The sequence below is a fragment of the Epinephelus fuscoguttatus genome, linkage group LG9 (assembly GCF_011397635.1).
Source record: "Epinephelus fuscoguttatus linkage group LG9, E.fuscoguttatus.final_Chr_v1".
Lineage (NCBI taxonomy): Eukaryota > Metazoa > Chordata > Actinopteri > Perciformes > Serranidae > Epinephelus > Epinephelus fuscoguttatus.
In genome coordinates this window covers 37,669,305-37,741,393 of record NC_064760.1, presented here as the reverse complement: position 1 = coordinate 37,741,393, position 72,089 = coordinate 37,669,305, and the positions used below count along the sequence as shown (strand labels likewise).

The 72,089-nt window shown below is 40.0% G+C and overlaps 2 protein-coding genes across 5 annotated transcripts in view; one reads left to right on the top strand and one right to left on the bottom strand.

The window, feature by feature from the left end:
* Positions 1-25,112: 25,112 nt before the first annotated feature.
* hdac3 (histone deacetylase 3) lies at positions 25,113-37,076 on the top strand. The gene is made up of 15 exons (XM_049585837.1): positions 25,113-25,291; positions 26,079-26,161; positions 26,337-26,479; positions 27,712-27,793; positions 28,532-28,588; positions 28,688-28,743; positions 28,825-28,958; positions 29,761-29,841; positions 30,322-30,395; positions 30,610-30,674; positions 30,987-31,076; positions 31,180-31,238; positions 33,358-33,437; positions 35,150-35,307; positions 35,446-37,076. The coding sequence occupies exons 1-15, from the start codon at positions 25,237-25,239 to the stop codon at positions 35,513-35,515; spliced, it is 1,287 nt and encodes a 428-aa protein (XP_049441794.1). The 5' UTR covers positions 25,113-25,236; the 3' UTR covers positions 35,516-37,076.
* Positions 37,077-46,525: 9,449 nt separating this feature from the next.
* Positions 46,526-72,089, bottom strand: part of myot (myotilin) — a 37,757-nt gene continuing 12,193 nt past the window's right edge. Inside the window, exons 2-19 of one of the 4 annotated variants that reach the window (XM_049585830.1) lie at positions 70,256-70,307; positions 69,763-69,967; positions 69,461-69,523; positions 69,135-69,276; positions 67,683-67,706; positions 66,557-66,676; positions 66,221-66,425; positions 59,877-60,096; positions 58,283-59,268; positions 56,976-57,126; positions 56,613-56,714; positions 55,807-55,844; positions 53,536-53,671; positions 53,128-53,335; positions 52,795-52,960; positions 51,486-51,619; positions 48,634-48,754; positions 46,526-48,049 (exon numbers count right to left, since the gene is read on the bottom strand). In XM_049585830.1, coding sequence (XP_049441787.1) covers positions 48,037-48,049; positions 48,634-48,754; positions 51,486-51,619; positions 52,795-52,960; positions 53,128-53,335; positions 53,536-53,671; positions 55,807-55,844; positions 56,613-56,714; positions 56,976-57,126; positions 58,283-59,268; positions 59,877-60,096; positions 66,221-66,425; positions 66,557-66,676; positions 67,683-67,706; positions 69,135-69,276; positions 69,461-69,523; positions 69,763-69,967; positions 70,256-70,263 — 3,042 coding nt within the window. In that variant the 5' untranslated portion in view covers positions 70,264-70,307 and the 3' untranslated portion in view covers positions 46,526-48,036. Of the gene's footprint in view, positions 48,755-51,485; positions 51,620-52,794; positions 52,961-53,127; positions 53,336-53,535; positions 53,672-55,806; positions 55,845-56,612; positions 56,715-56,975; positions 57,127-58,282; positions 59,269-59,876; positions 60,097-66,220; positions 66,426-66,556; positions 66,677-67,682; positions 67,707-69,134; positions 69,277-69,460; positions 69,524-69,762; positions 69,968-70,255; positions 70,308-72,089 lie in introns of all 4 variants that reach the window. The other 3 variants (XM_049585829.1, XM_049585831.1, XM_049585832.1) reach the window with 3 other exon arrangements.

Sequence of the window (72,089 nt, the reverse complement as noted above, 5' to 3'; positions counted from 1 at the left end):
CTAAGATTCACTGCAAAAGCTGCAACCTTATGATACCTTGTCTTTACAGTAAAGCTCCCACTGAGGATGTGTCAGTCGACAGATTACAGAGGGATATACGGCTGCGTGTTTGTGTTCTCATGGGTTTCCTCTTCTTTCTCTCATTATTTTATGGTACCTCTTATGTCCACTCTTTTCCTAGTAGGTTCAGCTGTGTTGATTTGTCAGCAGTGAGACAGAAGGACCTGAAGCACCTGTATGTCTATCAACTATTTCTCTGCAGCTCTTGTCACGCACTCTCTGTCTTCTCTCCTTCACAGAGCCAAGATTCCATCAACTGATGGACCATAAAACATTAATGCTCTCCGCTTGCACTGTGTTTCACTATTTTATGTTGCCACAAGCTCAAGTTTCTACTTTTTAAAGAAAACAAAACTAAATTTTGAATGATGACTATTAAAAAGTGTCATCATCTACAATGTCAAACATAAAATGCATCTTAATGTCAATGCACAGTCAGAAGAATGTGCGTGTGTGTGTGTGTGTGTGTGTGTGTGTCTCCTCCTTGCAGGTGAAACCCATTATAGAAGAATGGCCAAAATTTCATTTTTTACAATGCCCTCCTTCACCATGAGAGATCTCCAAAAGCCTCACAGTCTGATTTTATTTTCAGGGCCACAATTTGGTGCTAAAAAACCTGTTACTCAGTTGTAGAGTGACTTGAAAACATGCCCAGCCCTCTCTGGTTGAAAATTTGAAGTCTGTTGTCAGTGTAGTGCACCTGTAACCATGCTCAACAATGATGTCACGGTGTACTGACACTCCCTGGAGTATACTTTTCACATCAGAAATTAAACCACTGGAGATAACCAAGAATAAGATCATCAACTGGTATTAAATTGCTCAAAAGCTAAAAACAAATGGTATTGTTTTGATTTACCTTTAAAGAAAACATACTCTGAAGTTATGAAATGCACTTTCAAGATTCCAGTTTTAGAGCTGCAAAGCTGTTCTCTGGGTTTGGAGTTTGGGAAAAACAAATTATCCCAAGAGCATGGCGTAGGGCAGGGGGTGTCCTCATTCCTAAGGAGAAGGAGTCTGTGGACCTTAGCCAATTTCAGATGAGTTCTCTCTTGAATGTAGAGGGGAAGATTTTCTTTAGTGTAGTAGCGCAGAGATTAGCTAGCTACTTAGAAAGGAATAGCTTAATAGATACTATGGTGCAGAAGGCAGGAATACCAGGTTTTTCAGGGTGTTTAGAGCATACTAGCATGATCTGGCACCAGATTCAGGCAGTGAATATTAAGAATAGGGACCTGCATGTAATAATTTTAGATCTTGCAGATGCGTTTGGTTCAGTACCGCATAGCCTCATTTGGAGTGCGTTTGACTACTTCAGAGTGCCACAGGTAGTTGTTGACTTAGTGAAGCCATATTTTCAGGATATTAGGTTGTGTCTAAGTACAGCAGGTTTCACAACAGGTTGGCAGAAGCTAGAAATAGGCATCATGGCAGGGTGTACAATTTCTCCATTAGCATTTACTATGGCGATGGAAGTAATCATCAGGGCTTCTAAGTGGGTGGTAGGTGGGGAGAGACGGCAGAACGGGTTGCATCTTCCACCAGTTAGGGCTTACATGGATGACATGATGCTGGTGACCACAACAATGCCATGTACAAAGAGGCTACTAGAGAAGGTAGATAAGAACCTCAAGTGGGCCAGCATGAAGATCAAGCCTAGTAAGTCTAGAAGCATCTCGATATGTAGAGGGAAGTTAAGTGATAGGAAGTTTGTCACAGATGATGAGGAAATCCCAACAATTAGGGAAAAGTCAGTAAAGAGCTTAGGTAGATGATACAATGTAGAGTTGAATGATAAGGAACAGGTGGTGAAATTTAGAAAAGATGTGGCTGAAGGATTGGATAGGATAGCTAAATCAGAACTTCCAGGAAAGTTGAAGTTGTGGTGTTTACAATTTGGGCTATATCCTAGGTTAATGTGGCCATTGTCAATTTATGAAATTCCAATATCCGTAGTGGAGAGAATTGAAAGGTCGGTTAGCTCCTATATTAGGAAGTGTTTGGGGGCTCCTAGGTGCCTAAGTAGTGTTACATTGTATGGAAAAGGGATACTTCAGCTGCCAGTATCTAGTTTAACAGAGGAATTTAAATGTACCAAGGTCAGGACAGAGCTCTTGTTATCTGGGGCGTGGTAGTTAGGAGTGTGGTTCCAAATCCAACCAAGGGGAGGAAGTGGAACCCAAGATCGGCAGTTCAGGAGACAGAGGCAGTTCTTAGGCATGCAGAGATTGTAGGTAATGTTCAGTTTGGTCGGGGAGTCCTGGGGCTTGGCTCAGCCAAACTGGTATGGAGTAAAGCAGGTCTCAAAGATAAAAGAAAGCTGGTCGTGGAACAGATACGTAGACAGGAGGAGATATTAAGGGGTGCAAAGGTAGTGGCCCAGGCTAAACAGGGACAGTGGTTGAATTGGGAAAGTGTAGAGAAGAGTAAGCTTAGTTGGAGGGACCTGTGGAGTATGGAGGAGAATTGTATTAGATTCCTGGTAGGGGCTACATACGATGTGTTACCAACCCCCAGAACCTAAAACTGTGGGTAAATGGGGACCCATCATGCCCATTGTGTTCAGGTACTGCAACCTTAAGGCATATTTTGTCAGGCTGTAAAGTTAGCTTGTCACAAGGCCGATATACATGGCGACATAACCAGGGGTTGAAATGTTAAGCTGCAGGCATCGAAAGGAAACGAAGACAGGAGAATTCAGAAGGTGTTAAGGATAGGAGTTTAGCAATTCAGTTTGTCCGTGAGGGGGAGAAATACAGAAGGGATAAGTTAGTAAGGAGGCAAGGGTGTGGCCGCCTAGAAGGTGCTTGTGATTGGGAAATGCAAGTAGATTTAGGGGGAAAGCTTGTTCGCTAGTTTGTACCAAGCAGAGGCATGACATAGTGTTGTGGTCAGTGACTCAACGGTTAGTTTATTTCATTGAGCTGACAGTTCCTTGGGAAGACTCAGTGGAAGAAGCCTATGAAAGAAAAAAGCTTAGATATGCAGACTTAGGAGCAGAAGCTGAGCAGCAAGGATGGAAAACTAGGATTTGTCCAGTGGAAGTGGGGTGTAGGGGATTCATAGCAAGATCAGCTGTCTCGCTCCTGGGGGAACTCCGAGTGCGGGGACAGAGATTGAGGAAGACAGTGAAGGAAATGTCAGATGAAGCAGGTAGAGCAAGCCAGTGGATCTTGGTGAGAAGAAATAATGTCAGCTGGGGGCCAGCAGGGGGAACTACTAAGCAGAGTACATAACTCCTTGACATCAGGTGGAGAGATCCACTTCCTCTCAGGAGGAATCCAGGAAGGTTATTTAAGTGTGGGAGTGGCCTATTTGAATCCCTTTTGTTTGAGACCATGCTGCAAGGTGAGTGTGTTTCCTGATCCTGTGAGTTATCTATCTCCTATAACTTTAGCTTATATTGGAGTTATGCTATGTAGCATGTGAGATAGAGTATGGTGAATGTGCTAGGAAAGGTAGTATCAGCACTGCTTCTACCTGGAGCTCGCATGTATGGAGCCTGGGTTTGGTTGAAGGTGGCAGTGCTGTTTGGGTTGAGAAAGCCATGTGTAAGTAAGGTAAAGGAGGTTGTTTGGTTGGTGTGGGGAGCAGTGAGACCTGGCATTAGGGGAGTGTCTCTGGGGCGCCAGAGATCACTGTCTAGCCTCCTGGAGGTGTCGTGGGACCAACTAGACAAAACACTGGTGAAAGGAGGTTCCCACCCAATGACCCCAGAGACATGTTAGTTATCACTGCTCACTGGTCTGTATAATTAAGCCTTGCCATATTAGCTTATCATAGGGCTTAGGAGATTTTTCACTGAGTGCTGATCCTTTCTCTAGAGCACAAACTTCTTGTGTTATTTAAATTCTACCTTCACTGTGGTGGCAAAACTCCACTTAATCTGACAAAGAAATGTACTTTAAAAATTACTTAAAGCTGGGTTTGATGATCTCTAGATGACCACAGTTATATGCACACGCTTCATACTGTGACCCAGTGTTTCACACACATTCATTTACAGTGTTTAAACTTATTTCATTGTAAAGTTGGATGCAGAGCATTCACTCAGGTCCTCCTTGCTGTTTTGCTGACATTGACTTGTTTTATTTTGTTTATTGTCAGACTTTTTCTTTGTTTATCTGACCACAAATGAGATGAGAATTCGCTGGGAAGACAGCAGACAACAGCTCTGCAGATGAAGCTTTGGCTGGCAGCTTTCAGACTCTCATTTAGACTCTCTTCTTGTCTCTTCTCTTTTGGTTGCTTTGCAGTGTGGGCAGTTGTTGCCAATGTTGGAGTAGCAACCTTTTTTGCATCTTAAATTGTTGGCTGCTGCTTTATAATTGTCCATGTTTCTGGGTGGTTCTGGTAATCCTTGGTTTCTGGTTTTGGAATGATTTGACTGTCCACATATCCTGACCCCAGCAAGATGACTGTGTGGTTGCTCCTGTGAACACAGTGTCACTCGGCAGCTCCCTCTGAACAGCATATAGCAGGGATCCACAGCAGGAACAGGACAGCACCTCATGTTCCCACTGTCACACCAGTCCTTATTCACCATAAAGTTTCAGTGAATCAAACGATTTTACAGTTCCTGATATTGGAAGCTGATGTGGGACAGAGGTCATCCAGTTTATTTCTAACATCTGTACAATGGCTAGCAGGATGCTGTGCTGTTGCTCATTTCTCAGTGTTTACTGATGTTCATATATGAAAACCTCAACCAAAATAGCAGGAGCTAGCTAGGTTGAGGAGGAGGTCTCCAGGAGGAGAGTTTACACAATGGTGAATTGATTTCCTCATCCTGGTGAGTGACTCAAAGCCACGTGCCATCATCGTCCAAAGCTAACTACAAAAAGCACCACCAACGCTACCAAAATCAAATAAGAACATGAATTTAGTACAAATGTTGCTGAGCTGAGAGAAAGGCATCTGGAGACATCCACACCCACATAATTAAAAAGAGTGAAAGTCCATATAGGAGGCATGTTGGGGTGGTGGATGGGTCAGAAAAACACAGAACTTTGAGTTGACTTAAGGTAAATGGTCAACATTTTTCTTTTCCTAAACCTAACCTGTGTAACTCTACATTAAGTACATAACTTTACATTAAGTAAGTAACATGACAGCACCCAACCATGCTACTTTTCCTAAACAGAACCTATGGAACTTTACGTTAGGTCCTTAACTTTATGTTAAGGAGGTAACATTATGATACCATTCATGGGGCACAAAGTCATTAGATATCACAGGAACAGTTATATGTGCATTTTCATAAGATATCATGTGAACTGAACTGGATATGCTGAATTACACGAAAACTTTCACCTACTTATTAGAAAAGTACTAGAAGAGGAGCTATCGGCTGGTCACAATATTTGATGCTAATCTCAAGACCATGCCTTGATTGTCTTATAACCTCAAGGTATTAAATGTGTTGTTTAATTGCACTTATATTTACGTTATCATTGTTATTACACAACAAACTCAACTTGATTGCACTGTTGATGGTCCCAGAGAGTTTGAGTTTCCCTGGTAGCTTTAAAGGGAAATTTCGGTTTATTTCAACCCATCTCCTTTGTCCTAAATTTGTTTCAAGTGACTAGTGACATAAAAATAATAGTTAGCATGTTAGCTGTTAGCCTAGATACAGCTGTAGCGTCAGACCTGTTAAAACGTAAGTGAACGGGTATCCCTTCAAGTGCAAAGTTAGTCCACTGAACAAGCTTTTTTTCCACAAAGACCGCCTCATATTGTTAGGATAAATGTCAGAGAACATATAGAAAACGACATGTAAACGTGTTGTCTTACCTTAACGTTACCGGTGTGCTTCCATGTTTGTTTATCCCTCTAGCTCTGCTTTCCAAAGCGCAGCTGAAATATATCTTGCCAGCTCTAGATAAAGTCCAGCTGGATACTAACGTTACTCCAGATGGAGGTGTCTCATCCTCGGTCACATCCAGACCTTGAAAATAAAGCTGAAACCGGTCCCATTCCTTGCAACAGAGGCATTCCTCTTCTGTGGGCACTGGGGCACAGCATTCACAGGTACACCACCAATCTCCAGAGCTACACAGCCTTGCGGCAGCCATTCCTCCCCTCTCGTCCTCTAATATTACCTGTTGCGCCTCTCTCTCTCTCCTCCTCCTCCGTTCAGGCTACTGTCCGGTTCTGCCTTCCAGCTGTTGCTGCTTGTTCAGGCACGCTATGAGATCACTGCTTGTTCTCGCGATATTTGGCCGCGCTTTGGAAAGCAGAGCTACATTGTAAACAAACATGGCAGCACAGCGGTAAGGTCAGACAACACGTTTACATGTCGTTTTCTATATGTTCTCTGACATTTATTCTAACAATATGAGGCGGTCTTTGTGGAAAAAAAGCTTGTTTAGTGGACTAACTTTGCACTTGAAGGGATGCCCGTTCACTTACGTTTTAACAGGTCTGACGCTACGGCTGTATCTAGGCTAACGGCTAACATGCTAACTATTATTTCTATGTCACTAGTCACTTGAAACAAATTTGGGACGATAGGAGACAGGTTGAAATAAACCGAAATTTCCCTTTAACAGTTCATCTTGTCACAACATCACCTGTTGGGACACTGGGATTTCTGCATCTGTCCAATAATAGTTGAATGGCAAAATGCAATTGAAAGCTCTCAAAAAAGCTAGTAAGAGGAATATGAGTTAAGATTAAAGACTAATGCTGTTGTGTTGAAACAGCTCTGCTGAAGTGGCCTGCTTGGTCCTACGAAACTAATGTCATCATGCACTAAGATAACACTGAAACTGAAATACTGGTGCTGAGAGCACAAAAATGAAAACCAAGTCATGGCCAAACAAGTCCTTGAAAAGCCAATGGGGAATTACATGAGTCAGCTGTAAAATTAATCCACTAATGTGCCTAAAGACAACTTTATAATTTGATCACTCTCTGATCTTGTGAAGATTAAAACCTTTCAGATATTTGCCCACAAAATCCCATCGCAGGTTTGGGGAAAAGACAAAAAGAGTCTGATTAGCTAGTGATGACACAAAGCATTTAGCATTTTGTGTTGGATATTACACTACCCAACAGAGTTTACTGTATATCCACTGAGATCTCTTTGATCAATATCTGTTAGTTGGCATTTCTTCAGCATACCTGTTGCATCTTGTAAAGCCAGGTCTCATCTGAGGAGAGCTCATATGACGAGACAAACCACTTGTTTGAAAGCTGATCAAGTATCATTAAATGTGGGCATAATTATATCAGTTCACAAGCAATTAGATAAGACAGGATCTATCTTCTTTTTTTTTTCAAAAAATCTCCTGACAGCCAAGTTTCTTTAGATTTGTTAACACTTCCAAACAACTTTAAGCCCTGCCTGCTTCGACAGGTTTCTCTTTGGTTCATGAAGCTTGATGTTACTCATGCTCATGGTATTCCTTAAAGTATTAGCACTTTGTTTTGAATAGATTATCTCTAGTCAATTTAATTCCTCCCTAAAATCACATAAAAGCCTATTTAAGTGTCCACAGTCTACATTTTAAGGTGCACACTGCTGTTTCTAAGGTTGGGGGTCCAAACAACATTTCTTAAGACTGAAGTTCGGTTTTTGCTTTCTCCTCGACAGGGATTTGTCACTCCCCATTCTCAGCGAACTCAATGACTAAAGCTGACTCAAGTTTTTCTTTTATGCAAACAGGATAAATCTACAGCCTCAGGAGTCACAACATGCTTCTCTCTTTCAACCGCTCCTAAATTTTGCTGGATGAGACAGAGCACAGTTTTAATCTGAGGCAGTCTGTCAAATGTAATAGTTCTCCTTTGGTGCTACAGGCAACACAACAGACTATTTTTTTGTTTTGTTTTATGGTCCGAATATTAAAACATCATTCGGGTAGAGCAAGAGAAACATTTGCATATCTCAAGGGACAGAATGAAGACCATTAAACAGACAGACGGACTCTTGCAAATACTTTTAGAAACAATAAGAAAGACATGGAGATCATTATCGCAGATCTCATTTTGCAGAAACTGTGTGTAGTGTGGACAGTTTGTCAGAACTTCCAGCCAATCACCCCTCCATCAATCCACTTTATTAAAGAGCTCTAAATCACTTCTGTCTTGCTCTACATCGCAAACCAAGCCAGATGACTTCATACACAGCCACACGGCTGTAAAACACCCATCTGTAATGTGATGTTTTTTGGCACCCCTATACACATCTGTAATGTGATGTTTTTTTGGCGTTTGTTTGCATGGCAACTGTTGTCAAGATTTCACAGCTCATTTATCAATCATCAGTAAATACATGAATCTGTGTGTTGTACTGTTACAGTGTGATGTAGGGTTTTATTGCCTGTATCCACTTAGTGATTTATAACTGGGTTGGCTGGTAGGGTTCCTTATACTGGGTCAGCAGCTCATAATGTATAATGTTCACATTTTATTTCTGTTTTCGTTTCATTGTTGGTCTACATGTTGATCCAATTATAGGGTGGATTGCCATGACATTTAGTGCAGATTTTCATATTCTCTTCAGGATGAATTTTAAGAGCTGTGATCCCCTGATTTTCAACCAGCACCATCATCTGGTCAAAATTTTAATTGGCCTCATACTACGGTTACGACTAGATAACAAGAAGAGGAAGGAGAAAATGAAGATACACTTTATAAATCCCTGAGGGGAATTTTGTCATATTGCTGTTGTCATATACACACAAGCTCAAAATTTACACACATGCACAAACAAGACCTATACATGCATTAAACGGAGAGCTATCAGGGTGAGGGAGGTTGCCCAAGGACATGTGCCCCAAGCAGTTGGGGGTTTCTGTGTTTGCTCAAGGGCATCCCGGCAGTGCCCAAGAGGTGAACAGGCACCTCTCCAGCTACCAGTCTACTCTCCATACTTGGTCTTGACGGGGACTTGAACAGCTACTGCTGAGCTACTGCCACCTAGACCTGCAAAAACAATGACATTCTCATATGTACTTTGTGTTTAGTGCTGATTAGTAAATGTTACCATGCTTGCTTCATCTTTGCATTGATTAAAAACAGACACAAAATAATTCTGTTGACAAAGGACTTTTGTTAACCAGGAAAGAACTACGAGGCGCTTCATCTGCGGTATAGAAAATGTAACAAGACTGACACTACTTACTAACATATAGTGTGCCAACTCCAACAGGTGGCGTGTGAAAAATGATGTGCAGATGTACTAAGAGCAACAACAACATTCAAGGAGCTTATTGAGTCATGAGCGAGCACAAGCCTTAAAATAGGTTAGAGGTGCACAAGCTTTGCCAAAATAGAGCCAGGCTCAGCATTTTTTTTCAAACAACCGAAATACTGCTTTGCCTGTCCACTACAGCAGAGAGGTTAGGCCAGCTTAATTAAAAAAAACACTGAAACAGTCTGATATTTGCTCATTTACATCATGTCCACTTAAAAAGCGGTGTGGTTGTTTGTTCCCACCCAACGCAAAGCAAGCATTTCGACACAGAGACACAAGTAGGCGCGAATTTGTCACAAAATTTGAGCCATTTGCCTATTATGCAATTTTTTTGTGCAAGTTGAAAAATTTCAACTGGAGAAATTTGCATGGTGCTGTGCTGAGAAAGCCCATCAGCTGAGATTCTCCTAACGTTACAGAGAATCAGAAATGAAGGACAACCTTAGTGTTGCTGTCTGTGGGCACCTGGAGCCCTTCGACTCAACATCAGTACTGTACAGAGACAGAACAAAAAGGAGAGGAATGATCTGAGTAATAATTGAAGTTGGTCTTTTATTTAGGAAAGTGAAAAATGGAAGGACCAAGTTAGCCATTAGCTGCCTTACCCAGTTCGTTAGCACAACCATAAGCACAGGTGTTAACAGCAAATATTTGCCAGTTGCGAAATACTAAAAAAGAAACCAAAAACCCAGCCGTCGTTTTCTGTAAAACAACGCAAAACTGCTTCACTTTTAGGTGTGAACACAGCAGGGTATGGTCATTCAAGTGCAATGCAGGCAAGTGACCATCGCCTGCTGAGCTGATATTCATGGTGGATGTGGGCAGTGCCTGGTGTGACCCACAGAGAAAGTTAGCTTGCGAGCTAATGTTAGCTAGCTTGCTAAAAATCGTTACAAAATTTGTTGCTGTTGGTTCAAAGTTCCATTTACCTACTCATGCCCACAAAGTTTCATTGCAGTCCAATAGTTAAGATTTTGTCTGGACCACAGTGGTGGGTAGATACTGATATTCATCCATGGAATCACTTGATTAGTATTGCAAAAAGTCTTGATGGACTAAATATAAATTGAATTAATGTTGTTTTAGAGCAAATTAGCAATATTATAGATTACTACAGTATTTTAAGTGAAAGCCAACCTGTGTCCTCCAGAATCTTTGTGCAGCAAACCAGAAGATTAATGTTCAACTCAGAGAAAACTTTATCTACAAAGTACATGAAATACAAAAATAATTTGCTATGCTTTGTTGGTAATTTTAACAGAAATATAGTGTACATATGTGTATTTTGATATTAAATATTGCAAATAATGTACAGGAGCACTGCATGTTGTAAAATCAGCACGCATGGATGAAAACCTGAGTTTTCAAGTTATAATACGTGTTTTGAAGCCATGCATGTATTTCCATGTTTTTGTAGCATATGTCAGTTGCTATGTGGAGTAAGCATAGACAGTATGGGAATAGCAATAATCCATTCTACTGTAAAAGGAGCTTGGCGTATTGACAGGATGGTCCTATGGAACTGGTTAACATTTGGAGTGGACTCATTATGGTTTATGTGAGCAGAATTATAGACAATAAAAGATGATCTGCAGCTCATAAGATAGTCATGAATCATATTCCTCATTGTATCTATATAAGTCCCAAAGGAAATGGGTGATATGGTTTTTTTTCCTGTGTTTTACTGTTTGTGCTAGTGGCTTTCCTTATAGTGAAAATACAGATTTCACTGCGTGTTGTTGCTACACTATCTCTATCTTTACATTTTAATATTGATTTTACTGAAACAAACAGTATCTGAATATGAGTGAGCTGTGTAATCAAGCTTTTATGATAAAACCAACTCTGTTAGACCCTAAACCTCAGTTTGTACACAGACACACACAACAGCCCTTCCTCTGTGGTCCCACAGGTCCTGTTGCTGCTACTGTGCATTTCAAAGGAGGTTTAAGACGCCCTTATTGAGTACAGACTGTAGATCTGCTGAGAGTGGTTGAGGATTCTTAATTGCCAGAACTTGTGGTCTACCTTTTGAAAGTATGATATGCCTGTCTTGATACAGGTTCAGTAATGGGTTAGGCCTGTTTGAAGATGCCAACATATTTGCTTCAACACACACCCATTTTTAACACCCGAGCCAGATTCTGTTGTACACAACTGTGTTCCAATGAACATATTTCCAATTGCAACACTAATATGTATGCCGATAAATCATAGTAACACTTGTTGTCGTCCAAGACCACCATGAAGCGGTAGACTGTGCTGCAGCCCGGTGACTCAGCTTCCAGGGCCAAATCATTCACTGTCAGCTACAGCACACAACAGCACTGGGCAGAGCTTTGCACACTTGGCTGCCTATTAGGCATTTCGTGAATGTGTTGGTGCAACTGATGGCGGTCATACTGGGATTAAAGTAACAAACACATGTGATGCACAAACAAGCTTTTCATTCAGTGTATGTTAAGCCTTTGCCTGTTTCCTGCCTGTTTCTGGCTGCTTTAGCATTGGGATGGCTGCTACACCTGCCTGCACACACCCATCAGCACCTATCTAAATCTGAGCTACTTGTACTGTATTTGAGTCTTTTTTTATCCAGATTTTTACTTCTACAGTTATTTGACAGCTTTATATTTTACAAATCAAGATTTTTGCATGCTAAACATATGAAGAGCTTATAGAATATGACGCTTTGTTGTATCTTAAACTACCCAGCACTTTAAACACGTACCGTTGAAATGAGTAGTTGATTAATCAATCAGTCAACAGAAAATTAATTTGAAACTATTTTGATTATCATTTGAGTCATTTTTTATGCAAAAACATTTCATGGTTCCAGCTTCACAAATGTGAAGATTTGCTCCTTTATCTTTGATTTATTTCAATAATTGTAATGTATTTCTAATCATTTTGAGGTTTAGACTACTGGTTGGACAAAATGAATCATTGTGAAAATGTTACTTAAAGCTCTGGGTAACAGAAAAACATTGATTCATCAAAAAACAATCAGCAGATTAATCCAAAATAAAAATAATTATTAGATTTACATGAATGCATGAGTAATATAATAATATGATATACTGTATAATAGTGTAACAGTTACAGGAGACATGTGTCTGCATTAACTGCTTTTACTTTAATACTTCAAGTACAATTTTCTGATTATACTTACCGGTACATATTTTTTACTTAAGTAACCTTTTTAAGTGCAGGATAGAGCATATTTACACATAAGTAAAGGATCTGAATACTTCCTCCATGACTGTCAGTTGCACTGCACCCTAAAATATGTGTGTTTGTTCTGTAAGGCAGTGGACAGTGATCCTTTCTTTGTCATCTGTGCTCACATGTGGTGCAATTCTCCACATCTGTCACACAGCAGGTGAGGTCATGGATGATGAGGACCCTTAGGGAGGAGACTCAGGCTGCTGTGCTGCTCCTATACTGCAGCCAAATGAAGTCAGTGGAACATATTGGAGTACTGCGTAAGCCCTGCTGGGAGCTGAGTACCTGTATACCTGCAGTATTGCATGATTGTGTCTTATTGATGTCTTACTATACTCCAGCATGGACTCTGTTATAACACTGAACCACTTTAAAGCCCACATTTTTGTTATTATTATTTGTTCCTCAATAAGAAGTATACATTTTCATAGTGTTCTTTTGCTGAGACAATAAACATAGATAACTATCCTTATAAACGTTAACTTACCTACTCAAAACACCGGCCTTTTCTTGGATGTCAAGAAGCACAAGCGATGCTTGTTGACCATTCCCCCCTCAGAGCAGGACAAGCTGCGATACTTGGGGTCTTCACATCACCCTTTGAAGGGAGCACCACTGGAAAGAGTGACAAACATCTCAGCGCTCATGAATGTGTCCCTGATGGGGAGGGGAGGGACCTGCCAGTTGAGGGGCGGAATCCCCCCTGATAAGTGGAGGCTTCACCCAAAGGTGGTAAAGCACATTTCGACTTGGGAAAGTGAAAGCGTATCTGTTTGCCAGTTGGGTGTTGGTCGTTGCAAATCTGCCCACCGTAAGACAATCCACCCCTGGGGGTGGACATGTGTGCACATGTGCCATAGTAAGCTCCTTTAAGCCTTTCTGTCGCTCCATCTCTCAGCAGCCATCTCCCCTTGCCATTAGGGTTTTGTTGACAGAATGGTCTTTGCCCACTCTCTTGTAAAACAGTTCTTGCAGGGGGTCAGGAGACAAAGCCCAGTGGTTTGTTTCTCCTCCTTGCAATGGGGTCACCATTGGTGCTTAAGGCCTTGGTGAAGGCTTTGAGCCTCTGGAACGATCCGTTCTGAAGGTGTTATCATTCAAGACAGCTTTGTTGCTTGCGTTGAACTCAGCTAAACGGGTGTATGAACTAATTGCCCTATGGTGCACCGCAGGTGCTTGCTGCTTAGTGGTGACTGCAGCAGACTGAATCATTCCTTTGTTAACAAGAACTGAAGAATTTTTCTCAGGTCAGGTTTTTACAGGTAGATGCTTTTTGTCCTCCACCTCGTGAGGAGGACAAGGTGGCAAAATTGCATCTGCTCTGCCCAGTTTGTGCATTGCTATATTATTTTCAACACACAGCGGAACAGCTGTTTGTGCGCTTTGGTGATGATGTGGCTGGTAAGGGCCTATCCAAGAAATGCCTTGCCAGATGGCCTTCTAAATGCATCCTGCAAGCCTATAGGCAGACTGCAAGGGCTCTCCTGAAGTGGTCCATGCACACTCTACACACAGTGAGGCTGCACTGACAGCCTTGTTCAGCAGGGTGAGTTTTGAGGACATACACTGTATGTACAGCAGCATCATGGTCTACGCCCTGTCCATACATATGGTTCTATCTCTTGGACATGTTGGGCTTCTTTTCAGGATCTGTGCTTGCTGAATGACACAGGACTGGTAAAAAGGGTTGGGTGCATGTCAGCTGTGTCACATCTGACTCCCCTCTGGGCGTGATACACCAACATGTTTCTGTTGTGTGCAGGATGCTTGTCTTTTGAACTCTAAAAGGTTAGACCATAGCTCCACCTGGTAGCATACTATCTGGGTTGGCTGAGGCTATCTCTGTGCTGTGGCAGCCTACATTACTGGCTCGGTTGCTCTTATGTCGTGACAGGGCTTTCATTCATCAGGCTCCACCCACTGTACTCATTAAGAGTGGAGCGCTGTTCTGAGGGGCCCTGTTGCTCCTACGCTTGCTGAAGAGGGTATAGGATGATGGACAGCATCCTGTGCAGTCTTATATACTGTGGGGCCCACATGTATTCAGGTAGGCATGTCCTAATTGGCGGAGAGTATAACCCATACAGTCCAGTAGAGGGCTTCACCTTTACTAGTAGAACTAAGGTTACAATATAACCCTTCATTATATATATATCATTATTAATTGTGTAATTGCGTGTGTAACACACTTGGCAACTAGACTTTGATCCTGCACCACATTTGTAACAGTCCAATCAATATTTTGAATATATATGTATAGTGTGTGTGTGTGTGTGTGTGTGTGTGTGTGTGTGTGTGTGTGTGTGTGACTTTTAAAATGGTTGTGTGTATGTGTCATTGAGACACCTATCACCTCTGTATTTTGTATATATCTCCATGGCAATGACATACAGGAATGAGTAAATGAGGGCACTTGTCCATGTGTGTGCGTGTGTGTGTGTGTGTGTGAGTGTGAAAGGGAGTTAGTGTGTGTTTCAACAAACAGGCAGAGACAGATTCTTGACAGAGCAGATTTGGACCCCGGGGCCAAAACAAGCCAGCTAAGGATGAAGCCCACACACACACACGCGCGCGCGCGCACACACACACACACACACACACACAAATATACACATGCACACACAAACACACACATTTCAGAGCTATGCAAATGCAGACCTTGACAGGCCTCTGACAGTGTACAAGTATGTTACACTATTATTAAAGTTTGAAATCTGTGAGACAAAGTTTGTGAGTGTCGACAGGATCAATAGTAGGTTCAGATATTTACATATCTAAGTAACATGGGAAAGAAAATATTGCTAGCACAAGTTTGGCTTTAGGGAATCAGTGAAATTTTCTTTTGATCTGTTACTGCCAAGTCCATTAAGGATTTAATACAAAGACGTGGATGAATTCTCTGACAAACTTTCTACCACACAGTGCACATTATTTGCTGTAGGGCCTTGTGGACCAACATGCCTGCTGGAGGAATGCATCAAAAATGTAGACATATTTCTTGGCCTGTCTTTATTTTGAACAAGGAACTGGCACAGAACACAAATAAAATACATTAATTTGTCTTTATTATTATTTTATTAGTTGTATTAGTACTGTTCTTGGAGACCTTGTTTATTGTGGCCTTCTAGCAGAAGAAACACAAGTTTTGTGTCCACAAGGACATAAAATTCAGGTAATAACTGGTTTAAACTTATGTGCTTCTCAGCATACTTGTTGTGGTTGAACCTGGTACTAAATAAAAGGAGCTTTAAGCAGAGTTTAAAAGTTATTTCTTATTGGTGGAAATAGTAATTTGACCCCCCCAGATGTTAGTGTTTTGTTGAGCTTCCTGTTACATTTTGTGTTGAAGGCTAAAAGGTGCAGTGAAACTGAGGAAAAAACAGAACAAACTGTGTTCTTAGTTTTAATATTGAGGGCCTGTTCTGGGCACAGGTAATGCTAGGTGAAATTAATACCTCAATCTTGATGGCCACAGACAAAAAACAGAATACATTAAGCATAAAAAGGCTCAGGGGAATTCCAGGTTCAAATCTGGTCTCCCCCAGCACACACATACACACACTAACACACTCTGTGCCCAAAGCTCACCTGCTGAACCTACTGTAACCTGTAACATCAGGAATACATAATACATAAACCATTCAACGCAGGTAGGCTCTGCCATTTAGCTGCAGGCAGAGAAACAAACTAGCAGAAGAGAGAAAGTCAAATGTACATCACCAAACATTCCAACGCAAAACAGCCGACAAGCCAACACACATTCTGTAGAGCGGAGGCAAGGCAGTGTTGCTGTGTGAATGATTACTTATGCCAGCCTCTCTATCAAACTCTGCAAAAGTCATGGATGAATAATTGTCTCTGTTTCTCACATACACACATGTTCCCATGTTCACAGTGTTTCAGGGAGGAGCAACACTTCAATTTCCATGCAGACAGAGATTTGATAAAATATATTTTTCTACTTGCGTTGATGCTGTAAGTAATAAATTAAATTCACATAACCTATTTATTATGTTTCTTGTCCTGGGTCAAACAAACACAGGACTTTCCCTCAGGAGACCAGTGTTTGTGTCCCATGTGAACCCAAGTGAACTTCATCATCTACCTAATGAAGGTCCATGACCGAAACGTTGTAGTCTAATAAATTTAACCTTCTTCTGCAAGTGCAAACAGTGTGCGGGGGTTCTCCTTTTTGATTCATTGTTTGCCCCACCTATGCACCTGTTTAAGACTGTTTTGGTGTACACAGGGCTTTGTTAACTCTCCTAAACCTTACCTGCGGAACTTTATGTTAACATGACAATGCAATTCATTGGGCTCTAATTTGTTAGATATATATGGATTGTTGTGTGTGCATTTTTGTAAGATATCACACGAACCATTGTATGAGGATGCACTGGCAATTTCATATCACAGTATCAAAATATATCATGATATGGCAGAATTTCTGTTTATAGGAAACATAACCAGACAGACATGTCTGTTTTTTAGGCTAAGAAAGAATGGCAGAAGAAATACCTGAAAATCAATTCAGCTGGGCTGGACATCCAAAAAAAAGGTTCACAGGCTGAGATCAATGCCAAAAAAGGTCAATTTATTCAGAACATCCATGCACAAAAAGAAGGGTGCCCAAAGTGCAGAAAATAATAAAAAGTGATTAAAAACAGCAGCAAATGCTTCAGTCCTTGAATATCATCAGTGCTACTGACATGAGTCCTTCACAGAACAGATACAGACACAGACAGATTCCTAGCAGGTGTGATGAATCAGTCAGTTGGTGCCACTAATTAGATGAGATCAACTCTGAGGAGCAGAGGTCCAACTCCTAAATCACAATGACTTAATGTATCAAATGTATCAATGACCTATGTATGATGGCAGACCATCTGAATAAATTGCTGTTTTTTTGGCATTGATCTCAGTCTGTGAATCTTTTTTTTGTGGCTGCCCAGCCCAGTGGAATTGGTGTGCAGGTATTTCTTTTGCCATCCTTTATTGGTTGTCCATTGTCCCAATGCACCCAAGTTAAACTTTTTTGTTGCCCTAAGCAGGCACAGTGTCACAGCAGCCCTAAGACTTTATAGTCTGGTTTTTGGCTAATACGTCTCATGAAAAACCTGACAAAGTTACACCATAACAATGATTTTTAAAAAATCCTATAAACTTAAATTACGTAGTAACAAACCACTGCTCACTGTATTTGCAACATTGCCCACAATGCCCAGTGTGGACAAGTCTGACAGTATTATTTTACAGTATAATGTGAACCATATTGCCCAACCTTACCTAACCACATAGTTATCTATGTGGATGTCTCAACTTTTTTCTGTGCTTTACCAACATTAGAGTTGAGTTACATAACAGGGTGACATTGAACAAATTAGTACTGAACATTGCTAGGTAGGAATGTTCTCAAGGATGCAAATAAAGAATATATTAATTTAAAATGCATGAATGACAACAGGTTGTTGTGCTTTCTATAACACTAAAGTTTCTGACTTTGTGTGCCTTAAGGCCTTTAATTATTTCATTATAATAATTAAATAACCATAATACTTTAATTATTTTAATTGCATTTAATTATTTAATTAGAATAATTAAAGAATAAATTTAATGATTTAATTAAAATAATTAAAGGCTCTTCACAGCCACACAAGTAGTTTCACTTATTTACTGATCAGACCTCTGCTCAGCTTGAAGTTGGATGGAATTACATGATGTCAGCAAACTCTAACTAATTAGAATAATAAGAGTAAGTTGCTTCATCCTTACAGGTGCAAAAAAAATCAATTGTAGGGTGCAGACAACATACTGTGAATGAAAGCACCTGTGTGGGGCTTTGAGTCACATTAGTGCTCTTCAATTTTAAAAAAAGATATATAAGTAATAATCAGCACATACATTAATTAGCCAATCAAAAGAAATAATCATCAATAATTGATTAATTGGTAAAGTTAAGCAATATCACACGAGAGGGAGGGATGTTGTACTGTAACTTATATCGTCACGGCTGTGATTCGGTCATAGGCCCTGTCCAAATACCCGCACTTGCACCCTTGTGCCCCTTAATTGCGCGCTCCCGCTAAGGGGCGCAAGTGCGTAGGGTGTCCAAATTGTCTTCTGTTGTTATCAAGGGGTGCAAACCTGCGCCCTTAATGCACCCCTTCCGAAAGTGCGCATCAGACCTCACTTTGCTGAAGGATTTTACCCAGAATTCTCCGTAGTGTCGTGATGCCCTAACACTACACAGCTGGCCGGTACAACTCACCATCTTCAAATGGTAACTGACGTGTCCGCGAGCCGTTAACTCCGACTGACAACAACCGTTAGAGGAACATAACGTCTAACAACACGCTGTGTGGACTTAATAATACATGACAGGGCGTTAATAATGAAATAATATACAGTTTACAGTTGACTGGAGGTTTGTATGACAGTCCACATCACTTTACAGTTTTGATTGTGTCTTTAATTATTATTATTTTATTATCGTATGTCTTTATAGTTTATTTTATATCACAATTTACCACAATTTATCCAAGCAAAAAACGTTTTAATAGTAATAATGGTAATCTAGGCTACGTTAACGGCAGAGTAAAAAAAGATGTTACAGCTAATATACACATTATTAACAGGTAAATTCAAGAGTAAAATTTAATTTAATTTACCTGTTGGTTGGGCATCAGCATCAATACTTGGATCTGATGTACAAAACCCAAAACCAGTGAAGTTGGCACGTTGTGTAAACCGTAAATAAAAACAGAATACAATGATTTGCAAATCCTTTTCAACCTATATTCAATTGAATACACTGCAAAGACAAGTTACTTAATGTTCGAACAGGTAAACTTTGTAATTTTTTGCAAATATTAGCTCATTTGGAATTTGATGCCTGCAACATGTTTCAAAAAAGCTGGCACAAGTGGCAAAAAAGACTGAGAAAGTTGAGGAATGCTCATCAAACACTTATTTGGAACATCCCACAGGTGAACGGGCTAATTGGGAACAGGTGGGTGCCATGATTGGGTATAAAAGCAGCTTCCCTGAAATGCTCAGTCATTCACAAACAAGGATGGGGCGAGGGTCACCACTTAGTGAACAAATGCGTGAGCTGATTGTCGAACAGTTTAAGAACAACATTCCTCAACGAGCTATTGCAAGAAATTTAGGGATTTCATCATCTACGGTCCGTAATATCGTCAAAAGGTTCAGAGAATCTGGAGAAATCACTGCACGTAAGCGACAAGGCCGAAAACCAACATTGAATGCCCGTGACCTTCGATCCCTCAGGCGGTACTGCATCAAAAACCGACATCAGTGTGGAAAGGACATCACCACATGGGCTCAGGAACACTTCAGAAAACCACTGTCAGTAACTACAGTTCATCGCTACATCTGCAAGTGCAAGTTAAAACTCTACAATGCAAAGCGAAAGCCATTTATCAACAGCACCCAGAAACGCCGCCGGCTTCGCTGGGCCTGAGCTCATCTAAGATGGACTGATGCAAAGTGGAAAAGTGTTCTGTGGTCTGACGAGTCCACATTTCAAATTGTTTTTGGAAACTGTGGACGTCGTGTCCTCCGGACCAAAGAGGAAAAGAACCATCCGGACTGTTATAGGCGCAAAGTTCAAAAGCCAGCATCTGTGATGGTATGGGGTGTATTAGTGCCCAAGGCATGGGCAACTTACACATATGTGAAGGCACCATTAATGCTGAAAGGTACATACAGGTTTTGGAGCAACATATGTTGCCATCCAAGCAACGTCTTTTTCATGGACGCCCCTGCTTATTTCAGCAAGACAATGCCAAGCCACATTCTGCACGTGTTACAACAGCATGGCTCCATAGTAAAGAGTGCGGGTACTAGACTGGCCTGCCTGTAGTCCAGACCTGTCTCCCATTGAAAATGTGTGGCGCATTATGAAGCGTAAAATACGACAACGGAGACCCCGGACTGTTGAACAACTTAAGCTGTACATCAAGCAAGAATGGGAAAGAGTTCCACCTGAAAAGCTTCAAAAATTGGTCTCCTCAGTTCCCAAACGTTTACTGAGTGTCGTTAAAAGGAAAGGCGATGTAACACAGTGGTAAAAAGGCCCCTGTGCCAACTTTTTTGCAATGTGTTGCTGCCTTTAAATTCTAAGTTAATGATTATTTGCAAAAAAAAAATAAAGTTTCTCAGTTTGAACATTAAACATCTTGTCTTTGCAGTGTATTCAATTGAATATAAGCTGAAAAGGATTTGCAAATCATTGTATTCTGTTTTTATCTACGATTTACATAACGTGCCAACTTCACTGGTTTTGGGTTTTGTAGATGCCGCCTTCTCCTGCGGCTCCTAATCCTCCTCATCATTCGCTTATTGTATCTATTTATCATTTGCAGCAGCAGTGCTGCGAACAACGTTATTTCCTCTAACGCTATGTTTCGTCTCCTAGGAGACGGACCAGCTGGACCCAAACGGAAGTGACGTGTACGCAACTGTCCCAGTTGTCCTTTTTAAACAGCATCGATCCCTTGCACACTTACGCCCCTAACTGCACTTTTGGCAAGTGCACTTCAGGGAAGACGTCAGGGCGCAAGTGCGGGTATTTGGACAGGGCCATAGAAGACAATTACAGCCGTGACGATATACAGTACAACGTCACGACCTCGAGTGTAGTAGGCCTATTGCTTTTATACAACAGGTCAACAACAGCTTAAACAGCAATGCTGAGTAAGGAAATGTTAACAAAAGGTGATGAAATAAATTATTTAAGTATGTTATGTAGCGCCGCCAAAAAAAAAACAGTTCCCCCAGTCTGTTGCCAGGCAACGCAGCACACACCAGGAACTCACAAGCTACTTTGTATTTGATCTGCAGCTGTGTAACTTCGTCCAGTTCGGCTGATGAAGCGTTGGCAAACCTGGATGTTGGCACGGCCGGATTCAGCTTCCACTCCCCCTCATCCTCATCAGTACCTCATCAGTTGATCACTGATAATTCCTGACCGTGTTTGCTTAATTTTTGCTCCTGTCCAGTTTGTCGAGGTCGGCTGATGTTACACAAACACACCTGGAGGTCTGCACAGAAGAGTCCTGGCTTTCCTTTTCCTCGTCCTCTCCTGACGACCACTCATAATTTAATTCAAATGTAATTTTGGGGAAAATATCCATCTTCTTGGTGTAACGCTATAGTGTCAGTTTGCATCAATGTAGCGAGTGTGACAGTTGGTAAATTAACGGTTGTATTTATATTTATAACACGTGAGCGGAGTGATTTTACTGTTACAAGTCCCAGTGATATCAGCACTCACGGAATGCCTCTCGTCCAATCAAAGTACTCGGTCGGAACTAACTGTTGTATAATGCCAAACATTAGCTGGTCACACCTTCTGAAATGTGCAGACCTTAAATGTGTTTTAAATTACTGTGAATAATGTAATGTATTAATATTTGGAGGTTTAAAATGTTGTCTGACAGAATAAGAACTGTTAAATCCATCATCTTGGTTAAGGAAAATTATGATCACCACTATTTTCTGGACCAAACATTAAGTGTTTCAGTGGAGAGAACTGACACATTAATAGATAACGGAAATAATTACTAGCTGCAACCTAGTGAAAAAAAAAAACCCTAAAACATTTGGAAAGCTTTTCATTCCCATCGACTAAATCATCCACTCTGCCCACACTCCTCCTGTAATTGGTTCATGTGAATGCAGGAATTGTATATAGTGGTGTCTAAAATGGTGTACCAATAAATCACTCTGAAATTCTCTCAAGGGTTCAGCTGTCACACAGATTTTATACACACGCATCTTTGCAGCATAGACGCTGCAGCTGACATGACCCTGTCTGTGTAAGGTTGTGCTGGTAGACCTCTCGGGCACATCTGCTCTTACTATATTACACACACACACACACACACACACACACACACACACACACACACACACACACAAATTTTGTTTTTTTGCAGTGGAAAGAAGGTGGAGAAAAACTGAAAAACAGAAGAGAAACAGACTAAAGTAAGGAAATGAAGAAGACATTTCAGACAATCTTTAAAAATCATTAAACACCCTTGGTGAGAGACGAGAAAATACAGTGTGTGTGTGTGTGTGTGTGTGTGTGTGTGTGTGTGTGTGTGTGTGTGTGTGTCCATATGCTTTTACTGCATGTGTGTTAAATCCTGTGGATGCAGGGAAAGAAAGGTGCAGCAGGAGTTATAACACAGTGTAAAGTTTGGTGTCTCTCATATGATCTGGAAAATCTCCCTCAATCTCTTGTTTTTAATAAACAGGTGTTAAAAAATAAACACAGTAACACCCAGGTAATTCTTTTTATTGAGTTCATGCAGAGACATGTCATCCTGCCTGACATTACTGGATGCTGTCAAAATCAACTGATTAGCACAATAATCCTTTAATAATAGCTCAAAGGTAAAGATGATCCACACTGAAATCCATGACCGGACACTGCCAGCACAAATCACATACTTCACCTGCGCTGTGTTTTTATTGCTGTCAATCACACATAAACACAAGCAATTTGTTTTTCTAACATTTGGATACCAATGAAAAGATTTAGTCTCGGCTTAAACCCAATTTGATGTATTTTGTGTAGGGGTGTGTCAGCAGTTTGGGATCAGCGCTGAAGGTGTTTTTGAAAAAACATGCTCCTGGGACTTTTTTGTTTTTCTTTCATAAATTTAAACATTATCAGCTTATATCTTCTTGAAGCAAATGAAGAAACATTAATGTGAAGAAAAATAATGTGACAAAGTTAAATAATACAATAATGAGCCTGTCGCTCAAACCTTAATGGTTTTCCCTGATTATTTTTGGTTGATCTGTTAAAGCATGTGATTCAATAGCTAAAGCTTTTAGAACATGTTGGTACAACATATGTTAATACACAACACATACATTCACATCACTTGCATGTTTAATAAAGGTAGGACTTCTTGTCTTTGTGTGTTAAAGATAAATCGATTTGGCAACACCAGTCATACAACTGTACATATGCAGAAGAAAGCACTCGTAAATGCATGTCAGGTAGATTTATTTATCAATTCCTTAGCTTTTATTATTATATCTAATTTTATTTAAACAAAAATGGTACTAAACAGCACCCAAACATGGTTGTTTGGCACTTATTGCAGCCCATTCACCAGTAAATGTGAGTAAATGTTGCCATTCCACATTGCTATATTGAAACTCTACATTTCCTTACATTTCAACCAGGCAGTGATTGATGTGTGGTTAGGTTTAGGCACAAAAAACACTTGGTTATATGGTTAAAAACAGATCATGTTTTGGCTCGCTTTTGGTGGCACTATCCCGGCAGGAAATGCAATGATGTCTTGGTAAACGTATCGCTTATTGTTGCAGTGTCCACGGTGGAAACACAGTGACAGGTCATCAAAAAACATCCATGTTAGTTGGTTAAAAAGCCAGTGGAAACACTAAAACAGACTTAAGACTTGCTAAAACAAAACACCAGTTTTGTTGTTTGTTGGTCTTAAACAGTGCTTTGTAGCTTGGCAGGCGTCTCACCTAGGTGCCACGCCATCCACCATCCCCTCCGCCTCATGATGACAAGGTCAACTCATATACTACGTCACTTCAGAAACATTGATATGATACATGCAACATACAAATGAAGTGTATCCATGGTCTGCAGAGACATACAATGTCAACATTTTCTTTGACTGGCATATGTAATTATAGGGGAACCTACTTTAGTGTTATATTGCACCTATCTTTGAAGGGACTGTACAGCACCTTTGTCAAATAGTGCCATATAAAAACATTAGAGGTGTCATATAGCACTATATTGTTTTTTCAAAAATTTAGCATGGGGGCCTTGAATAATGCCAGAAAATACCATTAATTTGAGATTTAGGGAGGCCCAGTATAGGCTTATATTACATTGTGCTTAATGATGAGAAAATTGTAGTTGTGACTGAGAATACTGAGAGTGTTTTTTGATTATTGATTATATATTATGTTGCTTGTGGAACTGTCCCTGTGTCCCACAGTGGAAATAAGTATTTTTTACATTTACCTACCTGGGGCCTTGAGATGATAGAAAATTATTGAAAAGGACATAGGTAATTTTTCTGATGACATAAATGTATCAGGTAATGTATGAATATAATAGCCTTTTTACTTATGTAATGTTCATATCTACTCATTCGTTTGCCACTTTCTGAGTGGGATAAAGGAAATTAAGGATTTTTTGCTACGTTAACATTGGAGGACTACGACAATGGCAAAAATTTCTTATGAATGCATTCAAATGCAACTGCATTGGAGGGTTCAGGTTTGCAGTGATGACAGACAGGTCACCATGTCCTCTGTGGGGGGCACTGGAATATTTCCTGAACGTGGGGATTAAAAAGTTTTAGTGCCACTGCTTTAATGCGTTAGCCTCTGGGAATTTTCATGTAATGTTTTTATTTTTTCCAAACTAAACTAAACAAAACTAAACTAAACTAAAGTGAAGACCAATGCAGGGGTTTAAGGGGCCAGTGGACGAAGTTATAACACTTAACTGTTGTCTATAGTTAGTCCATAAAATGTTGCTTTTATTTTTTCAGCCGCATCCTCTCCTCCTCCCCTCTCCGTCATTTCGGTCGCTGTCTGATGACGACTCAGTCGGTGTTTACCATGGCGGCTATCTAATTGAAAGAAAAAATGTGGGGTTTATAGCTGCTATAACAGTCATAGTTTTGCGAATAAAGTCAGAAGATATTTCTTTCAGGATGACCAACAGAACGTCTTATTTTTATGACCCAGACGTGGGCAACTTTCATTATGGTGAGTTTGGTTATCGTAGCGAACAGGCCTACAAAGGGAAACGATGCTAATGCATGCTAGCTACATGCTAATAACTTACAGCGTTATTTTATTTTCCATATGAAACAATTCACGCTTTTGCATTGCATTTGGGGGTCTGTTGCGCAGGTTTTCACTGTTACATAAATTCATATTCATAGCTTTGTTTTGTACAAATTCCAAAGCTGCTGGTTTGTTCTGCTAACATTAGCTAACGTGAGGTTTTCAACTTATCTGTATTGGCATTTATTTAAATGTCCCATTATGCGTCGCTCGCTATCTGCCTGACAGGTCTACGTAGCTCCTACACTCACCTTAACGCTGTCGAATGGTCTGTTTTGGTGATTTCATATTGGTTTACAATAAAGACCATTACGTTTATACAGCTAATTAAAATTTTCCGACATTAACGTTGTGCATCGTAACCGCGATGATACCTCCTTTGAGACTTACAATCTATATATTTAGGATAAAAAAGCATTCAATACAATGGTAACAGCATTACTGCACGAATTTTATTGCATGATTACTTGGTATTATCTTTAAAGAAAAAGAAGATTCACTGTTATAGCTAGAGGCGAGGCTAGACAGAAACTGTGTCCTTCTGTCAGAAGTGATTTCACAGTGATAATGTATTTGTTAGTCTGTTCTGTGTGAAATTCAGATGACTTATTTCAATATTGGGTGTCATGGAAATCACTCTAATATGTCATAAAAGCTGCATTAAAACCATCTGTACCATAATGTAGAAACTATCTGTCTCTGCCAGGTGCGGGCCACCCCATGAAGCCTCACCGTTTGTCTCTGACTCACAGTCTGGTGCTGCACTATGGACTCTACAAGAAAATGATGGTGAGCAGCACAGAGTGATGGTGGAGCACATTTAGACCCTGCTGATGCTTTTCATACGTTTACTCACTCTTCATTAACAATATGAAAAACACCACAATCAAGAGTATAAACAAAACAATGTCATACTGTACTTCAATTTACTACAGTGTACTACAGTTTTTTCTTTTCTTATTAGGTGTTCAAGCCATACAAAGCATCTCAGCACGACATGTGTCGGTTCCACTCTGAAGACTACATAGATTTCCTACAGAAGGTCAGCCCCAACAACATGCAGGGCTTCACAAAGAGCCTCAACACATTCAATGTTGGAGATGACTGGTGAGCATTACTCTTTTTTATTGAAATGGTTTGTTTTATAAACTTATGATGCCCAAAATTGTTACATGTTTTTGTCACTATTGCAAGTCATAGCATACAAAATCCCCATGATTTCATAGTCATAAAATATCAGACCTTCGTAGTCTCCATTTGGTAGTTGAACCATTTGGTTGGTGAAATGCAATGGACATAAAGATGTGCGTCATCCAGCAGGGTTTCGCTGGCTTTCACTGGGTTTTGCTGGCTCACAGTCTGTTGCTTGAACCACAGGATGTACTTTTGCAATTTTATATTGCCTGCCATCCATGCTGCCACCAGAGACACAAAAAGTATAAGAACAGATCAAGAGACAGACGCACCCCCCTCTGTCTCTCTCCTCTCTCAAACTCAGACCACACACCAATTAAACAATAAAATGAGGCAGCGCTGAATAAAAATAAATCAAGGTTTTGATTTATTGTCCATTTCTCGCCTAAAATGTTTTCAGAAACATATTTTAGTGCCATGTTTAGCTATATAGTGAGAAATTGTGGACAAGAAGTGGGTGCCATACTGTTTCCTGCATAAAGAAAACAGAGGCTGAGAAAAGCGATCAAATATAAACCAAGATTCTGTTACTGAGTTGTCTATTTCTTGTCTCAGATGTTGTCAGAAACATGTTTTAGCTTACTGTTTAACGTCTGCCATCGTGTCAAACTGACGAGTTTGCATTACGTCACCTAGCAGCCGGAGCAAGTATTGGTCCAGTGCATTCTTGTAGTTGTAGGTTTTCTGCCTCTTGAGCAAAAACGAATGCTACAGTCCTTTTTTCTCTGTTTTCTCTGGTCGTGTAGCACCAGTTTCAATATTATTTGCCTCTTTCTGCTGCATAGACAGTCCAGTTTAATTAAAAGACCGTCTTTCTAGTGGATCATTACAAATCTGCTGTGTTTTTAGAAGTAGCAAGTAGTCACACTGTAAGAAAAACTAAATCATGTATAGAAAATTTTGATGTATGAAGATGCATTGATAACCAGTTTCTAATCGCATCGTGAGTCCTCTGAGTCAAAATCTAATCATGAAGGGTGTAGAGAGATTTTCACCCCTACTTTTTACCCCTCTGAAACACTAGTGACCAGTCCACAGTTTAAATACCTGATACTTCACCTGGTAGCTAGATTGACTATCACTATTATTGGGGGACTGACTAAACCATAACTGAAATATATTGTGCCTGTGTTTCTTTGTTTCAGTCCCGTGTTTCCAGGTCTTTTTGAGTTTTGCTCAAGATACACAGGAGCCTCCTTACAGGGAGCTACACAGCTCAACCACAAGGTAACACACACATGCAAACACACACATACCCAACCGAAGTCAGTGTTGCCACATTGAAATCATTGGTCTGTGCCATTTATCATCTTATTATTTCAGCTGCAGTCATGGTAACTTCCTGTCCTGCTCTCAGGCTGCTGCTGAGCAGCTGGTGATTAGAGATGAACATGTGTGCAGCAGATGATACCTAAATCACTGGACGTCACTCACACAGTGTTAACACTTCTTTGTTGAACTGAGACAGCAGCAGCATGGCTGCAGCACTACTGTGGTCAGGCCCCAGGAAGTGTGCCAGGCTTTGACGCCAATTTCCGTTGTGGCCAAACAATAGAATTACATCATTCACTAAATGCCATGTGGCCCACAAAAACTTTTTCCTATACACGTACATGGCTTAAGAGCTGTCTCTAAATCAGTAGATACATTTTTTGAGTGTCATGAACCCTGCGCTTAAACCACCACATGATTAAATCATCTTATCCCCATTCAAGTTAGCAGAGCGCTAAACCTAAAGTAGCTGGCTCGGCTTACAGAAGTCCCGGTGTGCCTGCTCTGTTGGCCACAGAGTCTGAAAGTGGCAGGTGAACTTTTCTGGCTTCATGCACCACTGAGCAGCTTTCATAGGAGTGAACAGGCCCCCGCCTCCAGCGCTGTATCTAGTTGTCTTTATACATTTATGCCACTGGCAGACTGAGTCATGGTGATTGTGTGACCTTTAACTGATTCTTCTTTGTTTTCCAGATCTGTGACATTGCCATCAACTGGGCCGGAGGTTTGCATCATGCCAAGAAATTTGAGGTCAGAGCTAAGTGCTGTTTATTGTTGCTCTTAATGCTAAACAGTTGACATTTAGCTGTGAATGGTTAAAGAACTAAAATGATTTTTCTGTGTTTGCAGGCATCTGGGTTCTGTTACGTCAATGACATTGTCATCAGTATACTGGAGCTACTAAAGTAAGAAGACACTCTTCTGAATAACCTTCAAGTGTCTGCTGTGTCTGTTTCTCTCTTTACAACTCTGTGTGTTTGTTACAGATACCACCCGAGGGTTCTATACATTGACATAGACATCCACCATGGCGATGGCGTTCAGGAGGCCTTTTACCTGACTGATCGCGTCATGACTGTGTCCTTCCACAAATATGGGAACTACTTTTTCCCAGGAACAGGTACGAGCTACTGAAAGCACCTAAGAAACATTTTGTTGATCAGAGCGTGTTTTTCTTTTGGTTAGAGTACAGTCTGGATATTTCTGCACAGATTCTGAAAATGCCATTCATCTGCATGGCAGTTTTATTTTGGCCTATAAGTAGTGTTAATTTGTTCAGCCATTTTTTTTTATTTTGTAGAACATTTACAGCTAAGCAAATACAAAAGAAGGTAATAGGGAATCTTTTACTGCAGCTCTAGCGCACCTGCTCACCTTCAACTCTGCTCATCCCTTTCTATGTTTGAAATGAAACAGTAATAGATGACATGAGCCTCTGGCTTGGCTACGATATCAAACAGATAGTAATGTGTTGCTAATTTTAGATAAACCTTGTTCCTGATCACCAGCTCTGACAAGCTGAAGTGAAAGTGAAACTTAACTTGCAAAATGCAGATCTGTAGCTACACCTGGCTTCCCCTCTGAACTACCTACCTTGCGTTTTGCTGTAGTGTTATGCTAATAAGCCCCACACAATTTGACAGGTTTGGTTCCTTAAGTTTTTGATGTGACAAGTCCAAATCTGTGTTTTTTAAACTGTCATTGGTTACAGTTCCAAGGGGGGAAATGCTCTGCTGTGGCACTGAGCATTTCTCTCATGATATGCCTTTTAGCATATAAAATTTTATGCATTTCTGATCTACTTTAACATTTTGAAAGTGATGCAATCTATGTATTCTGAGCTGCGTTATTACAGTATGTCATCACTGTGTTGTCTCTGTATAGGTGTGTTTTAACACAATGTCTTTGTATGTTTGCTGCAGGTGACATGTATGAGGTGGGAGCAGAGAGTGGGCGGTACTACTGCCTCAATGTTCCTCTCAGAGATGGCATCGATGACCAGAGTGAGTTCACTTGCTGCTCAGATTTAATCACTGAAATGTAACACGTGTAGCGTTGCAACCGTCTCAGAAAATATCACGGTTTCACTGTAACACGGTATGACAGAATTGTATTGTGATGAATCAGAAAGACCCTTAAAGGAATGAAAACAGAAGGGTTATTTTTGGTTGAACAAATGTTTTACTACTTTAAATGAAACTTGAAACCATTTTGTTAATGGAAGTTTGTGTAAAAAGTCCCACCATAGAAAATAACTTTAATAAAGGGGAGATTCTTTGTCCAGTTGTATATTTTTTTCAATATCGTAGATAAGCAAACGTACACAATGTGATAACCGTCAACTTTATGTCACGATATACTTTGAAACCAGTATATTGCTGCAACCCTAACAACGTATTGTATAAATGACGCATAGAGCTCAGTAGCTTTGAAGATACACACTCCTGTGAACCATGGCCAACATTTGTGTTTGTGTGTCCCAGGCTACAGGCAGCTCTTCCAGCCGGTTATTAAACAGGTGGTGGATTTCTACCAGCCGACCTGCATCGTTCTACAGGTCAGTGTGTATCTCTGGATCTTTAATGCAGGATTCATCTGTTTAATTAACACTTGTCCTCTCAGCTAATGGAGCATTGATCATTGAGTCTGTGTTTGATGAATTGACAGATGTTTGACTGAGATCAGAGCCAGATAAAGTAAACTTGTGAGATTATAAGGCTGGATGGATGGTTGTTCACACATTCAAAGCCTGTGTGTTATTCTACTTGCAGTGTGGAGCAGATTCTCTGGGCTGTGACAGACTGGGTTGCTTCAACCTCAGTATACGAGGACATGGGTGAGACTCACTTATATTACATCGCCTGGTTTTGATCAGGGGCTGTATTACAAAGCAAATTTAATTTACTCTGGCTCCTTTGGGGTTACCTGCCTTCACTGAGCCTAACATTAGTGATCCTGGATAAGTGGTATCATGACGCTCTTAGCTCTGAGTTTTGCAATCCAGCTACAAGTATTCATGTCAGAGTTTTTAACTACAAGCAAAATCATCAGAACCATAAATGAAGTACTTAAAATGAAAGCAGTGATGTTTTTGTTTTATCCTGTACATGTGTGTTAATGTGTGTTCGCTTTGCTCTCTGTGTTTCAGTGAATGTGTGGAGTTTGTAAAGAGTTTTAAGATTCCTCTGTTGGTCCTGGGAGGGGGAGGATACACAGTGAGGAACGTAGCTCGCTGCTGGTGAGTTTGGTTTTTCAAATGAAATGTGTTATGGTCAAGAGGAGAGAGAGGTCCCATGATATGGGCTTTGTTGTTTTAATAAGGTTGTTTGGTTCTGTTGCAGGACCTTTGAGACATCTTTGTTATTGGATGAGTCCATCAGTGATGAGCTGCCGTATAGCGGTGAGTAAGAATTTCTTTATTCTCATTGTACTGGTGCATTTAATGAAATTAAGGCACACTACCTGAGTGGAGCTCAAATAAACAAGATATGAAGTAATGATAGAGTTTAAAATAACAATAAGATAAAGATAATATTAGGATTATGTTTTCATCAGTGTATAATTATCTGAAACTAAGAAGCACTGTATTTTGTTATAAGCATTTAGTGAATATGATTATGCACCTTCCCTGCACCTCAGTGTTGTTTCTTGTTCTTATTGCCCAAAATGGCTTCAGTATAGAGTTCTGGTTTGTTTTTGTGGAGTAGAGATTAATGTTGAGCATGTACAACTAGTAGCGCCATCTGTTGGAAGATAATCGATATGACATTTTGAATCTACAGTGGTGGAAAAAAGTTTTCGGACACCCCATGCATTTGTGAAGTATTGCATTAAGAATCACTCTTAGGTCTTCAAGTGCAATTTCTTTTAGTACAGTCACAGCCAAAATACTAAATAAATCCTAAAAAAGCCATTAAAAACTTAAAATTGATTAGTTCCATAAAAATACATAAGAAATTTTGAGTATTGGCTCATTTTGGTACCAGTGATGAAGGTCGTTCTTTTTATTAAAAGACACAATTTTTGTTGCCAAGCTTCGTGTCTACATAAAGCCAGCACATTTGAAAGTTCTTCAGACACAAAAATGGCTAAAACAAGGAACCTAACGCAGGAAACACGCCTGAAGATAAAGATTCTCAGCCAGGAAGGGTACAACTGCTGCCAGATAGCCAGGAAGTGCAGATGCAGTCCTTCAGCAGTTGGATACACTCTGCAGAAATACAGACGAACCAACAGCTTGGAAGACAAACCCAAGATCTGGGCATCCAAGGGTTTCTTCAGCAAGAAATGACCGCATCCTGATCCGCATGTGCAGGCAAAACCGCCGAATGACATCACAGAAGCTGCAGCAGCAGTGGTCAAACCAAACTGGTGTCCAGTGTTCCACCCGCACTGTACGTGGCCGACTTTTAGATCATGGCTTAAGGTCCTACAAGGCTATCAAGAAGCCCCTGATCAATGAGAGACAGAGGTTAGCCCGGCGTCGTTGGGCCCAGGCACACAAGAACTGGACAGCCACGAATTGGAAGAAGATTTTGTGGTCACATGAGTCCAGTTTCCAGCTTTATCTTCCTCCTGCTAATGTGAGGGTACGCAGAAGGCCAGGCGAAGCATTATCTCCAGCATGTACAGTACCTACTGTCAAGCATGGTGGAGGCAGTATCATGGTTTGGGGATGCATGAGTGCTGCTGGTGTTGGTCATCTCACTGTCTGTGATGGCACATTGAACTCTACCAAGTATTGTACCATTCTCCAAACCCACATGCTCCCTTCTGCGCGTGCAATGTTAAAAACTGGATGTTTCAACAAGATAATGCCCCTTGCCACACATCCAAGGCCAGTAGAACTTGGCTGCAGGAGCACAGTATCCAGGTCTTAGAGTGGCCAGCTCAATCCCCGGACATGAGCCCCATTGAAAATCTGTGGTGGATTATCAAAAGGTCTGTTTCAAAGCATAAACCAAAGAATTTAGAAGAATTAAAAGCAGTAATTCAAGAAGAATGGGACAAGATTATCCCTCAACAGTGTGAAAGGCTCGTGGGGAACATGCCAGCCAGGATTAGAGCTCTACTACGTGCCAATGGCAGGACTACTAAATATTAATTTGATGATGTGATGGTTTATTTATTTTTTGTTCAGTTTTGAACACATTCTCTGTTATTTGTTGACTTTGATACCGACAATGTTGAGAACTGACATATTGAAACTGTCAAGAATTTAGTTTTGTTAGTTTTTCTTGTAAACAATAAACAAAAAAATATAATTTCTATTTGTTTGTATCTGTCTAATGCAGCCACACCTTTTGAAACACAAAAAAGATTTTTCCACAAATATTTCATGATAATATTTGAGATTGTGTAAAATTTTAAGGGTGTCCGAAAACTTTTTTCCACCACTGTACATCTGAGTAAATGATTGCTGAAGGACTAAGAATTCGGTAGAAGTGATTTTTCACACAGAGATTGAAGAGAAAAATCTCTTAATTGTGTCATCCTCCTCTTGTTTGTGTCCTCTGCAGAGTATTTTGAGTACTTTGCTCCAGACTTCACGCTGCATCCTGATGTCAGCACCAGGATAGAAAACCAGAACTCCAGACAGGTGAGACATCATCTCACACTGATTAGTGACAGTGTTATAATATCATAGTGTCTGCAGGACCTGCAACAGTGATGCATTACTTATATTTTAAGTGCTTTAAAGGGTTACTTTGCTGATTTTCAACAAGCTCTGTATCATAACACTTTGGGTAGCATGTATAAATAAACTGCTGTAAACTTCCCTATATCTACCCACTGCCTAGATCTCCCTGCTCCCCTCCCAGAAAAACTCCACCAGATGACGCATATTACATCATCTGGTGGAGTTTCGCTGGCTCTCAGGCTGTTCTTCTGCATTTTCATATTGCCCACCACTAATTCAATTCAATTCAATTTTATTTATACAGCCCAATATCACAAATCACAATTTGCCTCACAGGGCTTTACAGCATACGACATCCCTCTGTCCTTATGACCCTCACAGCGGATAAGGAAAAACTCCCCCAAAAAAAACCTTTAACGGGGAAAAAAAAACGGTAGAAACCTCAGGAAGAGCAACTGAGGAGGGATCCCTCTTCCAGGACGGACAGACGTGCAATAGATGTCGTACAGAACAGATCAGCATAATAAATTAACAGTAATCCGTATGACACAATGAGAGAGAGAGAGAGAGAGAGAGAGAGATGCAGGTAATGACAGTAGCTTACAACAACATTATTGAAAGTAATAATATTATAGTTATAGTTCTGGTTACTGCGGTACAATATGTTGAAAGTATGTATTAATACCTGGCAGTATACATGTGTGACAATAGTCATATGTGTATAATAACAGTAGAAGTATGACTAATGACTAATGATGGCAGCAGCAGCAGGAGGCATCTGGCAGGACCACGGCAGCAGCACAACCACACATGTCACGCTGTCCAGGCACCGCTGTGATATGAGTTAATCTGAGAGACAGTGGAGCACAAAGGCTCCGGAGAAGAAGCCGAGTTAGTGACATCCAGAATGGCCGAGTTAGCAAGATGCAGTAATAGAATACGAGAGAGAGAGAGAGAGAGAGAGAGACCGGTGTATTATAGAGGGGTCCTCCGGCAGACTAGGCCTAAGTCAGCCTAACTAGGGGCTGGTACAGGGCAAGCCTGAGCCAGCCCTAACTAGCCCTAATGCCTCCGCCATGGACATAAAAGTAGATCAAGAGACAAACTAGCTCCTCTCTCTCAAACTCAGACCAGACTACAATCAAACACTAAAACTAAGCTGTGCTAATCAAATGTAAACAGAAATTGTGTTACTGCACTGCCCATTTCTTACCTAAAATGTTCTTTAGAAACATATTCAAGTGCCCTGTTTAGCTGTAGTAGCAAGTGGGAGCCATACTGTTTCTTGCACAGTGAAAACGGAGGCCGAAAAACTGAGATCAAACAGTAAAACTCCAGTGTTTTCAAAAACATGTTTTAGCTCAAAGTTAAACTGTAATATGAATGTTTTTGATACCAACTGGCCACCATTGTGCCAAAAGTACAAGTTCTCACAGCATCACCTACCAGTGGGAGCGTTTATTGGTGTGCTGCAGGGCATTGCATCCTGGTTGTTGTAGGTTTTCTACCTCATGAGCCAAAGCAAAGCTAGAGTCCTTTTTCTGTTTTTTTTTCAGTGGTGGAATACTTCTTTAACAAGTTACAGTTGTTTGTTGAGAACAGAAAGATAATAAGTCACATGAGGATAAATCCTCCGTGCAGTCTTCCTAACTGTTTGCATGTTGTTGCAGTACTTGGAGCAGATCCGTCAAACGGTGTTCGAGAACTTGAAGATGCTGAACCACGCACCTAGCGTCCAGATCCACGACGTTCCCTCTGACATGCTGAGCTACGAACGCACAGACGAGCCAGACCCCGATGAGAGGGGAGGCGAGGAAAACTACACCAGGTCAGTACACCTGCATGGTGTTAAGATGAGCACAGTACATGTGTTTAAATATTTTGATTGTATTAGTGTTCTCTGAAATATTCCAAATCTTAAAAACTTCCTGTACCTAATTGGCTGACGATAACATTACTTCCTCAGGCCGGAGGCAGCCAACGAGTTTTACGACGGTGACCACGACAATGACAAAGAAAGCGACGTTGAAATTTGACCCGTGAGGATGAAAGGAGTGGAGCTTTTTCCTCGCAGCATTTAGTTTGCATTGGCTGCAGTCTCCAAACATCACATCATCACTGCAGATTTAACAGAAATTCAAACATTTGTGGAAGGACTAAAAAGACTCTAGCTCTGCTCTTTTACTCAGTAGGTTCTCTTTTTCTAAAAGTCCACAGTTCACCATCCTATAAATCATCATCTTGGTTGTTCCAGCGCCGTAACTCATCAGCACCAGAACCTTGTGTATAATGTCACTAAGTAGATCTCCACACACAGCAGTATTCCCATTTCTATAAGGGGTTGTCAAATATTGTAACAGACAGGGTGAGCCCAGATGACATATCCTTTGATAAAACTGGACACTGAAACATACAGTGTCATGTAACGGATATGCCGTTCCTTGTTTTGTTTTGTTTTGTTTTGTTTTGTTTTTTAAATTTACAAGCAATGTTGACTTGTAGCAGGACTCAAAACAAACATTTTCTGTACTGTATGTGCACATGAACAGTCAAACATTTAGATTTTGATAAGAGATTTTTTCCCAATGTTTTTTTTCCATTTGTAATCTTCTTCATGTTATCTTAAGTGTCATTTGAAACAAAGTATTTTAATCAACTGAATTGGACAGTCTAAGCAATGTATGCTGTCCCACACATAAAGTGGCTTAAAGAATGTCCTGAGTATCCCAAAAGTCGACCCTGAGATTTCAAAGCTGTTAGTTTGGAGCGCCATGTGGCAGAACGCAGTGTACAGTACATGTGAAGGCACTCATGGGAAAAAAAAACACTCCCTGCCAGGTGTCATGGAAAAGACATGAGGAGTTATTTCATCTTACGAGAAACATGAGAAGCTGCTCCTGCCACGATACATTAGTCACACATCAGCCAATTCAGATGTTTAAAACTACGCTTAAACCGTTTTTGACAGAATCTCAAAGGTCGAAATTCCAGCTATGATTTTAGGTCCACAGTTTTCTTATTTTACAGTCACTGTGTAGCTCTCAGAATGTGTTTTTGTTTTTTAACTCCAAGCATTACCCATGTGCCTTACAGCTCTGAGAGGTCAAGCACTGGTGTAGAGCTGGGCACTTTGACATCAACGTCCCTTTTAACTTGACACTGATTTGGATTTCTACAAGTGAACTTCTGCAAATGAGGCAACTGGATTTGAGCTGATGCAAACAGGAAGTTATTCTCCTGTTTGTCATTCCTTTGTCTTCTCTCTGTTCATTACTGTATATATAGTTATAAATGTACGGACTGTGAGTGTGTTCATGATGTAGAAGAGGAAAGCTGTGGTGATGAGGCTGGTAGTTTGGTAGAGAAACATTTTGTACTGATGCAGATGATTTGTTCAGTGATCACATGTCAATGCTGGTCCTTCACTGTGCAACTTCATCAAAATGGGCTTGTTACAGATGGACATTAGTGGCAGTAGAACTGTGTTTGAAGCCACAGTAGAAATATTTCCTTCAATCTGCAACCTCCAGTCCTCTTTTAGCCAAAAACAGGTTTTATGTGATTTTTGATATTGTTGTCTACTTTTGGTTTTAATAAAAAAATATAAATATAACAAATTGAGTCAGTGTATGTTATATGAAAGTGTTTTAAAGGAATTTTAAGTGGTTAAGAAACAGTTTCAGTGTCATACTGATGCCTCTGTATAACCAACATAAGCAAATGAGATCAGTGAGAAGATGTTTTCTAATTTTGTCAAATGATTTTTAATACCTGTGCTCCTGAGCAATTCCCTGCAAAATAAGATGCAACAATTTACCAAAAGAAGAAATGTCGTAAAACAGTTTTTGTTTACTATGTCAAAAAATAGTATACTATAGTCATAATATACTTGGCCTATGTCGTAAGAAAGTCGTGGCGTAGTTTTTCATTAGAAAATATATAGTATCTATGCAAGAAACATCTCCTAGATGCACTGGGACGCATCATCAGTGATGTATCCTGGGATCATCGGGTATTTCGGGTCTCACAACATCATACACCTTCCCCCAGGCAACCCAGCCAGGTTGATCAGGCCCCGACTTGCGTCCCAGTAGCAACCCACGAATCAGCCCTCTTAATCCAAAGCCACCTAGTGGCGTTTTCTGCAGACTCAGTGGCGGATTTAATGGCCCTCTTCTTGGCCACCCCTGTAATGCCCAATCGGCTGAGGACTCTGCAAAATGAGCGACCTGCAAAACCTCTGCAGCCAACTTCTATGGGCTCAAAGAATGTCCTCCAGCCTCTCTCCCTGCACTCCTCCTCCAGCTCCTGGCGCGTTGCCTCTCGTTGGCCTCTTCGATGCGCTCTTCCCAGGGCACCGTGAGTTCCAACACTAGCAGGTGTTTTGAAGCCTCAGATATTATATCCACGTCTGGGCGGAGCGATGTCGTTGCAATGTGCTGTGGGAACATAAAACCATTCAAATTAGTACAGTATGTCTTGAAAATATTTTTAAAAAGGCCATATTATGGTGTCTAGCATGTCAGTAAATATTGTTTGTGTCAAAGTATAAAACAAAAAAAGTCTTAAAATAGTTTGTCATATAAAACAAAAAAAATCACAGTATACTATGTCATTAAATTTTTTGAGAAATATCATAGTGTCATCATGTCAGATAAAATAAAATAAAAAGTCATAAGGTAGTGTGTCATAAAAATCTAAAAAGGTTATCGAATGGTATGTTATAAAAATAATTTTTGAATAAAATGTCATATTATGGTTTGTCATTAATAACTAAGAAAATGATCATAGTATGCATGTCATAAAAATCTAAATAAGGTCATAGTATAGTATTTCATAAAAATCTAAATAAGATCATAGTATAGTATGTCAAAAATATGGAAAAAAGGTCAAAGTATAGTATGTCATAAAAAAATGAAAAAAGGTAGTATTGTATGTCATAAAAATATGAAAAAAGAGGTCATAGTATAGCATGCCATACAAATATAAATAAAAAGCCATATTATAGTATGTCATAAAAACAAAAAAAAGGTCATAGTATAGTATGTCATAAAAATGAGGTAGTAGTATTGATATTGAATGTCATAAAAATTTGAAAAAGAGGTCATAGTATAGTATGTTGTAGAAATATTTTTTTGAAAATGTTCATAGTATAGTATGCCATAAAAATATAAATAAAAAAGTCATATAATTGTATGTCATAAAAACATAAAAAAGGTCATAGTATAGTATGTCATAAAATATAAAAAGGTCACAGTATAGTATGTCATAAAAATAAAAAAAGTCACATTATAGTATGTCATAAAAATATAAAAAGGTCATAGTATAGTATGTCATAAAAATATAAAAAGGTCACAGTATAGTATGTCATAGACATATAAAAAAAGGTCCCAGCATAGTATGTCATAAAAATATAAAAAAGGTCAAAATATAGTATGTCATAAACTATAAAAAAGGTCACAATATATTATGTCATAAAAATGTGAAAAAAAGGTCACATTATAGTATGTCATAAAAATATAAAAAAAAAGGTCATAGTATAGTATGTCATAAAAATGAAAAAAGTCACATTATAGTATGTCATAAATATATAAAAAAAGGTCATAGTATAGTATGTCATAAAAATGAAAAAAAGTCACATTATAGTATGTCATAAAAATATAAAAAGGTCACAGTATAGTATGTCAAAAAATATAAAAAAAGGTCATAGTATAGTATGTCATAAAAATGAAAAAAAAGTCACATTATAGTATGTCATAAAAATATAAAAAGGTCACAGTATAGTATGTCATAAAAATATAAAAAGGTCACAGTATAGTATGTCATACAATATAAAAAATGTCACATTATATTATGTCATAAAAATTTGAAAAATCACATTATAGTATGTCAAAAATATAAAAAAAAAAGGTCACAGTAAAGTATGTCATAAAAATGTAAAAAAAAAAAAAAGGTCACATTACAGTATGTCATCAATCAATCAATCAATCAATTTTATTTATAAAGCCCAATATCACAAATCACAATTTGCCTCACAGGGCTTTACAGCATACGACATCCCTCTGTCCTTAAGACCCTCACAGCGGATAAGGAAAAACTCCCCAAAAAAACCCCTTTAACGGGGGAAAAAAAACGGTAGAAACCTCAGGAAGAGCAACTGAGGAGGGATCCCTCTTCCAGGACGGACAGACGTGCAATAGATGTCGTACAGAACAGATCAACATGATAAATTAACAGTAATCCATATGACACAGGGAGAGAGAGAGAGAGAGAGAGAGAGAGAGAGATATGCAGGTAATGACAGTATCTTACAACAACATTAATGGAAGTAATAATATTATAGTTATAGTTCTGGTTACTGCGGTACAATATGTTGAAAGTATGTATTAATACCTGGCAGTATACATGTGTGACAATAATCATATGTGTATAATAACAGAAGAAGTATGACTAATGACTAATGATGGCAGCAGCAGCAGGAGGCATCTGGCGGGACCACGGCAGCAGAACAACCACACACGTCACGCTGTCCAGGCACCGCTGTGATATGAGTTAATCTGAGAGACAGTGGAGCACAAAGGCTGCGGAGAAGAAGCCGAGTTAGTGACATCCAGAATGGCCGGGTTAGCTAGATGCAGTAATAGGATACGAGAGAGAGAGAGAAGGAGAGAAGGGGCCCGGTGTATTATAGAGGGGTCCTCCGGCAGACTAGGCCTAAGTCAGCCTAACTAAGGGCTGGTACAGGACAAGCCTGAGCCAGCCCTAACTATAAGCTTTATCAAAGAGGAAAGTCTTAAGTCTAGTCTTAAATGTGGAGACGGTGTCTGCCTCCCGGACCGTAACAGGAAGATGATTCCACAGGAGAGGAGCCTGATAGCTAAAGGCTCTGGCTCCTGATCTACTTTGGAGACTTTAGGGACCACGAGTAACCCCTGCGTTCTCAGAGCGCAGTGTTCTGGTGGGATAATATGGCACTATGAGCTCTCTAAGATATGATGGAGCTTGACCATTTAGAGCTTTATAAGTTAACAGTAGGATTTTAAATTCAATTCTGGATTTTACAGGGAGCCAGTGCAGAGAAGCTAAAACAGGAGAGATATGATCGCGTTTCTTAGTTCCTGTTAGTACACGTGCTGCTGCATTCTGAATTAGCTGGAGAGTTTTTAAGGACTTACTAGAGCTACCTGATAATAGAGAGTTACAATAATCCAGCCTTGAGGTAACAAAAGCGTGGACCAATTTTTCTGCATCTTTTCGGGTCAGGATAGGCCTAATTTTTCGCAATATTACGCAGATGAAAAAATGCAGTCCGTGAGGTTTGCTTTAAATGAGAATTAAAAGACAAATCTTGATCAAATGTTACTCCGAGGTTTCTTACGGTAGTGGCAGGGGCCAGAGCAATGCCATCTAGAGAAACTATGTCATCAGATAAAGAGTCTCTGAGTTGTTTGGGGCCAAGAACAATAACTTCAGTTTTGTCTGAATTTAACATCAGGAAATTGGTGCTCATCCAAGTTTTTATGTCTTTAAGGCAATTATGGAGTTTAGTTAATTGATTGCTTTCTTCTGGCTTCATTGATAAATACAACTGAGTATCATCCGCATAACAATGGAAATTTATAGAGTGATTTCTAATGATGTTACCTAACGGAAGCATATATAGAGTAAACAGGATTGGTCCGAGCACAGAACCTTGCGGAACTCCAAAACAAACTTTAGTACGTAAGGATGGTTAATTGCGAACGTCAACAAATTGAAAACTATCAGATAAATAAGATTTAAACCAGGTTTGTGCTGAACCTTTTAAGCCATTTATGTGATCCTGTCTCTGCAGCAGAATTTGATGGTCAATTGTGTCAAACGCACTAAGATCTAATAAAACAAGTACAGAGACGAGTCCTTTGTCTGAAGCAATCAGAAGGTCATTTGTAATTTTAACTAGAGCTGTCTCAGTGCTATGATGCACTCTAAATCCTGACTGAAATTCCTCAAATAAATTATTATCATGGAGAAAATCACACAGCTGGTCTGCGACTACTTTCTCAAGGATCTTTGACATAAAGGGAAGATTAGATATTGGTCTATAGTTGGCTAACACCTCTGGATCCAGGGTGGGCTTTTTAGTAGAGGTTTAATTACAGCTACCTTAAAAGACTGTGGTACATAGCCTGTTAATAAGGATATATTGATCATATCTAATATATGAGTGTTAACTATAGGTAAGACCTCCTTAAGTAGCCTAGTTGGGATGGGGTCTAAGAGACACGTTGATGATTTGGATGAAGAAATCACTGCAGTCAATTCTTGAAGAGAAATTGGGGAGAAGCAATCTAAATATATATTAGATTTTACAGCTGTGTTTGAGGTTAGATAGGTACTATCTGAGGGCAGGAGGTCATGAATTTTGCCTCTAATAGTTAGAATTTTGTCATTAAAAAAGCTCATAAAATCATTACTGCTAAGGGCTAAGGGAATACAAGGCTCAATAGAGCTCTGACTCTCAGTCAGCCTGGCTACAGTGCTGAAAAGAAACCTGGGGTTGTTCTTATTGTCTTCTATTAGAGCTGAGTAATAGTTTGCTCTGGCATTGCGGAGGCCCCTCTTATAAGTTTTGAGACTGTCTGTCCAGATTAAACGAGATTCTTCCAGTTTGGTTAATCGCCAATTCCTTTCAAATTTTAAATTTGTTTTAACTTACGGGTTTGAGAGTTATACCAAGCGAACTTTCTTTGCTTTTTAACTTCTTTTTAAGAGGAGCTACAGAGTCGGCGTTGTTCGTAGCGAGCCTACGGTGCTATCAACAAAATGATCAATTCGGGAGAGGTTAAAGTCGGCACGGGAAACCTCTGTTACTGAAGGTATTGGTATTGAATTTAACGACAGTAATCTTTTCCTTAAGTTTTGCGACAGCACTATCTGATAAACATCTAGTATAGTAACTGTTGCTGAGTGGCGTGTGTCGAGTAAAAGAAATCAAAAGTAATCAGATAATGATCCGATAGCGAGGGATTCTGTGGAAAGACTTTTAGGTTATCAATTTCAATTCCATACGTCAGAACTAGATCAAGGGTATGGTTAAAACAATGAGTAGGTTCATGTACACCCTGACTGAAGCCAATGGAGTCTAATAATGAGATAAACGCGGTAGCCATGGAGTCATTATCAACGTCGACATGAATGTTAAAATCGCCTACAATAATAACTTTATCTGATTTAAGAACTAAACTGGATAAAAACTCTGAGAATTCAGATAAAAATTCAGAATACGGGCCAGGAGCACGGTACACTATAACAAATAAAAGTGGCTGCGAGGTTTTCCAGGTCGGATGTAAAAGACTAAGAACGAGGCTTTCAAATGAATTATAATCTAGTTTAGGTTTAGGACTGATTAACAGACTAGAGTTAAAAATGGCTGCAACTCCCCCTCCTCGGCCGCTGCCTCGAGGAATGTGGGTATTATTATGACTGGGAGGAGTGGACTCATTTAGACTGACATATTCATCTTGACACAGCCAGGTTTCAGTGAGACTGAGTAAATCAATATGATTATCTGATGTTAATTCGTTTACTAACACTGCTTTAGACGATAGAGACCTGATATTTAACAGTCCGCATTTAATTCTCCTGTTTTGTCTTTCTGTCACAGAAGAGGTTTTAATTTTTATGAGGTTGTTATGCACAACTCCTCTTTGTTTAATTTTAGATTTAGATAATTTAGGCGGGACAGACACCGTTTGTATAAAACTATTAAAACTATGGCTGGGTAACTGAACTAGAAGCTCAGAGAAGCGTTTAGGACTGCGACTCTGAGTCCTGATCTCAACTCTGGGTTGTCAGGGATTTAAATTACTAATAAAGTTTGCCAGGTTCCTAGAAATGAGAGCAGCTCCATCCAAAGTGGGATGAATGCCGTCTCTCCTAATAAGACCAGGTTTTCCCCAGAAAGTTTGCCAATTATTAACAAAACCCACATCGTTTGCTGGACACCACCTGGACAGCCAGCGGTTAAATGATGACATGCGGCTAAACATGTCATCACTGGTCAGATTTGGGAGGGGTCCAGAGAAAACTACGGAGTCCGACATCGTTTTTGCGTATTCACACACCGAAGCAATATTAATTTTAGTGACCTCCGATTGGCGTAACCGGGTGTCATTGACGCCGACGTGAATAACAATCTTACTGAATCTACGTTTAGCTTTAGCCAGCAGCTTTAAATTTGATTCAATGTCGCCCGCTCTAGCCCCAGGAATACATTTGACTATGGCCGCTGGTGTTGCTAACTTCACGTTTCTCAGAATAGAGCTGCCAATAACCAGAGTTTTATCCTCAGCGGGTGTGTCGCTGAGTGGGGAAAAGCGGTTGGAAACGTGAACAGGCTGGTGGTGAGCCGTGGGCTTCGGCTTGGAGCTGTGCTTCTGGCGAACCGTAACCCAACCTCCCGGCTGAACGGGAGTTACCGGAGGACAGTTAGCAGAGGCTAAGGCTAGGCTATGTGGCTCCGCACCGGCTACAGGGGACTGGCTAACTACCGCAGCTGCTGAATGGTTTTCCATGGTGCGGAGCCGCGCTTCTAATTCACTAAGCCTCGCCTCCAACGCAGCAAATAAGCTACACTTGTTACAATTACCACTGTCGCTAAAGGAGGCAGAGGCATAACTGAACATTTGACACACCGAGCAACAGAGGGCAGGAGAAGGAGAAGCCATGGCTAAGCTAATGTAGCTACCAAGGCTAAGAGCGTGCAAACAACAGCTAAGAGATTAGCGAGAAAGTCGTAGAAAGGAGGAGAGCTATAGGTGCTTAAACAGAACCAGTGTGGGTTATGACTTGAAGTAGACGTTAAAGCAACTGAGGTGAGAAAGCAGGCAAGTGGAATTCACCAGAGCAGTACAGAGACGCTGTCACAGAAACACCGGAAATGACACAACTCGCTTACCGCAATACGTCAGCACGTCAGCACCAGACATAAAAATATAAAAAAGGTCACAGTATAGTATGTCATAAAAATGTAAAAAAAAAAACAAAAACGGTCACATTACAGTATGTCATTAAAATATAAAAAAGGTCACAGTATTATATGCCATAAAAATATCAAAAAAGGTCAGATTATAGTATGTCATAAAAATATGATAAAAAGGTCATAGTATAGTATGTCATAAAGAAGGTCATAGTATTGTATGTCATAAAAATATAAAAAGGTCATAGTAAAGTGTCTAACAAAACTATAATAAAGGTCATAGTATGTCGCAAAATATAAAAACGATCACAGTATAGTATGTCATAAAAATATATTTAAAAAAAAGGTCATAATATACCATGGCATAAAAACATAAATAAAAAGTTCATAGTATAGTATGTAAAAAAAACAAAAAGGTCATAGTATAGTATATAAAAAAATAATAATAATAATAAAAAGGTCATAGTGTATTTAAACTAGTATATTATAGAAATGTATAACAATTCACGGTATCGCTTGCCATAAAAAAATATTAAAAAGTCATAATATAGTATGTCATAAAAATATTTTTTCTAAAAAAGGTCCCAGTATAGTATTTCATAAATGTATTTAAAATATAGTTATAGTATAGTATGTCATAAAAATATAAAAAAGGTCATAGTATGTCATAAAATATAAAACGTTCACAGTATAGTATGTCACAAAAACATATTTTTTTTTTTTAAAAAAGGTCATAGTATAGCATAGCATAAAAATATGAAAAAAGGTCATAGTTTAGTATGTCATAAAAACATAAATAAAAAGTCATAGTATAATAAGTCATAAAAACATGAAAAAGGTCACAGTATAGTATGCCATAGAAATATAAAAAGTTCATAGTACAGTATGTCAAAAATATATATATAAAAAGGTCATAGTGTATTTAAACTAGTATATTATAGAAATGTAAAACAATTCACGGTATCGCTTGCCATAAAAATATTCTTAAAAAGTCATAATATAGTATGTCATAAATGTATTTAAAATATAGTCATAGTATAGTATATGTCATATAAATATGGATAAAGAGGTCATAGTGTAGTATGTCATAAAAATATGAATCAAGAGGTCATAGTGTAGTATGTCATAAAAATATTAATAAATAGGTCATTGGAAGGCTGCTGGACCCGACGGCATCCCAGGACGGGTCCTGAAGGACTGCGCAGACCAGCTGGCTGGAGTCTTGACCAGGATTTTCAACCAGTCCTTGTCACAGTCCACTGTTCCACCCTGTTTCAAGTCTTCCACTATAATCCCCCTGCGTAAGAAACCCCACATCTCCAGCTTCAGCGACTACCGGCCAGTTGTAGTGCTTCAAAAAACTGGTCCAGGGTCACATCATGTCACTCCTGCCCCATAGTTTTGACCCCCACCAGTTTGCTTAGTTTGTCAAAAATACATAAAAGTAAAAATATGAAAGTATAAAAATATATAAAAAAAAATAACACATTATAGAATGTCACAAAAAAATAATGTTACTATTCATTCAAAAAAGTCGTTGTATAGTCTGCTTAAAAAATTACATATATATCTGTGTGTTGTCAGCCATAAAAACTAGTTCTCTTCAAAAAGCTCTTATTTCCGTAACTACAGGCAGCTCTACATCAACAGGCCACCAGAGGGCGACATGGTGCATGCACTTAGGAGTTATTTTGAAAGAGAGTTGACAAAGTCAGGATCCTGCTCACCCACAGTTGGTGGCTGCTTGCTGAGCAGCTCTTCAGCCTCAGGGGCAGATTATCAGACCATTGGCCCCTGAGCAGTACATGTCTCCTATACAGGAGCAACACACACACATAGTGACCTTTGACTTTGTTCTTTTATATCTCTTTGTAGTCAATTTGTGTGTCCATAACATAATTTATGTTCTTCGTTTCATCTCTTTGTGGTTGTTTTGCCCATTTTTTGTAATTATTATTTTTGTGTTGCTTTGCATCTTTTCCTGGTCTACACATGTTAATTTGAGTGACATTTTGCAGTTGAGGGCCTGGGGGCCTGTTCTCTGAGCATCAAACTATTTAAAAAAAACCCCACACACACCAAGGAGCAATGCTAAAGTCACATAAACTTTATTCCTCATTCATCCAGTGATATGTAGAACTTACACAACAAACAATACTGAGGGAGAATACACACTACTACCTGCAGTTTAAATCTCAACAGACAGGGCCTAATTTATCAAAACTACTCTGGTGCTTAAAGCAAATCCAACGTTTAACCCTGTTTGATCCAATCTTCATAAGTCCTGAGTGAAAGGCAGTTTACATGTTCACATGCAGCTCAACTGTGCTGCATTTGTAGCAGGAAATACAGTGTTCATCTTGACTTTCATGTTGTGACCTAAATCTCAGGTTCTGTTGGCATCAGACTGAACTGTGGCTACACGGGGTTAAACACCAGATTTTCTGTTTGCATGCAGATCAAGCCAAAAGTACCAGGTTTTTGTGAAATTACTTCTTGGCTGGCAGTAACAACAAGCAGTTCCAAGGTAAGCAGGCATACTGAGCCTCTTTTTAACAGATCTTTCTATGCAAGGCTCTGGTGGGAAATGAGGAGCGTGGCAAATGTGGCCACAGGCTGACATACCGATACTTACAGTTCAACTGAACATACAGACTGAATGATGCTTGCCTCCTCTTTAGTAAAATGTAAAAACATGTCTTATCTGCACTGCAGACGTGATAAAATGTAAACCATTCATAGTAAGTTAGTTCTGAGTGCTGTTTAGAGTGCAGATCAGGTTTTGTGTTCAGTCATAGAGGCTGGGTATCAGAATGGCAGCTCGTTGCTCTTTGTCCAACTCATTGATATGATACACTTCTGGCTGCAGCCTTCTGCAGACCACAAGAGGGGCGCCTTCAAGCCCCAACATTGATAACTAATAGCTTCAGTTCAAATAAATACCTTCATTCACATACACTGTATATTAGAAACCAACTTTAAAAACACATATTAGACTGAATTTATACCACAGCAGAGAATCTGAGCAGGAACCAGTTGTGACATCTGAGCTCTCTTTAAACACTCTATTCCAGTAAATGCAGCTTTACAGACACACATCATCAGAAGCAACAGCAGCTGTAATTCAGGGACAAGAACTTCAATTTGGAGGCTCAAACACTAAATCATCCTCATTTAGCTACAGGCTGGAGGACAGGAGAGTATGAGACAGGATTAAAGAGCAGCGATAGATGCTGGCAGTGTTGGATTGTGGGTACTGTAGTTAATTAAAGCCATTAAAGTTTTGTAACCTATACCATGCAACAGAGCTGGAAACTGGTTGCAAGATAATTATTTTAAATAAAAGGTGCAATGAAAGTGTTAATAAATATGTTTGAGAAGTCCTGTCATCATTGGTTTCTATGGGGAAATGGTTTCTGGACCACAGGGGCTTTAGTGTCACAGTATTGTAGTTGGCAGCTGGGATAAAACTGGCAGCAGGTCTGACTCTGCCCCGCCGTATCCAGGTCTATTAATACATCCGTGACCGAGACACCATTTTGCTGAGAGCAGAATGGACAGGCAGATGAAGAGAGGCTTACAGGCATGTATCAAACATCAGCTCTGAAACCTTAAACAACAAAACAGAGAAGGGAGAGGCACAGTGGTGACGAACAGCAGCAGATGGACAGTAAGAGGTGTGTTTAATTTAACTCAGAAGGCACTTCACTATGGAAACACTTCACTCAAAGTAGCTACCACATGCTCCTTATGCTTAGGGTTGTTGTTTCCTCAACACATCATCTAATAGATGAAGGCAGGTTTTTTTTTAGTGTATTTGCAAGATTCATTTATACTTTTTCCAAGGAAGTAAAATTCTTAAATACGATATTGCAGTGTAATTAAAGGATTTTACTGTAAATGTACCTTCATCCTAAAAACATGGCAAGCACACTGCTTAGTTTGTAGTTAATCAGCCTTGTACAGTAGTACAACCAAAATGTTTTGTTTAATGAACCTGGTTTGGATTGGCCTCAAAATTGTCCTTCTGTGTCCTGGTGTGCTGCGATACTGTAAATCTGAACCAAAGCCTAATCAGTACCATATCTGCCGTGAAATGACAGTTAATACAGGCTCTGGTCCAGTTTTACACTTCTGACACGTGTGATAGTTATCTGAGGGTTAGTGTGGCTCTACAGCTCTTCACTCTCGTACAGAGGGGCCGTGTGCTGGGCGGGGCTCTCCACAGTCAGAGCAGGCACATGGCTCAGAGACGACAGCAGCTTCAACGTCTTCGAGCCAGGGGGCGCCGTTTTCATGGGCTGGGTTGTACGAGCTATGAGGGACAAAGGAGAGGGGAGTGATGAATTCAAATGAACCTTTACTGATCGATGACATATGGACTCAATTTTGATCGTTTTCTTGTTTGACTGGAATAGTTTTATTAGAGGAAGGCTAGTAACTGTAATTGTTGACAACTATATTATTCACTTATCATTATTTTATCATGCTATAACCCTACCTGTCTACAATTTTACAAGTATGGTATTTCATGAACTTTGAAAATGTTACCCACATATATTATAGTGTCTGCATGTGAATCCAGATTGTCTGATAACAGTTCTTCAATTTAAAAGCAGTGCTTAATGTTGTGGTCCCTTACTTTATTATTTTTTGGATAACTGAGTAAAAACTTCAGGGTGACAAATCCTTTTTCATAGGCCTGCTGATGCCTTGTTTATTTATATATTAATAATAGGACTAACATCACTGGTGTTACCAACAGCAGTAAGAGATTATACTGGTGGACAACTAGCTAAACATTCCTTTCATGCCCGCTGTCTGAAAATAACTCTTCTGCCCTCCACACCACAGCACAGGACAGCACATCATGGCTCGTTGCCAGGTAAAGAACCAACACACGTTTGTAGAGACAATGGGTCCGCAGCTCTTCATGTTTCACTCTCCATTGTCAGACTCACTAAACAATTCACTAGTGATTTTACAGTTACTTTCATCTGGGCCTGATGTGTTTGTATGTGTGCACATGTCCTCTGGGGCGAGACACTGTTTATAGTTATACTGTGTAGTTGTCCATGCAAATCAGCTGTAGTATTAACTGTAAATAATCACAACCTATTACATGTCATCAAGGCTCAAAAAATACAAATACTAAACTACAGTATGTAACACAAATACACAGAAAAACAACAAAATGGGCCCCCTTAAAATCAAAAGAACACCAGGGCCATACTCATGTATTTATCATTTAGAGGCTGGGGGGAATCTCTGAAACAAAAATCCTTGATCAGGAGTTCTTAAAGTTTTGATAACTGAGTGGCATTGTAGGGAGCCAGCATATGAATGAGGGCTGCACAGGAAAAGTGCAAACAGACTATACTGACTTTTTTAAATTACCTTTTAATGACATACTTTACTATGACATTTTAAATTACCTTTTAATGACATACTTTACTATGACATTTTAAATTACCTTTTTCCGTTTTTTTACCATCATATTACATACTAAGCAATTACTTCTTTATGTCATGTTTTTTGAAATGCTATGACTTTTTGTGACATTTTTATGGCATATTATACTCAAACTTTTTTATGACAATCTTCTGAATACTATGACTTCTTATTAAAAATTTGAACACACTATACAATGACTTCGTTCACTGATATTTATATTATAAAACCTTGACGGAGAGTTTACAGACGGTGAGTTGATTTCCTCATCCCTGTGAGTGACTCGCAACCACAAGTCATCACTGTCCAAAGCTAACTAAAATACAACACCAGCAACTGAAAAATAGACATAAGAGCTTAAATTTAGCACAACTTTAGGGGAGCTGACTGAGCAGCAACTGGAAATGTCCACGCCTAGATCATTAATAACAAGCGCCGATTTTCTCTCCTTTGAACCCTAGTTTGGAACGTCAGTGTGTTCTTGTTAAGTGCGTTCAAAGTTCACCGTTGTGCTGGAAATTAACATCAATACATGCCAAATGTTATGCACACTATAAAAGCATATAAATAATCATGATCAATACATTATTGGGCGGGATAATTTGATACTTTAAGTGTACTGTGATTATGCCCCAGGTATAAACCACCTCTAAGCTCTCACTTGGGTCCAACTAAGACTGGGCAATATACCAATATTAAATCAATATTGTGATATGAGATTAGATACTGTCTTAGATTTTGGATATTGTAATATCATTGTTGTCTTTGTCCTGGTTTTAAAGGCTGCACTACCAACCAGACTGGCCTGTTAAACTTTTTGCCTTTTGTCACACTATCTGTCGAGGTGTTTGGTAAAAAATGTTTTGATATTTAATTTTCTCCATATTACCCTGCCCTAGTCTGAATATTGCCACAGCTGTATGCCATTGTCACTTTGAAATGTATGGTGGCTTACCCTGCTGATGTCTGAGAAAAGTTCTCTATTTTTACTATTATGTTACCAACCATAAGCTCTTAGTAATGAAAAGCACCCAGTAAAGCCTGTCTGTTATGAGGTCCTGTTCAATTACAATATCTGAGTCCTGGTTCATACAAAGTGGTCAGGTTTGCTACTCATGTACACAGTCCAGCTCTGCGTAACAGAGGGTCAGATAGTGTTCTGCGAGGCCTTTGTCAGCTCTCTCACTCAGCCCCTCTCCACAAAACAGATGGTGTGTTATGTGATAGAGCAGAAACCTAATAGCTGTGTTGTATTTACCTCCAGTGAGCTCTCTCTCATCAGTGGATGCACTCCATACTTATCACTCTGACTCGCTGATTATGCAGTAGTCTTTAGGAAAGCTGAACAGCTCGACGCTGCATACATTCATCAGGTTTCCGCTCGATCACATAACACGGCATTTGTTTGACGTGTTCCAGGCTATAGAGCCAGCGTCACTGTAGCGTAGAGCACACAACATCCTCCATCTGCTGTTTTAATTTTACAGCCTGGGCTACTATGGTAACTACTCAGCTATCTCACACAAGAGATAACTGAGATGGATCCTTTACAGCAAATTTGCATAGAAAGATGAACACACACAAGGTGGACTTACTGCCGACATCCAGCCTGGCGTTACATGTGGACATGCCAGCTTCATTGATGGCAGAGAGAGTGTACCAACCAGCATCAGTCTTCATCACCCTCTCTATTAACAAGCACTGCCGGCCTGAACCATCCTCATACAGACTGTGGAGGAACAAAGACAGAGACTAAGTGTTTAATTCATCATTAAGTTAGAACATGTTGGCTAAAGCTTCCTAATATTCCTAGTATTTAAAAGAACATACAAAAATACACGATTTAAAAAACACAATGACACACATAAACTGAGAAATTAAAAGGGATTAAAACCTACACAGTAAACGTGTATTGACAATATAAAAATATTTATTATACATGTAGGTGCTTTCAGGTATCTCAAAATACCAGTACGACCTATTGAGTTTGATGCACAATACTTAACTGCAGTTAAAGCAGCTGTGTGGAACTTTTTACCATTCATTAAACAGTCCCTAGTTCGTATCACCTCCCCTTGAAGATCTCTTGTACAGTAGGTGGTGGTATGCACCTGGAAGTTGTTTGCGATCCGCCAATAAATTGAGAGAAGAAGAAGAGCTGTGTTTACAGAGAGTGTTCTTCGAGTAAGCGGTACGCAATGGGCATCGCTGAACACATAATGGTTTTACCACATGTATCTATAAGGACTTGGTTGTACTTTCGATGTCATGGCGGATAAAGAAGGAGCACCATCTAAAAGAAAAACAGAACAGAACAGAAGAACAGAAGAAGGCTAAACGGGACAGTAATAGGGCTCGAGCCCAAACACGTGTAAACTTCGGTCGGGCATTCACCAAGTGGAGAAAGCTGAGAGATTTGAAAGGTTTTAAAACTGATCCCGAGTTGGCCCTTTTCCTAATCGACAGGTATGTAATTTTTGTTTTTATTTAGAGAATATACCGCAACTCGTTAGATGTTGTTTCTCTTCAATATATGACGACATGGAAGTTATAAGCAAGCTAAATGTAACGTTTGCTGATGTGAACCGCTTTTGTCCCAGTAACGTTACAACAAACGCCACAAAATTATCTGTGACTGCGACCATGAACACAAATACACAGCAGGCAGTTGTCCTCAGTTTATAAGAAATTCAGAGTTACACCAGAACATTTATGATTTTCCTCTCGCTCTCCAAAACAAATGCATGCAGTAATTGCCGGTTGCAGTCGAGATTTTACTACCCCAGGCTGTAGGTGTCATACCCTTTCGACCAAAGGGGGGCACTATAATCAACGAAAACATAAAGTTCCGCACAGCTGCTTTAAGGAGGAGTTTAGGGGTAACCAAGTACTTTTCTGACCCACCTCATTCTGTGTGGGTCAATGCGCAGCATGTCTTTATCTTTCTTCCAGAAAAGCTGTGGAGGAGGGGAAGCGTCCACTTTACACTCTAACCTAACAGTGTCACCCTCTAAAGCTCTGGAGTTCGACATCTTCTGGACAAAGGTGGGAGGACGAAGAGCTTCCTGGGCTGCAGGGGGAGGTTGCACAGCGCAGGTGATTACATATCTCCCACTCAGAATAAATACTGTACAAAGTAGGACTGGTATAGATTAATAAACTATGGTGATGATTACTAAGCTGTACTTTGATAACTCTCTGTTAAAAAGACAGCATTTCCATCCTTAACATTTTTACCTAACACATCGAGCCTCATGGTAAATCTGCTCTCCCCTGCTCGGTTCTTGGCCACACACTCATAAACGCCGGCATGGTGCACTGTGACGATCTCTATGATGAATGAGTGCATCCCTTTCTCACACACCAACATCTTATGGTAGTCATCTGGACGAATGGCTTTGCCGTCCAGGTACCAGCTGACGTCTGGAGTAGGGAGGCCTCCGACCTGGATTGAGAAAAGAGAAACGTTTCTACTTCATTTACCTTTACATGATCACACCATTATTGCATTGATTTGTTGTATTAGTTATAGAAGGGAGCCCCCGACCTTGACCTGTAGTAATACAGACTTGAGTGTATTATTAAAATTGTGAAGCTTTTGGTGTTAAAAACCTGCGTGTGTGTGTGTGTGAGTAAGTGATTCACCTTGAAGTCAATCCTACAGAAGCGTCCCTCCTCTACAGTGAGGTCTTGAGGGATCTGCAAGAAGCGAGGAGCGTAACATTTCTCTTGGATGGCTGAGCCCTCATTTCCCCTGTCTGTGCCCGTGTGGCGCCTACCCCTGCAGGGAGAGAGAGATTTTTTTATTCATAACCTCACTTTACCTCACTTTCACTGACTTAATTTTACAGTCCACTGGTGACAACACACACACAAGCAACTGATTCCTGTTCAGTCTGACAGCATGGCTGCTGAGTCAGGGACTTGATCCATTTTCATAAAGATGTAATGTATGAAAAGGACATTGGACTCTTTGCTGTGGTCATTTGACTAGTTCAACAGAAAATAGTGACGCTCTCTTTTGTTATGGTGACAACACATGCAATAGAGCCATAAAGTGTTACACTCGCTAGTTTGAGAACTCCATTTTGGCTTGCTGCTGCTTTTTATGTGATCAAAAGTATTGACAACTTTGCACAGTAGAGCGGAGTCAATTTCTGGTTTTGCTGGTCCGGTCCGGTGTACGAGCTTACATGGATTCGATTTTATGCAAACTGGCTAAACCAACATTTGTCATATAACACGTTCTGACAGATTAAAAGTAGCCTACATCAACAACCCGTGCTGACGGCATCATGGCTCTAAATCGAACTTGTATTGTATTAGTAATAAACGATATAACAAGGTGATAAATATAATATTATGTTTGTTCATACACGGACAAACAAAGACAACAGTGTCTGACAGGCTGTGAGCTGAGCTCCACATGAAGGACATCAAATTTCAGTAGAGATGGGAAGGGCAGAGTAGTGCACGCCATGTTTGTTTACTAGAAAGTTCATGTGTTTCTTGGGGTGTTGAGCCAAAACAAGGCAGTTAGTCTCTCAAGAAAACTAAAACTGCACCAGTATGGCAACATTTTAGATTTGAAGCCGATGAAAGAGGCTTCCTAACTATCTGCAGGCAATGTGGAGCGCCGTTTGGATCTCAACTTTTGTTGGATGACCTGTTTCTATTTATAGGCTACCTGTTGCTTGCTTTGGCTTTGAAAGGGCCGCAATGGATGAGGAATCGCTGATTCATGAAGTTGAATTGAGGAATTACCTACAGTACATGATGCCTCATTATTTCACTACAAAAACAAAACCAAAGTGAGATGGCAGCTGGCTTGAGGGAGATCTAAGGGAGCTGAGAGTTTCTTCTAAGGTAAATGATCATTACTAATAACAAGCTATGCTCCTTGCTGTTTGCTGTATTGTATGCAATTTCTGGTAAATAATACAATTTAAAACATGTTTTCTGTTTTAAAAAGTAGTGTTACAAATGTAGGAAGATAGCAAGTAAGCTACTACCAGTCTTTTAAGTGGTTACATATCCAGTCTAATCTCACAGCTGATTATTTACATGGTTTGTTTACATGATGTAACAGAGGTGCATATTTAATGTATTCAGTGAAGACAGAGAGCCCCGATGCTACATAATGCAATATGATAATAGTCAACGCTGGTTTGCTGTTTGGACACGGTGTCATTATGTTCCACTCTGGAGCGGCTACTGAGTATATAATGTAAAATTCAGTATACTGTCCTAGCCCAGCCTGGCTCTAATATCAAACCAGTATGAAAAATTGAGTAGATGTATTTATAACTGGCAGTGTTGGGGGTAACACGTTACTAAGTAAATAATCAGATGACATTTTTGTGTAACAAGTAACATAACGTGTTGGTTTTGCAATTCAAGTAATCAGTTTAGTGACTTTTCAAATCAGCAAACCATTACTTTCACTAAATATTACAGTATTTCCCTGTTTCTTTTGCTGACATTAATTGCATGTTTGTTAAAACATGATGTAACGTAGCTGAATGGGAATATCTGTTCTACTCTCATACTATTTCTATGGCCATTTCTCTCTGTCCTGACAGACAGTTGGAGTTATAAGACACTGGGAATGTTTATGGCACCACACATTGTAGAAATTAAGTAAACACAGGCTATAATTAGGGCTGAAAAAACACTTTCCAATCCTTATGTATAAAATCCTCCTATTTCTACATCGAATCCCATTAAAATAGTGTAATGTTGCAGTGGACAGAAAAACACAAGCAAAATATTCATGAGCTGGACAAATCAAAAGCAAAATTACCAATATAATTTTTAATCCACCCATGTTTAAAAGACTTGGAATCACACATTCAAGGTTCTCGTGCTAAGTTAATAATTATGAGCAATAATGAAACATAAATCACTTTTATTTACCATAGTCCACCTGTGTGTCTTCCTTCTGGTGATTCTGGCTGTAACAGAAAACAGAGTAATATAAGCAGAGGTAATCACAGGTTGAACTTTGAAAATGAACCGTATGGGTCAATAGCTTGACAAAAAGCCAGGAGGCTAACTGTGTGTGTGTGTGTGTGTGTGTGTGTGTGTGTGTGTATATTCTGACACGATAGTCCTGTTGTCACCAGTGAGCGAAAGGGGCTTGTTCTCAGAAAACAGGCAAGAAATAGCCACTGACAAATGTGTGTCTCTGTGTGTATATGCACGTGTTGTGTGTTGGTGTTGTGTGTGAGACAGAGAGAGAGAATAGATGGTGCAAAGCCCTGTGAGCGACAGAGGCTTTTTGACAGAACAATCCTGGGCACGGGCACACACACGGGCACGCACGCACGCACACATGCACGCACACGCACGCGTGCGCACACGCACACGCACACACACACACACACACACACACACACACACCACTGGACAAAATGACAGCATGGTACAGCTCACTGGGGCTGCTGATTATACTGCCAGGCTTTTTCAACTTTGGGCTGAGAGGCCCTGAGAGGGAAACTGGCTCCCTGTGCAGCCATTCAAACCCAAATGACTGTAATAATGTGTGGTCTTTACTTAATAGCAAAATGAAAGCTAATGGGCTTTGGACCAGAGCCAACATAAATGTCTGTGCAGTACAGTCAGCACTGCAACACCCATCAGTACAATCAGAAACACGCTGTTAAGAGGATTTTTGTATTAATTATGACGTCTACTCACTAGATGAAAGTTTGTTATCGTACCTGGTCGGGTTGTGAGTCTGAAAGACTGTCTTGGTCAAACATGTTGTTGGCGTTGTCTGGACCCAGCAGCCTACGAGCCATACGCTCCTCATAGGACAGTTTCTGTTCGAAAATGAAGCTTCATACTGTTAAATTATAATTTTTCACGCATAGAGAGGGCGTGCTGCGATTTGTTTTGGTAAACTACTGTAATTATGTATTGTGTTAGGTTCAAACAAGCACACAGTGTGTGAGTGTGAATGGGTTGGAGTGTGCTAGGAATGGGGGAAATGTTTTTTTGTCGAATGAAATGTAGGATTTTTGCTCTTCCAACACAGTTTGCTGGACACACAAACACACATACACAAATAAACACACACACACCTGGCTGTTTCTCCTCCTGGCCTCCTTTGAGCGCAGCTTCTTTTCCAGATCCTGGATGAGGGCGTCTTTGGAGCCCTGGATGTCTTCATCTGTGGAGCGAGAGGAAGAAGGCCGAGGAGCAACAGACTTCTTCAGAATGGGCTTAGGAAGGCTGAGGATAGAGAGAGAGAAAGCAGGAAGGAACAGAAGTTAAATAGAGCAAAAGAAGGAGGCAAAGATGAAGAAGACAACAATAGGCACTAAAAAAACTTGTGTGCTGAAACAAATCTTTATCCAACACCTGTGGAAATAAGCCTTTGTCCTTAGCTGACGATTAGAAATGTGCTATGACTAGGGCTGGCTGATATGTTGGTATTAAGGGTGCGATGGTAACAATGTGTTCACCAGTAGGGATTTGTCTGATTCTACCACAGGAGCTATTCAGGGCAGGTTATGTAGCAAATCAGGACTGGATTTTTACATGATCTCACAAATCTAGCTGCCTTGAAAGGTTAGGTGATTTGTGCTGACATAAAGGAGAACACTTGTAATGATTGCTCTCAGGAAGCTTGAAGCTTCCATTTTGAAAGAATTTTAGTTTTACTGTTGTGATTCTTTTGTTGTTAACTCAAGTGTTGGCTCATGTGAGGCTTTGTTTGAAGTACAGTATAGTCACAATATACATATACTATACACTGTGATAAAAAAAATTACATATACTGTGATAGAATATTTTGGCCCATCCCTAGCTATGACCTCTAAACAGGTTGCTATGATTTATTTATGAAAGAAAGTTAAAACATCTGCGTGGACGTTTTTACTAATACATGCTACAAAATGCATTTAATGCAGGGACCGCAAAGAACTGATTGCTTTGCTTTATGCATTTAGACAACAGAATTCCCATCATGGATTTGATGTAAAATAAAATGGAGCTTACATAGCTAAGTCAAAGTCACATGTGTGATTACTTTGTCTTTCTGTCAAGGTTTCTGTTTATCATCCAGGTGCATAAAAATACATTCAAATACCTGACTACAGATTTAGACATTTCATCATTCATCTGAAAAGCTTCTTCAACAGGGGATAATTATTTTCAGGCGGTGACCACATCCACCAGTATGGTAGGTCCACTTACTGTTAAATCACTGTAAGCAGTAAACAAGTGTTCCCTTCTCTGTTCCAGAGCTTCTACAGTTTGCCCTACACATACACACATCTGTTCTCTCTGCATAAATGTATACATTTTGTTTGTCAAAGGAATGTTTTTTGTGTGGGAAATGTTCACTAAACATGTGCATGCCAAATTGACGTATATATTTACTTACATGCTTGGCCCTCCCTTGTAGCTGGCGGGCAGGGAGACCACAGCAGGTGGTACTCTGTTCTGTCCGTTGGGAGTGTTGGGCTGTGGGACAGAGGAGGAGGAGGAGGAGGAAGGAGATAGAGGGGAGTGAGGGAGGGAAGGTGACACTGGGAGAGGCTGCTGAGGGAGGGAGGAAGGAGGGGTGGAGGCCCTCACAGGGAGGAGAGGGCTGGAGGGGGCAAGTGGGGAGCGGGAGGGGGAGGTGGAGGGGTGGGGAAGGTTGGAGTTGGGAGATAGCTTGGAGGAGGAAAAAGGAGAGAAGGCGGACTGGGAGGGCAGCACGGAGCAGAGGTAAGCAGCAGATGCTGACATGGTGTCCTGATTGGCTGGCAGGGTGGCGCTACCAAGGCCGGTGGCACTGGGGATGCTGGGGGTGAGGGTGATGGTGGAACGCATGGTGGTGCGGGGGAGAGAGGATGAGGAGGCTGGTGAAGGGGTGGAGGAGGTTGTGGTGGCAGAGGGACTGAGCAAGGGGGCAGCAGAAGGAGGTGCAACAGAGGAGGCCGGGGTGGAAATCGGAGAGCTGAGACTGGATGAAGAGGGAGAGGACTTGGCTGTGCCGTTGGCCTGGATCTGGGTCTGGGCGACAGACTGGGTTTGGTTCTGACTGAGGCTCATTGACTGAAACTGTGACTGGGTCTGTGACAATGACTTGGACATTGACTGAGTTTGAGAGAAAGACTGGTTTTGTGTAGACCTCATTTTAGTTTGACTCTGTGCGTCCGTAACATTGGCACTATTTTGGGAACTGTTGAGCTTCTGCTGGGAGTTATTTTGGTTCTCCTGGGCTTCTTTCAGAACACTTTCATAGCTGGGTGCCTGAAAGGCCGGCTGTGATTGGATAAAATGCCTCGGTCGCTCATAGTTAAATGCACTGGGAGGGAAGACACTGGGAGTGAAGGTAGGCAGGTCTGACAGGTTCATGTTGTTGCCTCCTGACTGGGAGGACTAGAAGAGAAAAGACACACACACACTTAGAGAAACAGAATCAAGTTGAAAGTATACCTTTTTTTGAGTCTTATGAAAAAGAGACATGCAGAAACTTTTACACATTTACATTTGCTGAGGTAATAACACCACTTTTTGAATACCTAATGTTACTCATTTAGAGAACAAATTCAAAAGAATATACAAGGTGGAGTAAAGAAAATCAGTGCCAGGGAAGTTGTTTGTTCTTGTCAACTAATGTTTGTTATATTTTCTGATGTTCAAAATGAAGAAAAAAAAAAAGCTAGATGAAAATTTTAATTAAAAATATATAGCTACACCACCTCAATAAACACCAAATATAGGAAAGAGAGGGTAAAAGAGACATATTATGTATATTGCAGACTACCTAGGCTCCATAGTTTGCATTTATTTACTTATTTATTGATTGATGTTTTCTCTTTGTAGCCTGGGTCAATATGAAGTTGCCATTCCATTGCCATTAACCTTTTAAACATCATTTTTAAACTTGTACGATGTATGAAGTCACATAAGACAGTAAGCATGATGACATCTGTAGCAAAAAGCTTCTCAAAGAGCACAAAACGTCGTGTAAGAAATGTTCTTACAGTGAAACTGATCTTGCTTGGGGTGAACAGCTTGGGTGTTTGGCTTTTCTCCTTGGCTTGGGTTGGTGGTGGTGGTGAGGGTGGAGGGGGAGGGCTGGGCGTGCGGGCTAGGATAGTAACCTGTGGTGACCTCTGATCCTCTGAGCTCAGGGCACTTCTGTCCTCCCTTTGACCAAAGGGTTCCTCAGAGGAGTGGTTGGCCAGCTGAGGCTCTGGATAGCTGACAAACGAAAACAGACATGTCAGTAAAGGTGTGAATATATAAAACTTCAGGTTCTGGGATCTGAAGCAAGTGAAGAGTCGGGGGGCTGATGGGTGAGATACTTGTAGAGCTGACACTAGGTTTGAGGTGAACAACCTGGAGATTGATCAAGATTGTCGCAGATAAAATTTAGCTTTAGAGGCTCTGTGTGTGATTTTTATCACAGCTTTTACTGTATCCCACCAGAGATTTCCAGGATACATAAACTCAGTGTGATCACTTTGCCTAACAACAGGAGTTCCTGTTCAGTTGTTTTGAAAGAGGTAAACACAGGCTGCACGAGCTAACATGTAAACACGTATTTCTCAGTAGCTGCCATGTTGACATCACACTTATCTGATGTTGATTCTGAACCAGCTGATGTTCACCATATTATTTCAACAGAATAGTTTGTGACACAGCCATGAGATTTTCACCATCAAGATCAATACGTCAACTGGTGAGCAACATTAAAAAGTGTCTTTAACTGCATAAAAATAATGCTCCATTACGGCTTCCATCGTACTACTGGGACCGTCTAATGAGAGTAACAGATATCAATGGTTCTGCTCCCATTTCTGCCCACTCAGTAGATTTCTTCCTGTAACACCAAGCCTGGCTGGTCCTTCACTTTTATTCTAGGAAAGAATGTTGTTCCCATGACTACCACGTAGTCTGGGCTACGCAGGAGCATAATGACAATAGCAGTCTCTCTCATTGCTTGCTCTCACACACACTCATTTACTTACACACACTTGCTCACTGTTCTTCTGTGGTTCTCCTGGTCCCCTGAGGGCTCAAGACTGTTTTGGCCAACCAGCATCATCTGACACTGAAAATACACTGATGGACAATGATGTTTGTTTGGACCATCAGTACACCTAAATCTTAAAAATGAGTGGTTTCTAAATGGACAAAAATGTATGTAGTTGGAAATGGCCTTTATGGATGGATACATGTTTAACCAAGCAGTCTCTATGCCACACAAGTAATGAGCAAAAGGTTGAGTCTGAGTGGCTAAAAGCACTTTGGATAGTGCTGTAACTTTTCATGTATAATACCTAACTGTCATGGTCTGGGGGTCATGGTCAGGTAACCACACGTAGAATAAATACACAGCATGTAGACTGATGCATGCAATGCAGAGCCAAAGTTCACAAGCTTCAGTTCCATTCAGAAACTTTTAGCCGTATAGCGTTAGCAAAATATGCTGACTCTAGCACAACAAGCTCACTGGCGTGTGGGTCAGTCTTACTATGGCGAGTGCAAATGAAACACCACAGATCAAAGTACCGCCTGAGTGTTTCCTGTCAGCTACAACAGCGACAGAGAGAGAGATGTGTAGAAGATGAGGAAGGTGTGCAACATTGCTCCACTGTTGTAGGGGATGGGATTAGAAAAGCATCCCACATGCTAATGCACATTCGATGACATCACCCAAATGTGCAGATCACCAGGACGAGGAAAAGATGATCTGTATTTTGTTTTTTTCGATTTTATATCATAGGAGATGATTTTCAGTTTTACTGTCTGTTGTGACCTATTGCCTTTTGGGAGATAATAATAATACAAATGTGTTTGAGATGTTCCGTATTTTTAGCAATTTATGAAGAGTTTACCAAAGTTGTCAGTGGATAAAATGTTAACTCAGTCCTTAACAGAAGAACTCTGTCTTTCACACTGGAACTACTATCTGTTCAAAATAAATGATAAGAAACATGTCCTGATGCATTTGTTTTTTTCTTACTGTCCTGAACTCGCACCATGAGTTTTATGTAACAGATAATGATTTACAAACTGTTTTACAACACTGTCATTGTGTTTCTTTTTCCTAATGCAGACAGGTGGCTTCATGAAGAAGAAAAAAAATAACCCTCGAGTTTTAACGTTCATGATTTTAACTGTTGTTGACACTAACTATTGGAGGCCACGCCCACCGTGGCCATGTGAACATGCACAGCAAGTGTTGTACTTTATGTACTGAAAGTAATTTTTGTATGTGTGTGTGTGTCCGTGTCCACTTGCATTTGCGTGTGTCTGTGAGTGTGTGTGTGTGTGTCCACGTGCATTCGTATGTGTATTTGTGTGATTAAGCGGGCAAAGCTATATTGGTCTTGGAATTCGGACATCAGCTGGCAGGTGCAGATGCTCTACTGGTGACCCAACCCCTTTTAAAACATGCATGCACATGCACACACACACCCACAAACTGCTTGGCATTGTGGGTAGGAGAATGTGAAGATGACCTCAGTCCTCTCTATGACCGGTGACAACAGAGAGATGACAATTTAAAAGCTTAAGAGACAGATAAGATCATTTTGGACAGTTTCAAAGAGGCTGGTAAACTTTTGGAAAATAAAATTATCTGCTGGATTCTGAAAATACTTCAGCACTGTACTGATGCATTATTCATACTGGGTGGTGAAAGATAAAATGCATAATTTTAACTGAAAGAGGGCCTGTGAATGAGCATAATTTTCTCCATTCATTCAATCTTTCTGTCTACCTGATGATCAGAAACAGAGCTGGATTCATTCTCATAAAGGTAGACAAATTAAGCATCTCATCACTGTTACAGCTTTTCAGAATAGTTCTGATCAACCCAATAATATTACATGTATCAACTGCCGTAATGTACCTTCAACTCAGCCTGATTGGTAGTGCTTTTATAAAACTGTAATTTCTACCTTCAATACAGTAACTTCAAAAATATTGATATTCAGTACCATTTTCAATACCATGGGGAAAACTGACACTGAGGGAATACAATTATATTATATGATTAAATTCTTAATAAAGATAAACATAGGAAAGCTAAACATAATGACCTTTTTTTTGGTTAGTAGCAGAGAGCAGTAGAATGACAGTAGTAAACATAAGGCTAACAATAAGGGAGAGCAAGAAAGCACAGCTGGTACCGGTGTACTGATGCTGCAGAAAATAAGTATCAAAAAGGTTTCAAATATTCAGAATGGATAATGAGCAATAAATCAATATTTTCGACAACACTACTAAGTGAACGCAATAAACTGACCAATCATGTCATAGTCCTCCCTCTACATATAGCACCATTTTATCTTTTAATAGACAAGAATATTTTGTCCTTGAAAAGTTGAATAATTTTAAACATCTTTCAATGCCATTTTAGCATATTTTGATGACAGCCAGTCAAGAGTTGAAGCCAAAGGCGCTCAGGATAAAACACTCAAAAAATAAAAAAACACAGAATCACTCTTAGATGTGCCAAACTTGCAGTGCAAAACATCTAAAGGAAAAAAACACAATTTGTTTTCACAGGTGAAAGTTATCTTTACTCAATCATAATAACTACACATTCTCACCATGGATCTGAGATCATTACTTTTCCTGTAGGGAAAAAGTCCAAATCAACAATAACCCCTCGCTTTACAGATAATTCCACTTCGTCATCTAATAATCAAATCAAATTCAACCATCAGATTAACTTCTGGTTGGCCAAAGAACCTCAACATGACCTTAAAAGCCAGACCACTGCCAACAGTTCATGAACAACTGTTGTTGTGTGCAGCACTGAGGAAGGGGGGTTTCTGAAGGACACAGACGCCATGTCTGCACTTCACATTACAGATGAGATCATAGCACTGGACACCGATATGGACACATAACACTCAGCCAAACATACTTCACACCATGAAATACGCACTGGATTTGAATATGAACCAGAGCATCAAGTCAAAGTTTAACTTACACTCACTGAAGAGAATCAAACACCAATAAAACAAAAGCAGTGGTAAAGTGGTAAAATATAACTTTATATGTCACTAAGTAGCATCTATAGCATTCTTAACTATGCTACTTTTCATCTTCTGCGATATTACATAACTTTTAGTGGTATGATTTATGAACAGGCTATATTTCTCATCAGTTGAGAATTAATTTGCGTATTAAAAACTGCAAAACACTGTAGTATTCACAAACTAGTGTCTCATTAAGGATGCCCATTTTTCCACTCTTTATCACTGCACACAAACACACCATTCCAGCAAACTTGTTAATCAGTCACTTCAGTCCTCACTCATACAAAAAGTAGCCTAATGGTGGGTAGTGCACCCATGGGACCACCAAATACAATCCATTAATGGGACACACTGTTCATAGCTGCCTCACGTTTGAGAAAACAAATGACAGCATCATATGATCAACAATATGAGCTCTGTTGTATGACAGCAGGTAAAGGGTTAAGTCTGAAGGACACACAACCCATATCACCACTTTACAGATGAGCTCATAGCCCAATCTAAGGCACCACTTGGCTTAAGTATGGGCTGTCTGGCATATAGCAAACAACTCAAATACACAATGAATACCCGCATTTAAGGCGCCTCTCTATGTGGATCCCTGAAGCAGCTCCAGACAGTTTACAGAAAAGTTACAGCTAATATTATAATTCAGTTCAGTTCAGTAAATTAGATATGTGTATGGACACTAATATCTCTCTGCTTTCACTAAGTTTCAACTGTGTCAGGGGGTTTTCAGCTACACTTCTGTGAAACTAAGAAGACAACAGTGTAGGCTACAGATAAATTATACGCCACCTAGTAGAAAACGAGGAATGACGTCGTTGGATTAATTGAAACTATATGACGACTGTCTCTGTGACAGAGCACCAAACCAGATGACACAACGCCCCCCAAAATAGACTGAAGTCCACTTTCCAAGTGCTCTCAACATAGTTTGACCTTTTCAGGAGGACACTGCACACATAGCACGTTTTTATGACATAAACAAGGAGGGAAAATTAACTTGTTTAAAGATTAACGCCAGTTTAGAAATACATTAACGATGAGTTTGAGAGGTTTCAACGGTGACTGCGGCTGCAGGTCGAAAAGCAGCCGTTCAGTTACCTGTTTAACGACAAGAGGACATTTTCTTACCTCGTTAAAGTTTCCGCACCCTGTCCTTAAACTTCGGTACCGTAAAGTTACCGGCTGAATGAATTTGGACTTTCCCTGTGTGACGGGCAGCCCAAAGTAACGATGAGAAGCAGCGGGAGGCTGGACTACAACAGGTGACAACGCGCGCTCCCGAGAGGAGAGACAGGGTCGCGCGGGTGCAGCTGATTGGTTCAATTTTGTATGGCGATAGATGAGTCTCAATAGTATTAATGTGAGCAGATCAACAACTAATGTGTAATCTGTAAATATAAAACACCTTCTACAAATACAAACAAAGATTTGTCTACTCAGATAACTATTTTTGCAAATATAAAACAGATCTGCAATTACACAGTCAAGTTTAATTAAATTTTATTTTCTAAAGGACTCCTTATGCATAAAATACATATTTGCAAGCGTAGAATGGAGATTCACAAATAAAAATGAATTCATAAATATCTGTTGGAAAGTTGTAAATGTTGGAAAGATATTTTGTTTAATTTGTAAATTAATTAACTGTATTCACAGACATTTTTTATTTGTGGATTTGTATTTGATGCTGCATTTTATTTTATATTTGCAAAGCAGTTTTTGTGTGTGGAAGGTGTTTAATATTAACAGATTACACATTAACACCACAGACTGTAAAAATAATTAACACATAGATTGTCGATCTGTTCAACCAAATAACATTACGACCGATCTCAGCATCCTCATCCCAACTGCATGTATTCAACCTGGTTCATACACAGAGCTCCTTGGTCTGGCAGAGTTGCCTTTAAAAATGATTTAATCAAAAATGATTGATTTATTTGTATTTATTATACATTCTTATTTGTTTATTTTAACATCAATTAGCATTTCAAAGCCCTTCTCAAAAGCTTCATGTTCTTATTAATAGGCCTAAATAATAAAGCCTATTCAGTCATTGGTCCTATTAGGCAAGTCTCATGAAATAGAAAGAAAGAAAGAAAGAAAGAAAGAAAGAAAGAAAGAAAGATGATCTTGAAAATTGGCTTGCTTTACAATTTTAGAATGATACAACAGCGACCTCCTGTGGCAAGAAAGATGAACTACTATTCATCTCATATGTGCCTACAATGTCGGAAAAAAAAACTTATGCGCTTGTGTGTGTGTGTGTGTGTGTGTGTGTGTGTGTGTGTGTGTGTGTGTGTGTGCCATCCACTCACTCTGCCACAGGGATGTCATCCTCTAGAGTGCTGTCAGGCCACTCAGGAGGGGAGAGGGTCATGGAGTCAGGCAGCTGAGATGGAAAGTCCTCGGTGCTCTGTCTGAAGGAGGAAGTCTCCTGCTGGAACACTGCCTCCCTTTCCTGTCGGAGAGAAACTGACTCCTGCTGATCAACGGCCTCGATCTCCAGCTGCTCCTCCAGATCTGCAGGGAGGGGTGTAGAGCAGGAGATGAGTGGGTCTTAAAGCAAGCCTGATCATTTTTATCATATGATATAACTCAACAGGTGACCATATATTAGATAAATTCGGTGCTGTATAAATTGACTATCTGACCATTGTAAACTTCCAGGAGTGCTGAGCAGGAGACCGTGCCGAAGGAGTTGAGGGCCACACATTTAAACAGGCCAGAGTCTTCTGGAAAGGCCTCTGTGATCACCAGTGTACACAGCTCCTCTGCACAGGGTGACACCAGAACATTAATGCAGTTTTTTCGTGAAATGAAAAGTGTCATTTCCACACAGAATTAAGGCTGCACGGTGTCTAAAGACTAAGTGAAGTAATCATACTTAATAACTGATGTACTGTGTTTTTAATGAATGTTTGCTTATAGTGTCAGAAAGGCCTTGGATAAGTTTGTGGCCCAAGAGGGGCGATAAAATAAATTCACATTCTCTCTTGAAACCAGTGAGAAAGCATTCAGTGAGTCAGGTTACGATACACTGAATGATTATTTTGATCCTTGTTCCTTGATACATGTCACTCACAATATCTTACATGATTGCACCATAGTTGAAGTTAAACTAATTTCATGCTGTTCCCTCTCGCTTCCACATGGAGTCGCTGGTGTGCCAATCGGCAAAGTTCTCTACATCAATAACATTATATTTTCTGACAAAAAAAATCTGTATGATATGTTTTTACAGTTCAGCTATCAAATATGTGTTTGCAACAGTATTCTCCCTATTGGTATAAGTAGTGTGTGTAGGAATATGTTGTTCTGTATGAAAGACACATGTACTGTAAAACTTGTAAGCTGACGTGGCTGGAATCAGTCAGCCATCTTTCACCCTCTGCTGACAGCAGTTCTGAGCACTAAACTTAAAATATGATGTGAAATATGAAACCATATCCCAGTCCAAAACCTTCATACCAGTGTTTCCCAACCTCTTTGGCTTGTGACCCCTTATAATGAAGCTAAGCCCTCACTGCACAAGTTGTTAGCTGTTCAACCATGAGAATAATTTTTCATCTAAGGTTTGTTTCATCATGACGACTATCAGGGGACCAAAGAGGTGAAACTATTCCATTTTTCACAAAAACAGAAGTTCATCAAATTGAAAGCAAAGTAAGAAAAGATAAACAATCTTCTGTATCAGATTGACCTCAGGACTCGCCACCCCCTCACTCTGAGAACCACTTCTTTAAAACCATTATTATGTAACCAGTAGTCTGGACTTACCTGGCACTGATGCAGAGCTGGCCTCTGGGAAAACAAGAAGAGAGAAGAGTTATTTCTTATATATAATGAAAAGAAAGTTATCAATCCAAGATGCTACACATACGAAATGAATCACTTAGCAGCACAACGGTAACGTTGCCAGACATGCAGTCAGTGGTAATACAATGTTGAAGTCATCTAATCATGCATCAGTGGCGCCCCCAGAAATTTTCTGTAGGGTTGGCCAGATGGGGCCACTGAAAATCTTGGGGTGGCACACTAACACCAAAAGTCATAACTGAGTTTCAATAATTATGCTGATGAAGTATACTATAGGTTAGTTGTAAACTATGTCAATATGGAGAGTAAATGAATCACATACTGATACACTCTGGTTTCTTATTTTACAGTTAAAACAACTAATTATTCGATGTGCATAGACTAATAATGTGTTATGTATCTATACATGGTGGGCAATTTATTGTCCTTCAAATAGGCTGGTTGTACTTCTCCTTAAAGAGACAAATATACAGCTTTAATTTGAAGTAGTTCACTGATTTTAAAGAACAAAACATTTACTGGGAACAAGTGTTTTCATATTTAGGGGAGACCTGTGGGTATGTAAGGAACCCATTTTCATTCAAAAATCTTGAGGTGAGAGTTAAAGGGACCCCTTTAAAAACGGCCACACCAAATTTTTTAGCCCCCTTCCTGACAAGCTATGCTGACATGGTTTAAGCTGGCGTTGCAAATTTTTATGATCAATCAAATGGTTAATTGTAATTTAAAACAAACAAAAACATAAAAAAAACTTTGCTTATACCAAACAATACTAAATGTTTAATCCTCAATGAAAGCTTGCAGCGACATATTGCATATTCTCTGATAGCACTGCATAGCCTATGAAGTATAAAGAGGTCTAGACCTATGAAACACTAAATATTGCTTTGCTTGGCCCGCTTTATTTGTCAGTGTCGCCACCATACCCTTCTTCCAGACCCAAAGATGGCTGCCTTGTCATAAGTTAGTTTTATTGCACCCCTTTTTTTTTTGCTGATGCTAATTATTGCAAGATGCTTTCAAAATACACCATTCGTTTGACAGAATGGCATAGGATGTGATGGGAAACTACACAATGTGTATATTTCAGAATCAGATCTTTTTTGATTGATTAAATCTAATGACCAATTAATTGATTGTCAAAGAATCATTATTATCCCTAGTTTGTACTGATTAAAGCCCAGATACCAAGACACCTTCGGGCTACCTTAAAAACTGAGCACGCCACAGCCTCCTAGAGACAGTAACGTCAGCTCCCAATTATTTTTTCCAAGGGCCAGCAATTTTTATCGGGGGCGCCACTGTCATACAGCCTCAAAAAGACTTTCTGTTAGTGTAACCAGAATCTGAAGTCAAATCCATGACTCATGTCCAAGTCATATAACCCCCGCCCACGGCCAAACACACACTCACTCTTGCGTAGTATCCTAAAATCATCAGAGTCCAGCACTTGCTCGTCTTCTCTGTACCACATGACCTGCAGGGGTGGCGTTCCCCTCAGCCTGCACTCCAGGACCACCAACTGGCCTTTCACAGTGGACACATCATGGAGGCACTGGCAGGGGGGATGATGATGGATGCAGGGGGGGAGAAATGGAAAGAGGATAGAGGAACAGAAGTCTTAGAGGATATTATTGCAATCAGTAATCTTTTGTCTGTGTCATCCAAATGTTTTCCTGATTTTTGTCATTATTTTACTTTGTGCTCATTCACAGTGAGTGTGTTTATGTGTGTTTTACCTTAACAAAAGTAGGGGCCACTCCATTCCCTGAATACTGTTGATTGTAGATGGGACTCTGAGTCTGGAAATACATCAACAATCATTTTACTTATTTGCTGGTTTGTTTAGGAACAACTAAATCCACACTTTTAAATTAGTAAACTGTATACAGTCACTTCTTATACTATCCAATGATCTAGGTCCCAGCCTATAATATCAATTATACCCCATATTCCATATCTGAGGTTCAAAAGTTCAAGGCTATGTCACATTCACCTCCCAGAAGTTTCATTTAGAAGTCTGAGTTAATTTGTGACATACATTGTGAGGTGATTCATTGGAATTTGTAGTAACTACCCTCTGAGGGCTGACACACAGTGGCTGCACAAGGCTGGAGTGTCTCTGAGCGAGCACCGTGGAGGAGGAGCAGGAGGTGGAGGAGCAGGAGGAGAGCTCTCGGGAGGATGAGGAGGAGGAGGAGATGGTCAGGGACATGGTGCTGGTCTTCTTCTGCACACTCTGGATGCTACGCAGTCACATATCAGCACAATTAGGACAAAACTTTTCTGCTTATATATGTTTGTTTTCTTTTTTGTTATATAGTAACTCCTTGATATGTAACCTGGGAATTTTGTTATTTTACAGTTCATTACAAAAGACTACTGAGATTTTGTGCACAGCTGTAAGATGAACTGACCAATCTGCCAGTGTGTGCAGTTTTTTTTTCTTCCATTCAGTTTGAAGTCAGTTAAGCTTCTGTCTCTCTCTGTTTTGTGTGTGTGTGTGTGTGTGTGTGTGTGCAGGTCTAACTTACTGAGCCATGTTTCAGGCAGTCCAGGAGGCAGTGACAGAGGTTGCTTTACTCTCTATAAAGACAGAAGCAGAGTGTCAGACATGTTACACTCTCTCCTTCCACAGCTTGTATTGCAGTTATCACTGTTATAGAATCTTGTGTGTAACTGCGGACACCCAGAAGACATTCAGGTATAGAGGTAATAAGTAGGGTGATGAGAGATGCATGGCCAACAAAATCTGTCCTTGGATACTTTTTTACCTGCAGAGTTTCTGACCCTGAGCACAGACAATATTTGCAAGCACCTGAATTATAACAAAAAAACTGAAAAAAAATATGATTCTGCAAAGAAGAAGTTTGCCAGTACACTCACTCAGTCTGACTGAGCGTCTTTGTTTGGCTGTTCTGATTGTTGGTGACATTATTGGTCACTAAGAAGTAGTGAAGCATTGAGAGAATGGTAACTGGACGGAGTACTATGGCCACACTTATGTAGTTTATAAAGTTTTGATGAAGTTGTTTAAATAAGTAATATTCACCAAATATGAGAACAGCTGTGTAAACCCAGAAATCCTGCTGTTCTGTCTGCTCCTTCTTAAAAGTTATCACTGGATTGTACGGAAGCCCCATGAGGCAAATGAGATTTTTTTTTTTTTTTTTAAATGATCATTTCTCAAACCTTTTTCAATTTTCTTTCTCTCCATATGTGAAAACAGGTAAGGGGAAAAAAGGGAAAAAATTCAAATTTGGAAAAATTATCCAGGAGATTTTTTTTCTTTTTCTTTTTTACTGTTTTCGCAGATGGGGAAGAAAATGAAATAGGAGTGTAAGAAGAAGCCTGTGTGTGTTATTCACTGTGAAATTCCTGACAGCAAAATCATTCAAACAAATGTTGAAGAGGGAACACCAGGTGGTCAGTTTGATTTGATTCACACACTTGTCTTAATATTCATAAAACACACACACAAAGAAAAGAAAACCAAAACAGAAAAAAATAGATTCAGTCCAACACAGACATACAGGGACAAAACATATAAAATGAAACTACATAAAACAAACTAAATGGCATGTAGCATTTGGTAATCTGCATACATTAAAGCCATGACACAGGAAAAAATACTGAAAGTGTATGTTTGAAATATGAAATATGGAAGCCGAAGCATGCTTTTTGTTTGATACAGAGTTTAAAAAACACTTTCCTGTTGTAGTCTACTAATCAAATCTGTAGTTTACAGTAGAAACATGGCTGCCTTGATAGTCAAATCCCATTTTCAACCACTTACTCTTTGTCTTGGGCAACAATATATATCTAATGCATAAACTGAAAATAACATGTATCCAGCCTACGTCCAAACACATGTTCAGTCCTATCTTTGTCGTGTCTGACGTGGTAACATGTGACAGAAAGTGAACCTCATCAACCACCACAGAATTACCACACACACACACACACACACACACACACACACACACACACACACACACACATACATATGAACACATATGTGCATTTAAATGCAAAGTGTACTCTTTCACCTCCAGGCTAACAAATGCATCATTTTCTATATGCTAGATCACTAAATGTGTCCATCCTGGTCTCCCTCTGTTTAGAGATAGTATGGGGTAATGCAGCTAATCATTCATTTCACACCCATCTTTTCACACCCAAAAGACCCCTGCAGGTCCCAGCCTGTTGCCCTCCATGGCTCTGTCCTGGGCCCAGAGAAGGAGCTGACAGAGAACGCTGAGGTTCAGGTTTCCAGGCTAAATTAAACTCCTGCCACCTCCTGAGCACAGCAGAGACTCTCTGACCTGAGATAAATCTCTCTGTCTCCATTAACAAGACACATACAAG

What these genes read in the sequence shown, in the direction of transcription:
- hdac3 (XM_049585837.1), top strand. Translation starts at nt 25,237, where the DNA reads ATGACCAACAGAACGTCTTATTTTTATGACCCAGACGTGGGCAACTTT. An exon ending in ATCATGCCAAGAAATTTGAG is followed by an intron (nt 28,589 to 28,687) that starts GTCAGAGCTAAG and finishes CTGTGTTTGCAG; the next exon opens with GCATCTGGGTTCTGTTACGT. An exon ending in AGATGGCATCGATGACCAGA is followed by an intron (nt 29,842 to 30,321) that starts GTGAGTTCACTT and finishes TGTGTGTCCCAG; the next exon opens with GCTACAGGCAGCTCTTCCAG.